Genomic DNA, 71,921 nt, shown 5'->3' on the forward strand with positions numbered 1-71,921 from the left:
CAATAAAAGGCTGGGAGACATCAGGTTGGATTAGTACAGGTGCCGAGGTAAACCTTTCTTTTAGAGAGGAAAAAGCAATTTTAGCGGCGTCAGACCATTTAGAAAAATCAGTCCCCTTCCTAGTCATGTCAGTAAGGGGTTTTACAATCACCGAATAATTTTTAATGAATTTTCTATAGAAATTTGCGAAGCCCAAGAACCGTTGCAGTGCTTTGAGGTTCTCAGGAAGATCCCAATCTAAAATTGCCTGGACCTTCCTAGGATCCATACGGAAACCTGAAGCAGATAATAAATAACCTAGGAACTGTATTTCCTGAACGGCGAAAACACACTTTTCAATTTTAGCATATTATTTATTCGTCCGTAGGACCTGCAGTACCTGTCTGACATGCACCTCATGTGTTTTCAGATCCGACGAATAAATTAAAATATCATCTAGGTATATCACCACAAACCTGCCGATAAGATGACTAAAAATGTCATTAATGAAATGTTGGAAGACAGCAGGAGCATTGGTCAGACCGAAAGGCATAACTAGATTTTCATAATGCCCCTCAGGGGTGTTAAAGGCTGTCTTCCACTCATCCCCTTCCTTGATACGAATCAGATTGTAGGCCCCCCTAAGATCAAGTTTTGAGAACCACCTAGCACCCGCAATCTGATTAAACAGGTCAGGAATGAGAGGAAGAGGGTATGGGTCTCGGATGGTTATCTGGTTTAATTTGCGAAAATCTAGGCAAGGACGCAGGCCCCCATCTTTCTTTTTAACGAAGAAAAATCCTGCAGCCACGGGTGAAGAAGAGGGTCTGATGTGTCCCTTAGCCAAGCTCTCGGAGATATAATCTTTCATGGCTTGTCTCTCTGGACCCGAAAGATTATATAACCTGGTCTTGGGTAATTTTGCACCGGGAATCAGGTAAACCGGGCAAAAATAAGGACGGTGAGGTGGTAACTTCTGACAACCGTTTTCAGAAAAAACGTCCTCAAAGTCCGAAACAAATGTGGGTAGGGTAGCTATGGAGGCGACTAAGCAATTGCTATTTAAGCAATTTTCTCTGCACTGCTCACTCAACTCCAATATCTCCCTGGCCTGCCAATCCACCACTGGATTGTGCGCTACTAACCAGGGAAGACCCAACACCACCGGAGTGGGAAGCCCCTCCAGAACATAACATGAAAGCAACTCGTTATGGTGGTCCCCTACCCGAAGGTGTAAGTTATGGACAATGTGAGTGAGGTTTCTCTGAGACAGAGGAGCAGAATCAATAGCGAATATGGGAATAGGTCTCTGTAGCGTACAGAGAGACAAACCCATAGTGTGGGCAAAATGGGCATCTATCAAATTTACTCCAGCTCCACTGTCTAGAAAAAAAGAAATAGTCTCCGTCTTAACACCAAAAACAACAACCGCTGGCAACACAAATTGCGATGTACGTATGGAGGAAACATATACCCCCCGGCTGACATCCCCCACACAGCCTGGGGTTAGTAGTTTTCCGACGGTCTTTTGTTTTTGAGGAAGGAAGGACAGACATTAATAAAATGACCCCTCTCCCCACAGAAAAAACAAACCCCACGCCTACGGCGAGCCTCAGGAGGATGGACCTGACGAGTAGTTCCTCCTAGCTGCATAGGCTCGTCTAAGTCCGTACAGACTAACTGCTGCTTGGGAGGGGTTACCAATTGCTCCGGATTTTTCAATCTGTCCCTAAGACGTCTATCTATTCTGATAGAAAGGGACATAACCACATCAAGGGAAAAGGGAGTCTCATACAGCGCAAGTGCATCCTTAATCCTTTCGGATAACCCAGAGCAGAACTGACTCCTGAGAGACGGGTCGTTCCACTGGGTATCCGTAGCCCACCTACGGAACTCTGCGCAATACTCCTCTACTGGCCGCTCTCCCTGTAGGAGTCTCCGTAATTTTGATTCAGCCAGTGCGACTCGGTCAGGGTCGTCATATATGAGACCCAAGGCCCCAAAAAAATTCATCCACTGACCGGAGAGCCTGGGAATCAGTGGGTAAAGAGAACGCCCAGGATTGCGGGTCCCCCTGAAGCAGGGAAATAACAACCCCCACCCGCTGTTCTTCATTACCAGAGGAGTAAGGGCGCAGTTTAAAATATAATTTACAGGCCTCACGGAACGTCACAAACTTGTCCCTTCCCCCAGAAAATCTGTCAGGAAGAACAACCTTGGGTTCCGCAACAACCTGGTTACCTGTAGCAACTGCTGGGCTTGTGGTCTGTTGTAATTGCTGCTGTTGCTGGAGGACCGACGCCTTCAATCCTGCCACCTCCAAAGACAGGCCATGAAGTTGCTTTGAAAAAAGCAGCAATTGGATCCATACTGGATTCTAAGTAGGTAGAAAGAAATTTATTTTATTTTTTTACCTACACAAAATAAGAGCCAGATATAATGTAATGACCGGCGTCACGCAAAGGGAGGGAAATGGGAAGGCCCTGTCCAAGGGAGAGGGAAAGGTGGTGACCCCTGACTCACCTTGCGGCTGGAACCTGACTGCCCTGACGTCCCTAGACGGGTTCCTCACCCGTGCGGCGATCACGTGCCTAAACCCTGGCTTTCCCTAGGATGAGCCCTATGTAGTGAACGGGGCGGTGGGATCACTAGTCCGCACCACTGACACTAAAAGGGAAACACCAGGGAGAGGACAGACAATACAGACAAACACATACACCCAGGTGGGCGACAACAGCAGACCACCAAGGCCCACAGGGATCCGGAGGGTAACGTTCTGGAACAACAACCAGGGAACACAGCTACTCAGCTCCAGTGGGTCAGTATAGAAGTCCAGGCAGGAAGCTCTATATCTGGCAACCAGAGAAGTGGGAGATGGGAATATAAGGAGGTTGGGATTGCTGGACAAGAAACAGCTGAGGAGAAGAAGCTACGGATCCCTGAGTGAGCCAAAAAGGATTGCAAGGCAAACCCAGAAAGCTACCATTACGAAACAGCACTGTCTTTGTACATTGAACGCGCAGCCACCCGCTGTGACTTCCTGACCCCGGGTATAACGGAGTCAGACGTGGCTCTTGACACCTTCGTGACACCAGATCATCTTATTGTCCTGGTGGTAAGTAGACAATGCAATATGTTTATTATGTAATTGTTTAGTTATTAATACTACATTGGAAACTAATTTACCTCACATTAAGGCTCCATTCACACGTCCGCAACGTGTTTTGCAGATACACGGAGCCGCGGATCCGCAAAACACAGAAAGTGGCAATGTGGGTTCTGCATTTTGCGTACCGCACATTGCCGGCACTAATAGAATATGCCTGTTCTTGTCCGCAATTGTGGACAAGAATAGGACATGTTCTATTTTTTGGGCGGAACGGAAGTGCAGACCCGGAAGTGCGGATCCTTAATTCCGTGTCCGGGCAGCACATCGTGCTGCCCCATAGGAATGAATGGGTCTGCAATTCCGTTCCGCAAAATGCAGAACGAAATTGCGGACGTGTGAATGGAGCCTAAAAGGACACTATAGTCCCAGAACCAGTACAGATTAATGTAGAGGTACTGGTGTCTATAGACACTGGGCAGTACTGGTGGTAAAGGAGCACTATATAGTTGTTAGGAGTGGGGCACCCTCGTGTCCCCCTCCCACTGGGCTGAAGGGGTTAAGGGGCAATTTTTATCTTGCCTAGGGCAGCAAAAATCCTTGCACCGGCCCTGCCTTAGTATATTGTGATCCCCCCGCCACGCCCCCCCCCCCCCCCCCAAACCTCATCACCCTATAGAGAAGGGTATGGAAAACATGTGAAAAAAATAAAAATCTAATAGATTTCCTGCTGTTTTAATAAAGTAAAAAAAATTACTTGGACTACCCCATTAAAAACTGAGGGAAAATTAAGCTAAACATCGTGATAAATGAAAGTAATTGAGTCTGAGGGGAAAGAAAGTCATCAAAAAGCTTAATGTTGCAAATTAACGGTGGATAAAAGGCGGACGCGCGGGGATAGACTACACAGCCGCCTGCAAGGCCGCACAAGTGGACGGAGCAAATTTCCAAGCTCAAAATCTCCGTGAACCACATGATTTACTTTAACGCGCATGAGCACTCACGCCCGCCTTCTGCACGCAGGCGCACAGCGGGATGCCTGCATCTCCTTCCGCGAGGCGTGCCGGGAAATGTAGTTTCCCTGTGTCACCCGGCTCTACCTGCTTTGTAGGTGACTCCCAACCAGGAAGTAGAAGTTGCTGGTCGGGTGGTAGTCGGCTTGTATTCTGGGAGGTAAGTGTCCTTTTTTACCTGGATAAATGTATGAGAGGCCGAAAGGAGGTAAAAATGCACAGAAATATACTTCTATATATAACTTTATGGAGTTTGGTAGGTGCCATGATGTTCTCCTATAAAGGGGCAGCCTGTGCTGGATTATGGTGGGGTGGGCGCTCATATACGTCAGGTCGTTAGGCCACCCGTTACATTACATCACAGTCCCTTGTAATACCTTTTTTTTTGGGGGGGCTGATTTTGGAGGAATTTTTACTATAAATTAGTTGACCCCCGATCTCGTGCTGATGACGTAGAAAAGCAGCGGTCCGCTTCTCGGGGGAAGTTTACATTGTGGCATCGTGGTCACGCCATAAATGTCCACGGACGACCCCTTGTACTTGACAAAAATGCACGAGAAAAAAAGGCAAAAGTTCCAGAATGTTGGAATTTTCAAAAAACGCAGCCTAATAAAATAAAAAAGACCGTTACAGAAACTCCAGCTAGTTTCACACTTATCGGATCCGGCATAGAACAGTCGGCAGGGATTCACCGGATCCTGCTGTTCACCTCCTGACCGTATTTACTATTCCGGGATCCGGCGGTGATCTGTCTGGTTTCCGGCATGAGCGACGGGTTTCATCCAGACAAAAAATCGCTGCCGGCACCAGTTTTTGTCTGACCAAAACCCGCCATAATGGATTCCATTATAGTCAATGGTGAACGGCGATATCTGGTAAACTCAAGCAGGCTACTCTCTGCCGGATCCGATAAATTCAAGTGTGAAACTAGCCTTTCAGCCTGTGTGTCCTGGGTTTCGTATTTCCCATAGATCAGGGATCTGCAGCCTTCGGCACTCCAGCTGCTGCGAAACTACAACTCCCAGCATGCAAATATGCTCGGCTGTTCTTCTAAGGGCGCATTCACACGGACAGCGCCATGTTTTTCAGTCCTCAAATTGCGGCTCCGCAAAGCACGGATGCCACCCCTGTGCGTTCCGAATGGATGCCACCCCTGTGCGTTATAGAAATGTCTATTCTTGTCCACGATTGCAGATAAGTATAGGACGTGTTATATATTTTTTGCGGGACCACGGAACAGAACAACTGATGCGGACAGCACACCGTGTGCTGTCCGCATCTTTTGCGGCCTCGTTGAAATGAACGGGTCCGCACCTGTTCCGCAAAATTGCGGAATGGATGCAGAACCATTGATACGGTCACCCTAACACCTATAAAAGTGAATGGAGCATTCTGGGAGTTGTAGTTCTGGAACACCTGGAGTGCCAGAGGTTGCTGATACCAGCCGTGGACCTTCAGCCAAGATTTGGAGCTGGCGTGTTTTTTATTTTATTTATTTTTTTATGCACAAAAAAGCTACTTCTCTAAGGGTACGTTCACAATCCGCTTTTTCTTTGCTAAAAAAAAAAAAAAAAACCTGATGTGAAATCCGCATCAAGATTCCTTGTGTTTTTTGGGATGCCGTTTTAATCCGACAAGATTTTTAGCAATTTTTTTTTTTGATGCGGTTTTGACGTGGTTTTTCGTCCTGCCCATTTCCGTGGGAACGTCAAGAATGGACAAGTCACTTTAAAATCGCAAGTAGAAAAAAAAGCGCCATATCAATAAACAATGACTTTTCTCATTTAATTCAGTGGAGGTGATTCGCAAGCGTTTTGGGCACAGTTTTTGGGCATGGAATCCACATCAAAATCCATGTCGCAAAAACTCTGTGTAAACGAACCCTTAAAGAGGTCCAGCCTGATTGCGGGGGTCCGGCACCCTCACCGATCAGCTGTAGTAACTCCCACCACTACAGTGCTGACAGAGGATAGGCCATCACTTACTAAAGGCTGGACAACCCCTTTAAAAGTCCATGTCAGGCGGCAGACTGAGCCCTTAAATTCCCTAGGAATGTGTCATTAGAAAATGACTAGTGTTGAGCGAACTTCTGTTTTAAGTTCGGCGTCTAAAGTTCGGCTTCCGGTTAGCGGAGAATCCCGATATGGATTCCGAATTCCGTTATGGTCCGTGGTAGCGGAATCAATAATGGCCGATTATTGATTCCGCTACCACGGACCACAACGGAATTCGGAATCCATATCGGGATTCTCCGCTAACCGGAAGCCGAACTTTAGACGCCGAACTTAAAACAGAAGTTCGCTCAACACTAAAAATGACCTTTTGTTTAAATCAAGTTTTTGAACATGTATATCTTTTTTTTTTTTTATAACATTCTAATTAATTTTGCATGTTACTATCATAAAGTGCAGTTGTCGCACCGGCCATTAAGCTTAATAATAGGCGCCATTTCTTGTTTTGTACTGATCGCTTTTCAGCAGTCATCTCATGATCATCACAGGCAGCATTACAATGACAGATATTCCCTGTATATATATATATATAGATAGATAGATAGATAGATAGATAACACATGATCCACCCTTCACAATAGGTGATGGCACAGCTTATCTACTCCCTCCTTACCTAGAAAACTCTCCCATAGACGTCCATGGGGTCCAGCCCTGTGCCGTCCCTGGAGGCGGCTGGAAAGCTAATCTCTGAAGGCTGTTAAGAATGGCTCAGGCAAAATGGCCGCCCCCATAATCGTGTTCAGGAAATAGAATTGCTCGACTAATTTAGATGCATTTGTTGTGTGAACTGTAAAATGGTTCTGCCTGGTGAACATGCCTATGAACTTCTGTTTTAGGGATTGTCATAAAGACTCTGATATGGAGGATTCTACGAGACCTCTGACCAGCTTAGCTTGGACTTCTGGCCAATCCACGTGCCCCAAAGGTCACATCATAGTAAGTGTCAGATTTGAATTGGTTGGTTTTGGTTTTCGCCCACATTCGGTAACGTAGCAGGTGGATTGTTTGTTCCCTCCATAGATCGCAGCCTCGGCGGAAGGCGCCTCTGCCAACTTTCTGAAGGGGTTTAATCAGAGGTCTGCCCTTTACCTATGTCACAGCGCCGCTCTGGAGGTAAGCTCTGCTCACACCCTGCGTGTACATCTGCCATAATACTGTGACCCGTCATAAGCTTCATGTCAGGGTAGTCAGACCGGGCATCCTGGTGATTGGACGTGGATTGATGGGTGGCAGACGCCATTGAATTCTGTGGGACAGCCGGAGGTAGCCCCACAGCATGGTATTCTGCAATCTCCAGCAGTCCCATAGAGCTGGATGTAGCAGCAGTGGACACATGCAAGCACCGCTCTGTTAATGGACCCCGGTTCTCTTGAGTGTTTGGAGTCACCCTTAGTGCCATCAGGCTTCCCCCCCCCCCTCCCCCCATCCTTAGTGCCATCAGGCTTTCCCCTCCCCCATCCTTAGTGCCATCAGGCTTCCCCCTCCCCCCCATCCTTAGTGCCATCAGGCTTTCCCCCCTCCCCCCCCCCCCCCCCCATCCTTAGTGCCATCAGGCTTCCCCCCCCCCTCCCCCCATCCTTAGTGCCATCAGGCTCCTCCCCCCCCCCCCCCCCCCCCTTAGTGCCATCAGGCTCCCCCCCCCCCCTCCCCCCATCCTTAGTGCCATCAGGCTTCCCCCTCCCCCCCATCCTTAGTGCCATCAGGCTTCCCCCTCCCCCCCATCCTTAGTGCCATCAGGCTTTCCCCCCTCCCCCCCCCCCCCCCATCCTTAGTGCCATCAGGCTTTCCCCCTCCCCCCCCCCATCCTTAGTGCCATCAGGCTTTCCCCCCATCCTTAGTGCCATCAGGCTTCTCCCCCCCCCCCCTCCCCCGATCCTTAGTGCCATCAGGCTTTCCCCCCCCCCCTCCCCCCATCCTTAGTGCCATCAGGCTTCCCCCCCCCTCCCCCCATCCTTAGTGCCATCAGGCTTCTCCCCCCCCCCCCCCCCGATCCTTAGTGCCATCAGGCTTCCCCCCCCCCCATCCTTAGTGCCATCAGGCTTCCCCCCCCCCATCCTTAGTGCCATCAGGCTTCCCCCCCCACCTCCCCCCATCCTTAGTGCCATCAGGCTTCCCCCCCCTCCTCCCCCCATCCTTAGTGCCATCAGGCTTTCCCCCCCCCTCCCCCCATCCTTAGTGCCATCAGGCTTTCCCCCCCCCTCCCCCCATCCTTAGTGCCATCAGGCTTTTCCCCCCCCTCCCCCCATCCTTAGTGCCATCAGGCTTCCCCCCCCCCCTCCCCCCCATCCTTAGTGCCATCAGGCTTTCCCCCCTCCTCCCCCATCCTTAGTGCCATCAGGCTTCCCCCCCCCCTCCCCCCATCCTTAGTGCCATCAGGCTTTCCCCCCCCTCCCCCCATCCTTAGTGCCATCAGGCTTCCCCCCCCCCCTCCCCCCATCCTTAGTGCCATCAGGCTTTCCCCCCTCCTCCCCCATCCTTAGTGCCATCAGGCTTCCCCCCCCTCCCCCCATCCTTAGTGCCATCAGGCTTCTCCCCCCCCCCCCCTCCCCCCATCCTTAGTGCCATCAGGCTTTCCCCCCTCCTCCCCCATCCTTAGTGCCATCAGGCTTCTCCCCCCCCCTCCCCCCATCCTTAGTGCCATCAGGCTTCCCCCTCCCCCATCCTTAGTGCCATCAGACTGCCCCCCCCCTTCCCCCATCCTTAGTGCCATCAGGCTTTTCCCCCCCCTCCCCCCATCCTTAGTGCCATCAGACTGCCCCCCCCCCCCTTCCCCCATCCTTAGTGCCATCAGGCTTTCCCCCCCCCTCCCCCCATCCTTAGTGCCATCAGACTGCCCCCCCCCCTCCCCCCATCCTTAGTGCCATCAGGCTTTTTCCCCCCATCCTTAGTGCCATCAGACTGCCCCCCCCCCTTCCCCGATCCTTAGTGCCATCAGGCTTTTCCCCCCCCTCCCCCCATCCTTAGTGCCATCAGGCTTCCCCCTCCCCCATCCTTAGTGCCATCAGACTGCCCCCCCCCCCCTTCCCCCATCCTTAGTGCCATCAGGCTTTTCCCCCCCCCTCCCCCCATCCTTAGTGCCATCAGACTGCCCCCCCCCCTTCCCCCATCCTTAGTGCCATCAGGCTTTCCCCCCCCCCTCCCCCCATCCTTAGTGCCATCAGACTGCCCCCCCCCTCCCCCCATCCTTAGTGCCATCAGGCTTTTTCCCCCCATCCTTAGTGCCATCAGACTGCCCCCCCCTTCCCCCATCCTTAGTGCCATCAGGCTTTTCCCCCCCCTCCCCCCATCCTTAGTGCCATCAGGCTTCCCCCCCCCCCTTCCCCAGGTCATAGTACATGCACTACATCCTGACGATGTCTCAGGATCCAGTGCGGTGCAGGCCGGCGGGTGACCACAGAGCGGTGAGTAATAGCAAGCGCTCCACTCACATGACACAAGTGAATCTGCATCAAGGATTTTTTTGTGTCGAATTACTCGATTAAGGCTACTTTCACACTAGCGTTCGGGTGTCCGCTCGTGAGCTCCGTTTAAAGGCTCTCACGAGCGGCCCCGAACGGATCCGTCCAGCCCTAATGCATTCTCAGTGGAGGCGGATCCACTGAGAATGCATCCGCCTGCCAGCGTTCAGCCTCCGCTCCGCTCAGCGAGCGGACACCTGAATGCTGCTTGCAGCGTTCGGGTGTCCGCCTGGCCGTGCGGAGGCAAACGGATCCGTCCAGACTTACAATGGAAGTCAATGGGGACGGATCCGTTTGAAGATGACACAATATGGTGCAATTTTCAAACGGATCCGTTCCCATTGACTTTCAATGTAAAGTCTGAACGGATCCGTCTGAAGCTACTTTCACACTTAGATTTTTTTCTACAATATAATGCAGACGGATCCGTTCTGAACGGATCCCAAGTCTGCATTATATGAGCGGATCCGTCTGGGCAGACATCAGACGGATCCGCTCTGAACGGTAGTGTGAAAGTAGCCTAAATCGAGTAATCGTTTCAACCTTAAACCAAACGGGGGAAAAAATGATGGCTGTTTTCTTCCAAATATCGGACCACGCTTGCTCACAGGTTGCATGTATTGCAGCTCAGCTATGTTTTCTTAAATGGGTTTTCTGAGATTTGAATACTGATGAGCTATCCTCAGGATAGGCCATCAGAATCTGAGCGGTGGGGGTCTGACACCTGGGACCCCACCGATCAAGTGAGCGCCGCTGCCTTCTCACAGCTCCCCAATCACATTGTATAGTGACTGTGCTTGGTATCGCGCTCAGCCCCATTCACTTCTATGGGGCTGAGCTGCACCTAGGCCACGTGGCCAATTGATGTGTCGTCACTGGCCTAGGAGAAGCTGTGAGAAGGCCGCTGCACTATTGAGAGCACTAGCGCCTTTTCAAACAGCTGATCGACGGGGGTCCTGCGTGTTGGACCCCTACCGATCAGTATTTAAGTCTCGGAAAGCCCCTTTTAAATGGAACTGGGCTAAAACACCAGAATCAAACCTTGGGCAGGTCTGCACCTGACTTTGGAAGAAAGCAGCCATGTTCTTCTAATCCTAGACAACCCCTTTTAAGAACTGACCTGGGTTTCCAACCTCCTGAAGAAGCCTGTGGTTAACTTTGGTTGCATTTAGTTTACATGTAAGGTTTTGGATTTCTGGCCGGATGTACAGAACAACCTCTGAGTAATTGCATATCTGTCCTCTGCTTGGACCGCGCTCCAGGTGCCTTCACGGTGTCGGCTCATGTCTTCTTGTATCTACAGACCATAGAACAAGTCATCACTGAGGTGGTGCTGCTGAGCGAGAAGAGCGCCTTACCAGTAGGGTTCGCTTTTATTGGAGAGTATGTAGATCCCAGTAAGTATCTAACCCAGTGTGGTTTTTATTTTTACCATTCCTTCTTCCAGCTGAGTAATGCCGCTAGTATGTCCTGGATCACGTCATGTCTCAGTTGTATCGGATAATGATGTAAACCTGCCCAACGACAATCTCCGATTAGCAATTATGTCCATTATGTGTGTCTCCTCCTTGTACTAGACTGCTGACCAGAGTATGAGCGTGTTCTGGTTTATATCCTTATAGTGCGGAGCTTATATCAGGTCGCGGTTTGGCTCTACAGTCAGTAAAGTAGAAATGGAAGAGTCTCCTGTTGGTACATGGAAACCATCAACAAGCTGCTCCTGACAGATCTGATATGTTATTGTGATTAGTATTTTAAGCACATATTAGTCTCCTGTTGTGAATGGATTGTGGTTTTGATTGTACCATTAAAGGGGTTGTCCAGGTTCAGAGCTGAACCCGGACATACCCCCATTTTCACCCAGGCAGCCCCCCTGACTTGAGCATCGGAGAAGTTCATGCTCTGATGTTCTCCTTTGCTCTTCGCTCAATCGCGCAGGGCAAAGGCTTTTTCTAGAGATCTGGTGACGGACCAGGCTCTCCTTAGGGCTGCCAGGCGGAGGCTTCCCCCCAGCAGTGAGCCCGATGACATCACCGGCACTGATGGGCGGCCTTTAGCGCTGCCGTAGTCTGTAAAACCGAACACACTGCTGGGCGCCCTTACCCTGCGCTGGATCGCACAGGGCAAGGGAGAGCATCAGAGCATAATATGTTTCGATGCTAACATTGGGGGGCTGCCTAGGTGAAATTATGGGTATGTCCGGGTTCAGCGCTGAACCCTGACAACCCCTTTAACACCACAAAAACCCTGCAGATCCTTACAAGAGTGGTTGTGCATGTCTGACGGGGGGGCTTGACCCCTTCCCCTTCTGGGCAGACCTGCAAGGGAAAGCCTACTTACCGGCTTCCCGACACTGGTTCCCGGTTCCTTCCCTCTTCAGCCTTTGTTGCTCCACTCGGGACCCTGAATGTAAACTTCCAATTTGACAAGACTCAAAGGAAGAAGGTCACCTCTATGGCCAGTAAATGGCCACAGCGGTGTCAAGCTGGAAGTTTACATCCAGGGAGCGGAGCGGAGCAGCCAAGGCTGGAGAGTGCAGGAGCCACAAGCCAATGCCAGGAAGTAGGTAAGTAGGCTTCCCTTCACAAGTTTGTTCTCACCTTCAAATTGGGGGCCCTGTTCTGAAGATAGGAGCGGTTACCATATCTGACATTGATGGTATATGTTACAGATATACCCCTAATGTCTTGTAATGAAGAGGATTGACCAAGTGAGGTTGTTCTGGTTCTGATCTTGTTCCAGTGTGCTGCATTCAGTTTGAGTTGGGCTGTGTTCACATTTGCCTTAAGGCTTCATTAGGAGAGACGGCACATATGGAGGATAAATAGTACAGCATGCAGCCCCTGCCCCCCCCCGGTAAAATGACATATACCATGAGTGACCCCATTATAGGTCATAGGGGACTATTGGGCACTGCCGGTGTCTCTGTCTTGTACTCTGTTTGACGGAACAGAAATGTGTAATTCCTAAACCAGATGTGGACTGGGCCTAAGCGTTGCTTGCCTTTACAGAGGTAAACGTGCCGAAGAAGAAACGTCTGTGTGTTAAACTGAGCCCTGCAAACACTGCCGACTCTGCTGTCTGTGACATTAAGCTAACGGTGAAAAGCAGGCAGCTTGCTGCGCCGTACACTCGCGTTGGGTAAGTACTACGAGGGGGGTATCAGTCTTGTCTGCCAGTTTTCTAGCATGGCAAATGTTGGCTCAGGTGCTGTTTTGCTCCAACTTTTAGCACTTTTCCGCCATTTTTACAAGAAGTGAGAGGGGGCGAGTGTTTATGGGTCACCCATGGACCACCACATTTGCAAGCCATCCATGGAAGCTGCCCTGCAGTAACTCTGCGTGGCCACTACACTTTGAACGGAGATGTGTTCAAAGTGTTAGTTCAGCGCCAGAAGCTGCAGGAAATGGCTGATCGGCGGAGGTGCCAGTAGTCTGACCCCCACCAATCTGAAATTGGTAACCTACCCTGAGGACAGGTCATCAATACCTACAGCCTGGAAAACTCCCTTCATACATTTTATATGGGATGTCTACAAATGTATCTCCAGTGCTCATGAGTCCTTAAATGTTTTTTATTAAAAATGTTCTACCGTTTTTGGAGTTTAAAAAAATCAATCTGTTTGCAAGTTGTCACATTTTTTTATTTATTTTTTAAATTTATTTATTAAATCCCGTCAGCTGATGGCTCGTGTGTAGCTCTTATCTCTGACCTCCCGACCTCATAAACACTCCTTATAGCTCAATTCTTATCAAACTGATAAGAATATGGCTTAAACAAATGTTTGAGGTCACAAATTCGGAGGTAAGAGCTACACATGAGCGGTCAGCTGATGAGATCCAAAGCAAACAAAGTCACAGCTTGAAATAAGTAAAATGCCATCATAAAACAAACAAAAAAAAAATTGCAGAAGGCGTCCATAGCCTTTTACTGCAGTCACTGGGGTAATGGAAACAATGGCAGCTTACAAATATATACTGTTCAGAGGTAATTCAGCCATTTCTTTTATGACTTTCCCAACCAATTCCTTTCTCCGGACAGCTCCAGCACGCTCATCCTGCAAATGGCAGCTGACGGAGGGGGAAATGACTTGACCGCATGCGTCGGCACCTCCTGCTGAAACTAAATGCATCTGCGCCCTCTTTCCTAGACCCAGATCCTGAATGAGAAAGGAAAGTGGAGCAGACTTAGTTAGTTTCAGTGAGAGGAGCTGATGGACAGGTTTATGTGCCCCACCATTTGCAGGGCAGCATAGCCATGGCCATAAAATAAATGGCTGCAGAACTTCTGAAGAGTATATATTGGTGAGCTGACAATATCCCATTTATTCCATATTTTGTACTGATTGTATATAAGGTAGACAGCCCCTTTAACCAGAAGCAGCCCCAGGATCATAAAGTACATTACAGAGAAGTACTGACCTGTATTGGTTGAGAATTTAGCACTTGTGCTGAGATATAAATCTCCTATGCAGCTGTGCAGTCTCTTAAAGGGGTTGTCCAGGTTCAGAGATGAACCCGGACATGCCTCCATTTTCACCCAGGCAGCCCCCCCTGCAATGAGCATCGGAGCAGTTCATGTTCCAATGTTCTCCTTTGCCCTGTGCTAAATCGCACAGGGAAACTGCATTTTCAGGAGTTCCGGTGACCTCACCGGCACTGATGGGCAGGCTTTAGAGCTGCCCTAGCCGTTTTACCGCCCATCAGATCCAGTGACGTCAACGAACACACTGCCGGGCAGAAGTCTTCGGACGGCAGTGTGTTATTGTAAACAAAAGAGCCCGTGCCCTGCACGATCTAGCGCAGGGCAAGAGAGCGCATCGGAGCATGAGATGCTCCGATGCTAACAGCTCTGAACCCGGACAACCCCTTTAAGGGTACTTTCACACTTGGGTTGTTTGATTCTGGCAGACAGTTCAGTTGCCTGAACTGCCTACCTGATCAGGCAAACTGTATGCAAACGCATGTCATTTGCAGACTGATCAGGATCCTGATCAGTCTGACAAATGCATTGCAATACCGGATCCGTTTTTCCAGTGTCATCCGGAAAAACCGTTCCGGTATTTATTACCGTTCACATTTTTAAAGGTCTGCGCTTTACCGGAACACTTGATACCGGATCCGGCATTAATACATTTCAATCAGGCAAGTGTTCCGGAATTTGGGCCAGAGAAAATACCGTAAAGGTCACTGAACTGAAGACCTCCTGATGCACACTGAACGGATTGCTTTTCATTCAGAATGCATTGGGACAAAACTGATCAGTTTTTTTCCGGTACTGAGCCGCTAGAACGCAGCTCAATACTGGAAAACTTTAACGCTAGTGTGATAGTACTCTTAGTGTCTCTCTTTGACTCCCGTCCCACCCATGCTGCTGCTCACTCTTCTCCCCCTCTCCTCTCCATAGACTTGTATTGACATGTGTAATATGATCCTTCTGTGTAGCTGGTCCATCCGGAGATGGAAATCAAAGCATTTTTCAATGTGAAAAGTGATTAGCAAATCAAGGGGGGAGGTAAACAGCTGATAACATGAGAACTAGACCTTTCTTACCGATAAAACATGTTACAAAGTTTCTTGTGGTCGCCCTCTACTATTGATTTACGTAAAGCTGTGTGATTGTACAGTGACGCTTTAAAGGGACACTGACAGGCCCAATTAGCATATTTAGGCATATATATGTCAGTACAGGTCTTATAAAGTCTATTAAAATCATCTAAGTATCCCCCCTGTCCACCTTATAAATACCGAAATATTAAAGGGGTTATCCCATCATAATGATCACTGTTAAATCTGTTAATGATTTGACAGTGATCATTTTTGTAAATATACTTTATTAACAAATTCCCACCGATTAGGAGAAAATTCATCCCCACTTACCTTATTGTTGTGACTCGGTCTCCCCTGGTTACGACCACCGCTCTTCCGCAAAATCCCGATGGTCGCGCTTGCCCAGAAGACTTCTTCTTTTCTCCCGGCCGGGCCACTCACTGTCCTGACCGCGCACGCTGCCGCGCATGCGCGACGTTGACTTCTTCCCGGCCAGAATAGTACAGAGATGCGAACGCGCACGCCGGCTCTGTACTATACTGGCCAGAAATAAGTCACATTGCGCATGCGCGGCAGCGTGCGCGTTCAGTCCAGCGCGCGGCCCGGCCGGGAGAAGACTTCAATCAAGATGAAGCCCGCCCCCAGCCAGAATCCAGGAAGTGAACGCGCGGTGGCAGCAGGTAAGTATGAAAACGCAAAGTGGGATAACCCCTTTAAGTTTTATAACCTGCTTGTCCGGTCACAAATCTGCCCAAGGGGCGGCGTTTCATCTGAAAATGCGCCCAGCCAGCCGCTCCCAACTGCCGTCTGAAGCTCCGCCCAGCTCATCAATATTCACTTCGCTGGGCGGCGGCTACAACTCTCCCGACTCAAGATTCTGCGCACAGCCCATTCGATCCTCTGGGCACGTCCTCCGTCCAATCTTCAGCGCATGCGCCCGGCCGGGGTCACATCGCGCCTGCGTACAGAGCGCTGCAGCCCCTGCTTTATGCGCATGCGCCGGGCACTTGAGTCGGGAGAGTTGTAGCCGCCGCCCAGCGAAGTGAATATTGATGAGCTGGGCGGGGCTGCAGACGGCAGTTGGGAGCGGCTGGCTGGGCGCATTTTCAGATGAAACGCCGCCCCTTGGGCAGATTTGTGACCGGACAAGCAGGTTATAAAACTTAATATTTCGGTATTTATAAGGTGGACAGGGGGGATACTTAGATGATTTTAATAGACTTTATAAGACCTGTACTGACATATATATGCCTAAATATGCTCATTGGGCCTGTCAGTGTCCCTTTAAGTCTCACCCTATGGTTCTGTTCCTCTAATGACCCAGTGATATGAGTGGCCTGGCTATATGGTGCAAGAAGGTTCCCTGTGCTTTCCAGAAACCTACTCCGAAACCACGAAGCATCACATCAGGCGTCCGAGGACTTTCTTTAGATAACGGCATTCCAGCCCAGACTAAGTGAGTACAGTCCTAAGAAAGCTATATTCTAGGAGGAAGTAAATATGGAAGAGTACTGAAGTATTGGCCATCGCTTGACCAAGCTCCAGTACATTCTTTTTGTTAGATTCAGAATCTTGTAAAAAAAATGGGATAAGTACTATTTTGGGGCAATATTGTGGGATTTTACAGAATAGCAGCTTAAAGGGGTGACTCCCATATGGATATAATGGAGGTGGTTACCCAGCAAAGATCCTGTTCTGCGGAGAATAGCTCTCCCTCATGAAGACTTGACACGTCATTGCATGGACAGCTCATTGACTTGCCAGACATTTTCAATCCTTTTGGCAGTTGATTGTGGAGTATCTTCCCAGATTTAGGGGTACCTCTGATGGGGAAAGGAGTTGTCCACTTCTGGAGAACCCAGTTTAGCATATAGTTAAGGCCCATAGTTTTATCAATATGGAATTTTACTTCAACTCCTAGACCAGGAATGGCCAACCTGAGGCTCTCCAGCTATTGCAAAGCTACAACTCCCAGCACACCCACACTGCCTACATCTATCAGCTTACAGCAGGGCATGGTGGGAGTTGTAGTTTTACAACATCTGGAGAGCCGCAGCATAAAAAATGTTGATCCTAGCTCTGAGACCCCCCCAACGATCTCTAGAACGAGGAGTCAGTGCTGCTTCTCCTCACTGCTGAGCGCGAGAATGCAGACGATCTCGTAGGCTTTCTATTCAAACCGTCTACAGTCTTGCACTCGGCAGGGAGGAGAAACAGCACTCAGCTGAGTGCCACTGACTCCCTGTTCTAGCGGGATCTGTGGGGGTCTCAGAGCTGGGACTCCCGCCGATCAACATATGTCCCTATGACATATCAAAAAAAAAAAAAAATGTTACCACTGTTCAAACCAGTGGATTGTCTGTGTAATCCAGGACACGTCGTCCAGACCAAGAGACAGTCTTTGTAGCCACTTTTAACACTTGGCTTAGAGATGAGGACCCCCTATATTAACGACTATACGAAAATGGGTTTTCTTAACAGCACAACAAAGGGGTCATGCCATGTCCTGTAATAATGAAAATTAGACATCATATAGACCATGAGAGCCTCTTTCTAACAAAGCTAGAACCAGCCCTGTACCTCACATGGATCTAGAGATCTTTCATTGCTCCCATTGCCTTGCTAGATTTTCTTTATTCTGGTAGCTCAGCTCCTTTCTGGTCACAGCTCAGCGGGCGTGTCCTGCTACAGCATTCTTCCTGTCACAGCTCAGCGGGCGTGTCCCTGTCACAGCTCAGTGGGCGTGTCCTGCTGCCGCTCTCTCCCGGACACAGCTCAGTGGGCGTGTCCTGCTGCCGCTCTCTCCCGGACACAGCTCAGCGGGCGTGTCCTGCTGCCGCTCTCTCCCGGACACAGCTCAGCGGGCGTGTCCTGCTGCCGCTCTCTCCCGGACACAGCTCAGCGGGCGTGTCCTGCTGCCGCTCTCTCCCGGACACAGCTCAGCGGGCGTGTCCTGCTGCCGCTCTCTCCCGGACACAGCTCAGCGGGCGTGTCCTGCTGCCGCTCTCTCCCGGACACAGCTCAGCGGGCTCTCTCTCCCTGTGACTGTCGCACTTTGACAGTACAAACAACTGGTGGTTGTTGAAGGATGGCACTGAGCATGTCTGACCATGCACATCATTCTCAGTAGGTGGACATTCACATTACTATACACACTGAACACCAGCGGGCTCATATATTATACAGTTAAAATAACATTTAATGTTGGTACAGCCCCTTTAAGAATTCGAGTTGAAGATCTTGTTTGATTTTTTTTCCCTCCTACGTCTCTGACCTGTAATATTTCCTCTGTCCCCCGCTGTAGCACATCCCAGATCCCAGCTCCTGTAGCTGATACTAAACCTCATGTAAGATCCCCTCAGTCTGAACACCCGCTCTACGAGGCCAATGTCTATGGCGTATCCGGTAAGATCTTAGACCTCTGTGACTATCCTCAATGTCAACCCATTTCTCCAGGGTTTATATCGTACCATTTTTGTCTTTGTGTTTCAGCAATCGATGGGATCCCATTCACCATCCATCCCATGTTTGAAAGCAAGATTTCTGAGCCTTCTGTGAGTACCTGGATCATGCCATCTCTTCTGTGGCCCTCCCGCTGTTGCGAAACTACAAATCCCAGCATGCCCTGGCAGCCTCTAGCTGTAAGGATGGGCTGAGAGCAGAAGTTTTGGACCTGGAGGGTCATAGGCTGGAGACTGCTGATCTGTTGTTGTGATGCTTCATTAGTATCTCCCTTCTATATCGGTATCTTGCTAACATAGCCAAGGAGACAAATCTCCTAGAACTATTATTTCCCCAGCATTAAATTAACAGAGGGGCGTCCCAATGAATAGTTCGCCAAAGTCCGCCAGGTTCCTAGTCGACAAACAAAATCTAAACTTCCGTAAAAATGATCAATTTCAACCAGGAGGTAATTATGTTGCCAAGGGTCAAGCCAGCTTGATAAGTCGCCACTTCTCTTCTGTGTTAGGATGCATAGGGGGATTCTGGCTTCAGCAATTGTTTTTTTCTTAATGTCACGTGAAGTCTTGTAGATTTTCATTGTACTTTACCAATTCTTTATGATTTTCAAGATTTCTGCTTGCTGTCATTCAGTAGGAAGTATCAAAGTTAACTTCCAGTGGATAAGACTCGCTCTTGGTCATGCAATAGACACACAGGAGAACGACGGGTTGCAGTACAGTTATCGGAGCTGCGCCTCGTGACGTCCATCACTTGACCAGAGCAGATTTGTATCCCACGGGAGCAGAAGATGAGCGTTCCTATTAAAGCGGTTGCGTCACCTCACACGTTGGGTCCCGCACCTATCTTTAGAATGGGGCCCCCAATGTGAATGAGAGCACCCCACACATGCATAGTGTGCTTTCCGTTCAAATAGCTGAGCAAGCGTGCTCTGCCATGTTCAGAAGTCCTATAGAAATGGAGAGCTCACTGCGCAAGCACAGCTGCCACTCCACTTCCGTGGGACTGCCGGAAATAGCCAAGCCAGCACACGGCTGTTTTTGGAACTCCGATAGAAATGAATGGAGGGCAGCTGCACATGCGCAGTGCACTCTTGTTCATTTGGGGGGGGGGGGGGCACCGTTCGAGATACAGTTCCTGGTCCCATACTAGGAATATGCCACCCGTGTCTGAGGTGAGGCAACCCCTTCAAATAACAGCAAGCTTAGGTTTTGAAAAGTGTATTAAAAAATATTATTCCTTTTCTAATGCAAATCGATTCCTGGCTTAAAGGGTTCCCAATGACCCAGCAGTTGTAACGCGTGGTCATTGGGAGTGGTGTCCGGCATCTGCTGATGTCTCCATTGTCTTATTTCTTTTCTTTTTAGATAAACTTTTCTAACTTCAAGAATCTTCAAATCAAAACTTTGGCTGACATTGAGAATGAGGTGAGTTTTGAAGATGTGACCAGACGACGGTGGACGCTGCACTTATGTACCGCGGTCACTTTTGCTAGTGACTAGTGGAACTCGATAGTTTCTGAATAGACAATTATACAACGTTCAGATATAAAGCAGTGGCCGCGTCAGCCTTGTCACCGCACTGCCAATACCCCAGAAGGGGCTACTCAGGTCGTGGGGTATCGTTGTAGGCCGTCGTCAGTGTATTTACAGATGAGCTGAACTTGTGGCAGAGTTGAAAAGGTTTTCTGGGATTTTACAATATGGGACCTTTCCTTAATATCCCGACATGGGGGCCCCTATCACTCAGCAGAATGGAGGGGCACTGTGCCCCTTCTCTGTATTACACAGCAATGTTCATGCATGAGGGACGATATCTGGTATCACAGCTCAGCCCCATTGACTAAAGGAGGCTGCAGCCCCCCAACAGATCTTCCTGCCCCCTTATCAGTGGGAGTCATGGGATTGCAAATACAAAGGATAAGATCAGTGTAAAATCTCTGAAAATCTGTTACGTTTATCTGGAGAGCTTTATGAAGCCACGTATTGTGGTACCACGTATCTATCTGTCCTTGGTTTCAGTGGTTAAATTCACTCTCGTGATGGTTCACTGAACATTTGTTCTCCTTTTCAGTACGACTATGGATTTGTGGTGGAGCGCTCCGCATCTGCCAGATGACAACGATCCTGCAGCTCAGCAACAGACTTGTATACACTGACCGAATGATGGAGACCGAAAATGTTACCTACACATGCACTAAGTGGACATTTATCAAACCAGATGCGTCAGTTTTGTGGCTTTAAAAAGTCACAGCGATTGCTGCGTTTTTTTTGTGACCGTTGGTCACTTTTTGTGAGATTTAGTCTGCCTTGTCACTTTTCAAAATGGTCTATGTTTAAGAGCTAAAAGTGAGATTAGACCTGGATTGTGGCTCATTTAGCAAAAGTCACAACCTACACCAGGCAACCCCCTGGTCTACTTCTGCACATATACAGTGCCTTGCAAAAATATTCACTATTCAATATTCAATATTTTCGTATTTTTGTTAATCTGAATTTTATGTGATGGATCAGAACACAATAGTCTAAGTCGGTGAAGTGAAATGAGAAAAATATATAAATAAAACTATTGTTTAGACAAAGAAAACGGAGCATTGGCCTGTGCGTATGTATTCACCCCCTTTGTTAGGAAGCCCATAAAAAGCTCTAGTCCAACCAATTGCCTTCAGAAGTCACATAATTAGTGAAAATGATGTCCACCTGTGTGCAATCTAAGTGTCACATGACCTGTCATTACATATACACACCTTTTTTGAAAGGCTCCAGAGGCTGCAACACCAAAGAAAGAGGCATCACTAACCAAACACTGCCATGAAGACCAAGGAACTCTCCAAACAAGTAAGGGACAATGGTGTTGAAAAGTACAAGTCAGGGTTAGGTTATAAAAAAATATCCAAATCTTTGATGATCCCCAGGAGCACCATCAAATCTATCATAACCAAATGGAAAGAACATGGCACAACAGCAAACCTGCCAAGAGACGGCCGCCCACCAAAACTCATGGACTGGGCAAGGAGGGCATTAATCAGAGAGGCAGCACAGAGACCTAAGGTAACCCTGGAGGAGCTGCAGAGTTCCACAGCAGAGACTGGAGGATCTGTACATAGGACGACAATAAGCTGTACGCTCCATAGAGTTGGGCTTCATGGCAGAATGGTCGGAAGAAAGACATTACTTTCAGCTAAAAACAAAAAGGCACGTTGTGAGTTTGCGAAAATCCATGTGGGAGACTTTCCCAAAAAAGAAATTTGCTCTGATCTGATGAGACTAAAATTGAGCTTTTCGGCACATCACCCAAAGAACACCATGCCCACAGTGAAACATGGTGGTGGCAGCATCATTCTGGGGGGATGTTTTTCAGCAGCCGGGACTGGGAAACTGGTCAGAGTTGAGGGAAAGATGTTGCTAAATACAGGGATATTCTTGAGCACAACCTGCCCCACTCTGTGCGTGATCTGAGGCTCGGACGGAGGTTCACCTTCCAGCAGGACAATGACCCCAAACACACGGCTAAAGCAACACTTGAGCGGTTTAAGGTGAAACATGTAAATGTGTTGAAATGGCCTAGTCAAAGCCAAGATCTCAATCCAATAGAAAATCTGTGGTCAGACTTAAAGATTGCTGTTCACAAGCGCAAACCATCCAACTTGAAGGAGCTGGAGCAGTTTTGCAAGGAGGAATGGGCAAAAATCCCAGTGGTAAGATGTGGCAACTGCTCAAAGAGACTTATCCAAAGCGACTTGGAGCTGTGATTGCTGCAAAAGGTGGCTCTACAAAGTATTGACTTTAGGGGGGTAAATAGTTATGCACATTGACTTTTTCTGTTATTTTGTCCTATTTGTTGTTTGCTTCACAATAAAAAATAAAATAACATCTTCAAAGTTGTGGGCATGTCCTGTCAATTAAATGATGCAAATCCTCCAACAATACATGTTAATTCCAGGTTGTGAGGCACCAAAATACGAAAAAAGTCAAGGGGGGGGTGAATACTTTTGCAAGGCACTGTAGGTGTAAACCACACAGAACAGCAGGGTACTATCTCGAAGGGGGGGGGGGGGGGGGGGGTGGGGGTGTCCAGAACCGATGTCCGAAAATTTTAATTACACTGAAAGAGTAGTTGAGGCTTGGAACAGACGTCCATCGATGTGGTTGGGAAATCTACAGTGAGTAGATTGCACTCAAAGTACAGAGGGCGCAGCAGTTGCAGAGAGAGCAGAGCCACTTTCTAAGGGACAAATCTGATGCCCGTTAAACAATAGGTCACTTTCTGGTGGCACATCCCCTTTAAACACCAGGCCACCAAAGAAGCCAACCCCTTTTATATTGAGAAGGAATTCCTTCTAATCCTTTTTAGCTGAAGTCAAGGGCATAGAAGTCCATTGCAGTCAGTGGGTACATATTGGACACCCTGAAGAGCTCGCGTTATACACACGGCATATCTCACCCTTTGAAATGCACTGGGTAAATTTGCACCAAACCCATAGCGCTTGCGACTCATGCAGGTGCCAAAATCCACCCATGTGGGGTTAGCCTAAAAATTCCACTGTGTTAAATAATAGACATTCACTCCAAAGAACCTAAAGCCATAGGAGTGATCATTCTCTCTGTTTTGTGTCTTTTCCATGTATTAATTTTCTATAGGTTGGGTCTACCATTGTGGTAACTAACGGTGAAGAAGGACACCATAGAAGAAGTGGTCCCTATAGTCAGCTGTAGCGTGATTTTAGTCCGATGGCACTAGCACTGTATTATTATTTTTTATCCAAAATTAGACATGCATATGTTAACGATGTCCCCTAAATGTGTTGGCATCCTAATTAAAGGGGTTGTCTTATCACAGACAGACCCTTTTAATATTGAATTTCTGGCGGCTACTGGGGGAGGCAGAAGCCAGCCAGACACTTTACTGCAGGAGAAATGTACTATTACATGGTGGCCATGAGTAGTGTATTGTATACAGCCCAAATACACACATTTTCATCCCAGAATGTATCTTTTTCTGTCAGTATCTGGATGTATACACAAGATCCCTTACCATTATTTCTCTCTTTTTTTTTTTTTTTTCCCCGCAAATGTAAGTCACAAATTATATGATGAAACTTTTTCTATGGTCCTGTGTGATTTTCTTACAGAATTATATGTTTACTAAGCCTATAGTTTTCCTTTCCCTGTAAATATTCATCACATCAATAACATCAGTCCCCTCAGCCCTCCTTAGGCTGCTCTGCAAGTGGAGGCAACCAGTCCTGTTCATATTTTAGGACAGGTTGCTGGCAGACACTTTAAATCATTCCTTCAGAACCCCTTTAAGGAATGAATGCTAAGCTATCAGTAGTAGTAAGTCAGAGAAACTGGACTTGGTGTACTTTCTCTTGGAGACACCAAGTCATCCGACTGGCTTTCTCTGTTCAAATGATGTGTTTAAGGAATCTCCAGCATTAAATACTGGTGTCTCATGCTTCAGTCAGCATAATCTGTGTATAATGCCAGAGTTTCCACGTCATTCGATATGAGAGACAGTCGGATGACTAGCAAAGCCTCTTCAAGACAAAAACACACGTCCAGTTGCTCTGACTTATTACTGCTGATATACAAACCGGATTCCCAAAAAGTTGGGACACTATACAAATCGTGAATAAAAACTGAATGCAATGATGTGGAGGTGCCAACTTCTAATATTTTATTCAGAATAGAACATAAATCACGGAACAAAAGTTTAAACTGAGAAAATGTACCATTTTAAGGGAAAAATATGTTGAATCAGAATTTCATGGTGTCAACAAATCCCCAAAAAGTTGGGACAAGGCCATTTTCACCACTGTGTGGCATCTCCCCTTCTTCTTACAACACTCAACAGATGTCTGGGGACCGAGGAGACCAGTTTCTCAAGGTTAGAAATAGGAATGCTCTCCCATTCTTGTCTAATACAGGCCTCTAACTGTTCAATCGTCTTGGGCCTTCTTTCTTGCACCTTCCTCTTTATGATGCGCCAAATGTTCTCTATAGGTGAAAGATCTGGACTGCAGACTGGCCATTTCAGTACCCGGATCCTTCTCCTACGCAGCCATGATGTTGTGATTGATGCAGAATGTGGTCTGGCATTATCTTGTTGAAAAATGCAGGGTCTTCCCTGAAAGAGATGACGTCTGGATGTGAGCATATGTTGTTCTAGAACCTGAATATATTTTTCTGCATTGATGGTGCCTTTCCAGACATGCAAGCTGCCCATGCCACACGCACTCATGCAACCCCATACCATCAGAGATGCAGGCTTCTGAACTGAGCGTTGATAACAACTTGGGTTGTCCTTGTCCTCTTTGGTCCGGATGACATGGCGTCCCAGATTTCCAAAAAGAACTTCGAATCGTGACTCGTCTGACCACAGAACAGTCTTCCATTTTGCCACACTCCATTTTAAATGATCCCTGGCCCAGTGAAAACGCCTGAGCTTGTGGATCTTGCTTAGAAATGGCTTCTTCTTTGCACTGTAGAGTTTCAGCTGGCATCGGCGGATGGCACGGTGGATTGTGTTCACTGACAATGGTTTCTGGAAGTATTCCTGAGCCCATTCTGTGATTTCCTTTACAGTAGCATTCCTGTTTGTGGTGCAGTGTCGTTTAAGGGCCCGGAGATCATGGGCATCCAGTATGGTTTTATGGCCTTGACCCTTACGCACAGAGATTGTTCCAGATTCTCTGAATCTTCGGATGATGTTATGCACAGTTGATCATGATGATAGATGCAAAGTCTTTGCAATTTTTCGCTGGGTAACACCTTTCTGATATTGCTCCACTATCTTTCTGCGCAACATTGTGGGAATTGGTGATCCTCTACCCATCTTGGCTTCTGAGAGACACTGCCACTCTGAGAAGCTCTTTTTATACCCAATCATGTTGCCAATTGACCTAATTAGTGTTAATTGGTCTTCCAGCTCTTTGTTATGCTCAAATTTACTTTTTCCAGCCTCTTATTGCTACTTGTCCCAACTTTTTGGGGATTTGTTGACACCGTGAAATTTTGAATCAACGTATTTTTCCTTTAAAATGATACATTTACTCGGATTAAACGTTTGATCTGTCATCTACGTTCTATTACAAATAAAATATTGACATTTGCCATCTCCACATCATTGCATTCAGTTTTTATTCACAATTTGTTTAGTGTCCCAACTTTTTTGGAATCCGGTTTGTACCACGAACTGGATGAATGAGAACCTTCACAAGCATGGAGGCTCAGTGGTGACTGATTAATGACAATGAGACCAGTTTCATTGTCTGACAATTTCGATAATTCATGCCCCGCTATTTTTGCGGTTTTAGAAATATTTGACTTTTGGCTTATTAAAATAGTTGAGGGAGTTATTCATGAATTGTTAATGATGACCTATCCCAGTACCCCTGCCGATCAGATGTGCCAGGGAGCTGCCGCCCTCACTGGAGCTGTGGTGAGCACAAACCATTCCTGACACCTTTCCAAGCAAAGTGCCATACTTTGAATAGCGGCTTTGCTTGATATTGACTTGAATGGAGCTGAGCTGCAACTAGGCCATTTGACCAATGTATGTTGACATCACATGGTCTAGCAAGAGGCCACAGCGCTCACGGAGTGCAGGCCTCCTCTAACAGCCAATCTAATATTGATGACCTCTCTAGAGGATAGGACATCAGTATAGATCCCTGGATAACCCCTTCTGTACTTCTATCTAAATATGTCAATCAGCTGCTTCTACAGCCAACAAGATACTTGTATGAGTCTGGCACTTCCCGACATCAGAGTGGATGCCACAAAGCAGGAAGGCTTCTCTGGTTGGCTGACAGCACAACTTCTAAGATCTCGGTAACGTACATAGGAGAGAGGGTCCCAAACCAAAGAGCAAAATGGGGTCTCTAATATAATGCCTGGCAGACTCGGGATCCTTGGGCAGATTTCCCACCCCTGGTTTGCTAATATTATAGAAGGCGGTCTGGAACAGGTTTTCGGCGCCCAGCAGCAAAGGACATGGAAATAAGGCATCGTTTCTCTTGCCTCAAGTATTTTACATGTGCCATTCATTTAAAGACATCTTGAACTTTCAGTTAAATTATTGTGTCAAAGGAGCATTTTAGACAAGTTTATAATTTGTAATCGCATAGTATAATAATACTAATTCATTTATGAGAATAACAAGCCTGTTAACACTGATAATAGTCACAATAAAATATTGCAGAAATAAAGGATTATCGAGGTAAAAGCTATGATATATAAATACATGGAGCCTGTTCTGACCAAGATCATAGGAAAAAAAAGTCATCTTTATGTATTTCAGGAGAATCCATGTTCCTCCGTCTCTCCTGCGCATATCAGAAGATGGGTAGGATTTTGACTAGGAAGCAGTTTGCTGATACAGAAAGTTCATTCTGTTGACGCTGTCTGTAGAGGAGTCCAGAAAATTGAACCCCCATCCCCCAAGCCTTACTTTATCTAAAGATGGAGTGAAAGGTCGCAGAAAGGGTTATAGGTTATAAAAAAAAAGTATTTGCAAAAAGTCAGTCTTCAGTTGAGTGCTGCAATTTAGAAGTAGGTCTATTTTCACCAGACAATAATATAAGACAACTTGGGCCACTCAAAGTCATACAACTAATCCTAAACAGGACAATGAGCCTTAAAGGCTATCTACACCATTGAGGGCATTCTTTACTATTGCTTTGAACTCATTTTGAATACATATTAAAAAATGTTGAGCCTCTTTCTCTCTACGGCCTTGAAATTCTCTAGTACCAGGCTCTGTATTTTGTTTGCCATCAGGCAGCTCAACTGAAGACTTCTCTAATCTCTAACCTCATAAACATTCATGGTTCAATTATTATCTTACTGATAAGAATGTGGCTTAAAGGGGTTATCCCATCTTAGACAATGGGGGGCATATCGCTAGGATATGCCCCCATTGTCTGATAGGTGCGGGTCCCACCTCTGGAACCCGCACCTACAAGGAGAATGGAGCAGAGAAAGTTGAGGAGAGCGCACTGCACATGCGCAGCCGCCCTCAATTCATTTCTATGTAGCCGCCGAAAATAGTCGAGCGCTGGCTCGGCTATTTTCGTCGGCCCCATAGAAATGAATGGGAGCGGTGGCCGCGCGTGCGCGGTGCGCTCCCATTCGCTTCAATGGGAGAGGCGGGGAGCTGCGCCTGGTGGTGGACGGACCCCGGGGTCCTCCAGCCGCAACTCTCCCCAGTTCCTTTCTCCTTGTAGGTGTGGGTCCAAGAGGTGGGACCCGCACCTATCAGACAATGGGGGCATATTCTAGCGATATGCCCCCATTGTCTAAGATGGGATAACCCCTTTAAATATGTATTTATGACTAGTCATATAAGGTTTATTAGATGACCAGCACAAAGTGAAAATACAATTCACACAACTAAACAGTTAACCCTTTGTGACAGCTGAATATTTTTAATGAAGACCAATTGAAAAAATATTTTAAGCCCAAAATGAGTAAAAAGTGTACATATCCTTTAAGTCACTTGCCAATCCTGCATTGAACTTCCAAAGATATGGAATCTTTTGATGCCGTTAATGCATCCTTTACGTTGCTGAGGATTACTTCACCTCCCGCTGATCTCAAGTCGTTAGAGAAAAACAGTTGACGAAAGACAAATTCAACCCCCTCAAGTTTTAGGATGTGCCCAACTCTAGTTTTGCTTGTGTTTCTTTTGGAAGAAGCAAAAGCAAAACTGGGGTTGGGCACATCCCAAAACTTGAGTTGAATGCTGATTTTAATCTGATATGCACTTTTTATTTTGTGTGTAGAATAAATCCTGAACTGAAGGCCCTTCACCATTGGTCTCATTTCCCTGCTTTCCGAGTCTAAAGGACTTTCATTGCTGTGGGACTTGAGAATATCATTTGGAGCGGAAGTAACTGTTAGCAACATAGCAGATGGATTATCTGCATCAAGAGGTTCAGTATCTTAGACAGTTATAAGGGTTCTGAAGTTCTTTTTAACTGATAATCTATCCTCTGGACAGATCATCAGCATCTGATTGGCGGGGGTCCGAAACCCGGGAACCCCGCCGATCAGCTGTTTGAGAAGGCAGAAGTGCTACAGGAGCGCCGTGACTTTCTGTCTGTTTCCCTCAGGCCAATAATGTCACTGGCCTGGGCAGGGCTAATCTCTGTTCACTTGAATAGGGTTTAGCCCCACCCAGGCCAGTGATACTACTCGTGATATCACTGGACCCCCGCCGATCAGATGTTGATGATCTATCTAGGGAATAAATCATCACCTAATAAGAACTGCAGAACCCCTTTAATGAGAAATTAATGCATCCAACAACCACTGACTTGCCCTGTAATAATTTCTGTTCAAATTTTGCCACGAAATAAATGATCCTGTAGTTTTAACAAAGTGATTCCAGCACCATCGAAAATCTAAAAAAAAACAAAAAAAAACGCAAATTTGTATCTTTTTTTTTGTGTTTGCATCCTCCAAGTCCTTGCCCAGGTGTTTATTCTGTGTGCCTTAAGGCTATATGCACCTTTAGGGTAAATTTTATTATTATTGCATTTAACTCATTTTGAGCTAAAAATCTTTTTTTCTTTTTTTTTTCCCAGTTGGTCTTTATTAAAAAAGTTTAACCACTGTCTTTGTGCTACCTTGAGTTTATCCAGTAGCAGGATCTGAATTTTCCCTCTGTTCCATCAGGCAGCTCATCTGAGAGGCTCCTTATTTGACCTTATAAACACTTATTATAGTTCCATTCTTAAGTGTTTATGACCTTTTAGTAATTTAGAGAGAACGTTTATTAGATGACCATGACAAAGTGAAAGTAAAAAGTACCATTCACACAGCTAGACAAACTGTTAACCTTTGGTGACAGAACAGCTCAATATTTTTTAATAAAGACCAATTGAAAAAAAATATTTTTAGACCAAAATGAGTAAAATGCAATTATGAAAAAAAAGACCTCTGATCAGATTTTCATTGTCTATCCTAGGGATAGGCCACCAATAATGGAATCGTGGACAACCACAATAAAGGGGTATTCTAAGACACCAAAAACTTTTAAATATGTTAGATAAGAGCAGGAATTGTGAAAAAAAAAAGATGCCTTACTCGCCTATCCACTCCCCTGCCGTTCCAGCACTGCCGCTGTGTTTCCAATGCTGCAGTGATGATATCATCAGCTAGCCTACATGATCGCCATAACCAATCATTGGCCTCTGCTATTACGTGTGAGTAGACATGGACATAATCTCTGCAGATAGACTGGCACTGCCATGATGACTTATCCTGACTTCTTCAGTGATTGGCTGCAGAGGCTACGTGGGGTAACTGGGGACATTATCACTGCAGTGCCAGTAACAAAGACCACCATACAGCATTGGAGTGCAGGGAGCGGAAATTTACGGCATCTCTTGTTATTTTATAACAATAGTTTTTTGGGGTCTTGGAAAACCCATTTAAGTACGCATTAAGACAGGTCACTCCCAGATGATGGGATGAGGGTTGGTAACTAGAAGATCCTCAGAACTTGGCTGTAGGGGAACTCTCATTGATAGACCATACTTACCAAAGTTACACATTACACGGATATTCACTCCTTTTTGATGAAGTTCTCGGACCATAGTCTTTGAGGTGAGATCGTAGACCTTGGCAAATATGATGTGCAACTTGACATGAGGGTTATTGCGAAGGAACGTGTTCAGCAAAATCTGAAGGCAGCGATCGCAAGGACTCCAGGAGATGTACCATACAAGAGTGCATTGCTTCCAAGCATCTCGAAACCGTTCACCAAGAAATACTTCTTCAGCGTGGGACTCCCCAGTGTTGGTCAGGTGTCCGAAATCAATTAGTGTGCTCTGATCATACACCTCATAACAGAGATGAGTCGCGGGTGGACTTGTATGTAGTCCATAGTGAGAGTAAAACATATCAGGAGGCATCAAAATCATGACGGTGGAAAGGGCTCAAATAGCTGGCCTAAAGAAAGAGAATTTCAAAAACAGGGATATTATGAAAAAAGGAGACACAGACACGGCACTTCTCACAGCAGAGAGTTTGCTATAGTTGTATCTAGACTATTGAATGTGAGCTAACTACAAGGACTGGCAGCACAGATATTTTTCTTCTTGTCTTGATCATTTGCTACAATGTATCATTGTAGGTGAAATGTATCAGCCTGGAGTTCTGGCTATATTCACACTCAGCAGATTGGTTGCAGAAATTTCCGTGACTGAGAACCAGTTCCTTTAATCTGAAAGGGGTTGTTTTGGCACCAAGCACATGGCAGATGAATGGGAACAGTTGGAAAACTTTCTCCCCAAAAATCTACCATGTGTGTATTCACCCTTAGGGCTCATGCACATGACTGTTGCCGTTTTTGCAGTCCGCAAAACACGGATACCAGTCGTGTGCGTGCCCACGTCCTGCCCTCTATAGAACCGTCCTATCCTTGTTCCTAAAAAGGACAAGAATAAGACATGTTCAGTTTTTTTTTTGGGCTGCGGAACGGACATACGGATGCGGACACATCTTTTAAAGCCCCATTGATGTGAATGGGTCCGCATCCGACCCACAGAAAATACGTTCATGTTCACGTGGCCTTAGTCACAGATTCCATCAAAAATATAGGATGAGAAAATCCATAAAATGACGCACTCCCTAGCGGAAACCCGGCAGGGCCTGTTATGGTCAATGGGAGCCATTTGTCTCTGTTAGTGTCAGTTATGTGCCGGATCCAGCCCTTTTGTTATTTCCCTTGTTCTTCACTGTGAGGGTACGGCCACACGGTCAGGTTTCCTGATGCAGGTTTGGAAAACAAAACCAGGTGAATTCATAAAGAGAAGTCGTAGCTGTATATTTTTTCTCCTTTTATGATCTTCACCTGATTTTTGCTTTGAAAACTGCATGCGTAAAGCTGACCTTGTGACCATATCCTTACAGCGGTATTGTAGACACCATCTCGGGTCTATACGACCAAAAATTGGCTCTAAAATTAGTCTTTTGCAGTTGACCTGATGTGTTTAAAACACTAGTCATGAGTTAGGAAAATCCATCCCTGTAAATAAAATCTCGATTATTTTTAATTAAGAACCAAGTCAATTTTGGCAACAATGTTTTTGTGCCTTTTTTGTATTTTGCCATCTATATAGCCATAGAAGTTTTATCTTTATTGGCAACAGTTAATATTTTCGGGTCTTGTTTTCATGATGTGCACCCTGGGGTAAAAATGCCATAGCCGCAATCTGCAACTTTTTCCCGCTCACGGCAAGTCTAAAAATGGTGGCGTGGGCTGTGAAGGGGGCAGGCTCGTTTCATTCACCATTTTCTATGCCTGGTTTAGAAGTAGAAAATGGTCTAAATGTAGGACAGCAAGGAATATATCGTACATTTAGAAGTGGCAGGGTATCCACCGAAGTTATGTAGAGTCTGGCGCCTCTACATAGTGTTTTGGTCAGTGATTTTCATCAGTGATTGTGAGCCAAAACCAGGATTGAAGCCTCCACAGACATAAGGTATAAGGGAAAGATCTGCACCAGTTCTGTGTTTAGACCCTCACCTGGTTTTTGGCTGGAAATCACTGACCAAACACTGATGTGTGAATGAGGCATAGTACAGTACCAGCAACCTGAATGAGATTAGGCAATTCTTATGTACATTTTGCTTTTTTTTTCTGTGCAGAAATTAACCCGCCGTGCGGATTTTGAAATGTGTAGCATGTCAATTCTTTGTGCAATTTTTGGTGCAGATTTTGCCCTTTTCAATGAAAGGCGGAGATATGCAGCAAAACCGGATCAAATCTGCACCAAAACATGCAATTAATGAATATATTTTTTGGTACAGATTTGGTGCAAAAACACATATAAATCCACATGAAAAGCTGCGCAGAACTTCTGTTTTGAAATCTGCACTCATGTGCAGGAACCCTTACACACCAGAAATACATCCAGGCCCCTCTTGAATTCCTTTATTGTACTCACCATCACCACCTCCTCAGGCAGAGAGTTCCATAGTCTCACTGCTCTTACCGTAAAGAATCTTTCTATGTTTGTGTACAAACCTTCTTTCCTCCAGACGCAGAGGATGTCCCCTCGTCACAGTCACAGTCCTGGGGATAAATAGATGATGGGAGAGATCTCTGTACTGCCCCCTGATATATTTATACATAGTAATTAGATCTCCCCTCAGTCGTCTTTTTTCTAAAGTGAATAACCCTAATTTTGATTATCTTTCAGGGTACTGTAGTTGCCCCATTCCAGTCATTACTTTAGTTTCCCTTCTCTGGACCTTCTCCAGCTCTGCTATGTCTGCCTTGTTCACAGGAGCCCAGAACTGTACACAGTCCTCCATGTGTGGTCTGACTAGTGATTTGTAAAGTGGTAGTGTGGCACACCGAGCATGAGTGCTTGGCCTGTGTTCTGGTGACTCGGTGCTCCCCCTTATTCAAACAAATAAATGTCCCTTATCTCCCTCTCCATCTTCCCCCACATCCTAAACCAGACCACCGCCATAAACTTCTTAGTCCCTGACCCAGTGGTGACAACGATCACTGGCATCCACGACACTTTATATAAACATGTCTGTAAAGTGGACAGCTTCAAAGGGGTTTATTACTTTATGAGGGGAATGCTTCCGGAGGGTGGGGGTAAGCTGCTCTCCACACCTCGCTGTCATCGGGAAAATCCAAAAATCTTACTTCGGTCATAACTCGAAAATACAGCTCAATAGAGATTATTGAGGTACGCCATTTTAACGGTCAGGAGGTGACGGTGCCACACATACCAAAAACCACCCACTTATATTAAATCCTGGCTCAGAAAATCAATTCTTCTGATTGGGGTCACGTGGACACCCCCTGTTTGGTACCCCTGTGACCCCAATACTGAGAGCTGAAAAATGAGCCCACAATTATCGGGTGGGCATTCTCCTGTGTAGAGTTAAGGTCAGAAATCCATTTTAGACCAGATGTCAGCATGACTGACCGGTCATAAAAGTCACAGCCAACCCATATGCAGGGATCTCCCTGCACTTTTTATTATCGCTCCGTTCTCCCGGTATAGGCTCCGGTATCTTCAGATTTTCGGCTCAACTGGGAGGAGTCTGCTCTTGTTCTCCTGGGCGTCTCCTTCTCCCAGGCTGGAGTGCTGGCCAATCGCAGCACTCAGCTCATAGCCTGGGAGAAAAAAAACTCTCAGGCTATGAGCTGAGCGCTGCGATTGGCCAGCGCTACAGCCTGGGAGAAGGAGACGCCCAGGAGAACTAGAGCAGGCTCCTCCCAGTTGAGCCGAAAATCAGAAGATACCGGAGCCTATACCGGGAGAACGGAGTGGCGCCCAGGGATAATAGTAAGTGCAGGGAGATCCCTGGGCGCCGCTCTCCATGTCTGTATGCTTAGTTTCGATTTTTTATTGTAATGAAAGGTCCTCTTTAACCTAGCACGGGCACTATTTTTTAAGGCAATTAGAGCTCCTAATTTTCGGCTACCTGTTTGCTTTAAAATGCGAATCTCAGAAGTTTAGTAGTTGTTAGAAGGAACCGGCAACAATTTGATCTCCCGTGCAATCTGGTAGATTGTAGGAAGCAGGGTGATCAAATTCGATAGTGTGTGTAGTGTCAGTACTTGTCCCGATTGACCGCTGGTACCTGATCCCGGTCTGATCATGTACTGCGACCTGGGGAATCTGGCAAGATCGTGACAGGTAGGACTATGTTCTCATCACCGGCATCTATGCTCCTTATAATGCAACCCATTATCGTATTGGCTTTGGCAGCAGCTGCCTGACACTGGTTTCTACATTTAAAGGCTATGTACACCTTCTGAGGAAAAAAAAATTATGATTGAAAAAAATATTTTTTGCCAAAAATGAGTAACATGCAGTCAGCCTTTATTAAAAATATTGAGCTGTTCTGTCACAAAGGGTTAACTGTTTTTCTAACTGTGTGACTGGTACTTTCACTTTTACTTTGTGCCGGTCATCTAATTAACCATATCTCTAAACTCCTGAGATGTTATAAAAACGTATTTAAGCCACATTCTTATAAGTAAGATACGAGCTGGGCTATAATGAGTGTTTATAATGTCAGAGAACAGAGATAAGGAGCCCGTCAGCTCCCCAGCATTTTTTCCTCCCCACCTTCCAAGGGCCGTAACTTTAACTTTCCTGTGCACATAGCCATATGAGGGCTTGTTTATTTTAGTAAAGTTGTATTTTTTAATATTACCATTTAATTTGTCATACTTTGTATTGGAAAACGGAAAATAAAATCATTGTGGGTGAAAATGAAAAAATAAAATAAAAATAAAGTCCACAATTGTTTTTCAGGTTTTATTTTTATGGAGTTCACCGTGCACTGAAACTGACAAAATAGGTCATGGGTCAGTATGACTGTGGCGATCCCAAATTTACTTTGTTTTTGTTATGTTTTACTGCTTTAAAAAATTGAAATAAATCATAAAAAAATTTGCTACCTGTCGCCCTATTCTTAACTTTCTTAGTTTTCCATCGACGGAGCCATGTGAGGTTTTGTTTTTCACAAGGCAAGCTATAATTTTTTTAATATTGGTACCATTTTGGGATACATGTGAATTTTTGATCAAAAGTTTTTTTTTGTTTCTTTTTTTACGGCATTCACTGTTTGGAATAAGTAGTGCTATATTTTAAAAGTTTGGACTTGTGGAAAAACCAATTGTGTTTATTTTTCTACAGTTTACATTTTTGTTGCATGAATGGAAATGAATGTCATGGGTGTGTAAGTTGTTTTTTTTATGCGTGCCTTTTTTAAACTTAAATACTGAAGTCTCTATTGACACTTAAGGCAGTTGTCAGTTACATAAGCCGGCTGGCATCTCCGGCTCCATACAGTCCCTGCACATCTATGACCACATGTACGTCATGGTGTGCTAAGTGACTAACCCGTTCCCAACCTCATCACACAATTATATGGCAGCCTACAGAGTCAGTATTCATGCCTTCCCCGACAGTCATGGGGCTCCTGTTTCAGGCGGTGGGGTGGGGGACAGGAATGGCTGTCCCGGGTATCGGCATTGAGGCCTGATTGGGTCAGGTCATATTAACCCCTTCTAAGTTAGCTCCCCTTTGCTGTACGTGGATGATTATCACCCATGTACAAATCTGATATTGATGACCTATCCTGAGGATCCCAAATTTGTTATGGTCATGTGTATGGGACCTAATGAGTACCCCTATTTTAATAAGAAAAAAAAGCCCTATGTGTTCTGCAAAAAAAAGGGGGTAAAAAAAAGAAAGTTAAAAGGATTTTCCAACATTTTAATACTGATGACCTTTCCTCAGGATAGGTCATCAGTATCTGATTGGTGGGGGTCTGACACCCGGGATCAACTGTTTTGACAATGCAGCGGCGCTCCAGCGGCGCTCCCTTACAAAGCACAGCGCCGTTCATTGTATAGCGGCTGTGCTTGGTATCGCCATCAGCCCCATTCACATAACTGGAGCTGAGCTGCTCTTAGGCCATGTGATCGTTGAACGTGTTGTCACTGACCTAGGAAATGCAAGGAGTTGGCCGTGGTGCTCACAGGAGCGTTGCTGCCTCCTCGAACAGTTGATCGGCGGGGATCCTGTGTGTCGGACCCCCACTGATCATATACTGACTGAAGACCTATAAAAATCTCAGAAAACCCCTTTAACTTTAGAATACTGCATTCCCAAAAGATGAAATTTTGCTCTGGTCATGAAGTCCAAAAACTGCCCCGATAATGAAAGAGCTAAAGGGGATATATATATGAAAAGGATAAGGCTGCTTTCACATCTGCGCTTTCCTTTCCGGTTTTGAGATCTGTCATAGTCAGGGGCGTAGCTATAGGGGGTGCAGAGGTAGCAGTCGCTACCGGGCCCAGGAGCCTGAGGGGGCCCAAAGACCCTTGTGTCACATAAGAAGACACCAGTATTATAGAAAGACACCAGTATTACAGAAAGTGCATGCTGGTCAAGTTATAGCTCTGGCTGGAGGGAAGTGGTCAGGTCAAGAATTTGGCATGTTGGGGGGGGTCTACTGTTTAAATTTTTTGCCGCAGGCAGCATGAAGGCTATGTGCTTCCCTAGCCACAAAACACTGAGGGAAAGGGGGGCCCAAGCTGAACCCTTGGACCAGGGCCCATGAGCCTTTCGCTACGCCCCTGGTCATAGTATTTAAAAACCGCAGGAAAAAAACGCTTCAGTTTTGTCCCCATTCATTGCCAATGGGGACAAAACTGTACAAACTGGAACGGAGTGCACCAGAATTGATTCCGTTCCGGTTTGTTGCATTCCAATGTTGGACACAGAACCGCTGCAAGCAGTGTTTTTGTGTGCGGTATAGGAACCTGTACATGCCGGATCTGGCACCAAAAACCAAGTAAGTCAATGGTGCCAGGTCCGTTTTTTGGACACAAAAAAACGGATCCGGCGCCAATTGACTTACAATGGTTTTAGTGCTGGATCCGGCATGTTCATTTTCAATATAATACAACCAGATCCGTTCTGAAAGGATGCAGCAGGTTGTATTATTCAAACAGATGTATTTTGCTGTGGCTTTGAGATCTCATGCCGGAGATCCGGAGCCCAAAAAAATTCCTGCTTTCTTCCAAAAACAGCGCCACACCTGTCCACGGGTTGTGTGTGGTATGCTTGGAGTTACGGTTCTGCAACATTTAGAGAAAAAGCACGAAACAAGAATTTACCTACAATGTGTTTCTTCTTCTGGAGAAATTCTAGCTAGCATCGTGTCGAGTTATTATAGCTCCAGAATGTGGTTTTCATTTAGGCAGAATGACTCTTAGATGAGACGTATCTACTGGAGACATGTACTTACCTAAAGCGTTGTCTCCACCTGAGCTCTTCTATTGTGGCAGCTTGTACGGAAATCACCTAAGCTTTTATACAGTTGTAAACTGCATTATCTGGTGACGATGCGAAATAGATTCCGCTCGGTGCTTACAGTACATACTATTATTTCAGGCTATGGAATGTCACCCTAATTCAACTTGCTTTGACAATGGCCCTTCCCTATTAATCTTGCACAAGTTAAGTTTTTCACACCCTACATGGTTAAACCAAAAGGATTACGTAAAGCGTAGTAAACGAAACTGAAAGGTCATGCCCGTGTTACAGGATCCAAGCTGTTCTACAAAAATGACCTTTTTCTAATAGATGATCAAGTAGTTGGACTGGGGAATATTCAAAAAATATATTAGAAATTCATCAGTAAACTACACTCGAAACGTAGATCATTCAGGAAATTTAAAGCGATATTCCGGCTGCTGCAAATAAATGTTTTTTTTGTGTAATGAAAAGTTTTACCAATGCCGTTATACTTTCTTTATCTATTTAATAGTTTTCAATATGTCTGCTTCATATCATGCAATAGGAAGCTTCAGGGCTTAAATGGGTTATCCAACCCATATAATGACCCTCCCCCAATGCCCGGGCCCCCTCGTATACAATGTACTTACCTGCTCCCCGCTACACCGCGTTGCTTTGGATCCCTGCACGGCCGCCGCTGCATCTCCCCGACGGGGGGAGCAGCCAATAGCAGGCCGCGACAGGCATGAGCTTCCCTAGCATTGCCTGTGACGCTAGGAGGCTCGTTCCCATTGCGGCCTGCTATTGGCTGCTCCCCCCGTCGCCGGATGTTTTGACCCGAGCAACAGGGACATGCAGCAGCAGCGTGCAGGGATCCGGAGTGATGCAGTTGTCGGGGATCAGGTAAGTATATTGTATACGAAGGAAGGGGGGGTCATTATATGGATTGGAAAAACCACCACTTTCAGAGGATGATATAGTTGCAGGTAGGGCTACATCTACATGTAATGTTAAAAAAAAAAAAATTTCTTGTGGATTTTGATACGGATTTTACATAGGATAGGAGATAACTATTAGATCGGGGCAGGTCCTACCACTGGATCCCAAGAATGGGGGCCCCGTACCCCATGGAGCTTCCGAAATGAACGAAGCGGCTGGTAGGGCATGCACTCAACTGCTATAGTCATTACTATAGGAGTCCCATAAATAGCTGAGTACAGTTCTCGGCTGTCTCTGGAATTTCCATAGAAATGAGTATTGTGGCTGAGCACAGGGTACGGGGCCCCCCATTTTCGTGATCCTTGGGGGTCCCAGTGGTGGGACCTAGTGTTGGGCCAAACACAAGTTCGGCACGAGCATCGCTATGCTCGGCCAAATATCGCGTGTGCTCGAGCACAATGCTCGAGTCAGTGTATTTAAATGTAATTTAGCCTCTGTTTCTGAAAAGTTTCTGTCGGGACTTAAACTCACAACCTTCTACATTACAGCCAAGAATGTTAACCACTACACTATAGAGCTGCATGGCCAGTTACTTAAAAAATATATATATGAGACTTCTGCTGTATAGGAATACTTACTACTAGTAAGTATTCCTATACAGCAGAAATCTCATATATTATTATTTTTATTTTTTTTAAGTAACTGGCCATGCAGCTCTATAGTGTAGTGGTTAACATTCTTATCTGTAATGTAGAAGGTTGTGAGTTCAAATCCCCCCAGGAACTTTTTAGAAATAGAGGCTAAATCACATTTAAATACACTGGGTGTCCCCAAGCACTGACTCCATATATGGACATACGGATGTAGCAGGGTTAACACACAAACTCTTAACTCATCGCTTCATCTTGAAACAAAAGCCATTGAAAAGCAATTGAAGGTGTTTGCTTAGCGCATTTAGTTTAGATAACACTTCTCATAAAGCATGTGTGTTACCTCTACTACAACTGTAGCTATATATGGAGTCAGAGCAGGGACTCCTAAGCTGAACTAGAGTCCCGACACCCTCTCCTTATCAGAGCAGAAAGTGCCTGGTTTAATGCTTGGAATCTCCGATTGACTTCCATTGTGCTCAGGTGCTCTGTAGAGTACCCGAGCATTGGGAAGTGTTCTACTCGAGCACCCGAGCACACAAGCACTTTGGTGCTCGACCTACACTAGTAGGAACCCCACCAATCTAATAGTTATCACCTATCCTGTGGATAGGGGATAACCTAATATAACCAGAATACCCCTTTAAGGGTATAATAGACGGAGCGATTATAGTTAGAATTTTCATCTAATGATTTGAATTTGAGAAATTATTGCCAGATGTAATAGCATGCTACAATCGAATGATGAGCGATAAATCCCTCATTTTTGGACACATTTGCCTGTCCAAAAGATTATTGTTTATTGCCACCACTTTGTCTCATCTAATAAGAAATCTGCCGGTGGATAGCAGTGTAAATGGCTCTAGGGGTGAATGTGCAACAACTGCAATAATGAGCAAAAAGCGAAAATTATTTAGCGATTATTGTTCAGTGTAATTGAATATATTTGAATATAAACAACTCACTAAATCGTGGCTTGCCGCTCGTTAGTGAAAATATAACTGCTCGTCTCATAGGACCCCAACCACCTGCCCCTTAATTCAACATTTAATGTTTGTGTATGTCACTAAAAGATATCGACAGTATCCACTATAACAGTGACATCCACAGTACCCCGCCTCTTTAACAGTGACCTCCACAACGGTCTGCCCCCTTAACAGTAACATCCACTGCGCCCTCCCTTTTAACAGTGACCTCCACAGCAGCCGCCTTTTTATTAGTGACCTCCACAGTACCCCATCTCGTTAACAGTAATTTTCACAATAACCCGCTCCCTTAACAGTAATCTCTACAGAGCTCTGTTCCCTTAAAATGTGATCTCGATAACACCCTGCCCCCTTAACAGTGACCTCTACAGCACCCCGCCCCTTAGCACTGACCTCCATAGCGGACCGTCCCCTTAACTATGACCTCCACAGTGCCCGCCCCTTTAACAGTGACCTCCACAGTATCCGCCCCCTTATCAGTGACCTCCACAGCAGCCCACCCCTTTAACAGTAACCTCCACAGCATCCCGCCCCCTTAACAGTAACCTCCACAGCAGCCACCCCTTCATTAGTGATCTCCACAGTACCCCATATCCTTAACAGTGATTTCCACAACACCCCGTCCCCTTAACTGTGACCTCCACAGCAGCCTGCCCCTAGGGTGGCCAGAGGTCCAGTTTTAGGCCGGACAGTCCAGCTTTCAGACTCCCTGTCCTCCGTCCAGCGCAGGGCCTGGACAGACACAGGGATGTCCCTTTGAACAGCTCACTCTCTTAGGGCTCTTTCACACTTGCGTTCTTGTCTTCCGGCATAGAGTTCCGTCGTCGGGGCTCTATGCCGGAAGAATCCTGATCAGGATTATCCCAATGCATTCTGAATGGAGTGAAATCCGTTCAGGATGCAGATTCAGGATGTCTTCAGTTCCGGAACGGAACGTTTTTTGGCCGGAGAAAATACCGCAGCATGCTGCGCTTTTTGCTCCGGCCAAAAATCCGGAACACTTGCCGCAATGCCGGATCCGGAATTAATGCCCATTGAAAGGCATTGATCCGGATCCGGCTTTAAGCTAAACGTCATTTCGGCGCATTGCCGGAGCCGACATTTAGCTTTTTCTGAATGGTTACCATGGCTGCCGGGACGCTAAAGTCCTGGCTGCCATGGTAAAGTGTAGTGGGGAGCGGGGGAGAAGTATACTTACCGTCCGTGCGTCTCCCGGGGCGCTTCAGAGTGACGTCAGGGCGCCCCACGCGCATGGGTGACGTGATCACATGGACACGTCATCCATGCGCATGGGGCGCTCTGACGTCATTCTGGAGCGCCCCGGGAGCCGCACGGACGGTAAGTATACTGCTCCCCCGCTCCCCACTATTACTATGGCAACCAGGGGACAGGAATGGCTGTCCCGGGTATCGGCATTGAGGCCTGATTGGGTCAGGTCATATTAACCCCTTCTAAGTTAGCTCCCCTTTGCTGTACGTGGATGATTATCACCCATGTACAAATCTGATATTGATGACCTATCCTGAGGATCCCAAATTTGTTATGGTCATGTGTATGGGACCTAATGAGTACCCCTATTTTAATAAGAAGTTAAAAGGATTTTCCAACATTTTAATACTGATGACCTTTCCTCAGGATAGGTCATCAGTATCTGATTGGTGGGGGTCTGACACCCGGGATCAACTGTTTTGACAATGCAGCGGCGCTCCAGCGGCGCTCCCTTACAAAGCACAGCGCCGTTCATTGTATAGTGGCTGTGCTTGGTATCGCCATCAGCCCCATTCACATAACTGGAGCTGAGCTGCTCTTAGGCCATGTGATCGTTGAACGTGTTGTCACTGACCTAGGAAATGCAAGGAGTTGGCCGTGGTGCTCACAGGAGCGTTGCTGCCTCCTCGAACAGTTGATCGGCGGGGATCCTGTGTGTCGGACCCCCACTGATCATATACTGACTGAAGACCTATAAAAATCTCAGAAAACCCCTTTAACTTTAGAATACTGCATTCCCAAAAGATGAAATTTTGCTCTGGTCATGAAGTCCAAAAACTGCCCCGATAATGAAAGAGCTAAAGGGGATATATATATGAAAAGGATAAGGCTGCTTTCACATCTGCGCTTTCCTTTCCGGTTTTGAGATCTGTCATAGTATTTAAAAACCGCAGGAAAAAACGCTTCAGTTTTGTCCCCATTCATTGCCAATGGGGACAAAACTGTACAAACTGGAACGGAGTGCACCAGAATCAATTCCGTTCCGGTTTGTTGCATTCCAATGTTGGACACAGAACCGCTGCAAGCAGTGTTTTTGTGTGCGGTATAGGAACCTGTACATGTCGGATCTGGCACCAAAAACCAAGTAAGTCAATGGTGCCAGGTCCGTTTTTTGGACACAAAAAAACGGATCCGGCGCCAATTGACTTACAATGGTTTTAGTGCTGGATCCGGCATGTTCATTTTCAATATAATACAACCAGATCCGTTCTGAAAGGATGCAGCCGGTTGTATTATTCAAACAGATGTATTCTGCTGTGGCTTTGCGATCTCATGCCGGAGATCCGGAGCCAAAAAAAATTCCTGCTTTCTTCCAAAAACAGCGCCACACCTGTCCACGGGTTGTGTGTGGTATGCTTGGAGTTACGGTTCTGCAACATTTAGAGAAAAAGCACGAAACAAGAATTTACCTACAATGTGTTTTTTCTTCTGGAGAAATTCTAGCTAGCATCGTGTCGAGTTATTATAGCTCCAGAATGTGGTTTTCATTTAGCCAGAATGACTCTTAGATGAGACGTATCTACTGGAGACATGTACTTACCTAAAGCGTTGTCTCCACCTGAGCTCTTCTATTGTGGCAGCTTGTACAGAAATCACCTAAGCTTTTATACAGTTGTAAACTGCATTATCTGGTGACGATGCGAAATAGATTCCGCTCGGTGCTTACAGTACATACTATTATTTCAGGCTATGGAATGTCACCCTAATTCAACTTGCTTTGACAATGGCCCTTCCCTATTAATCTTGCACAAGTTAAGTTTTTCACACCCTACATGGTTAAACCAAAAGGATTACGTAAAGCGTAGTAAACGAAACTGAAAGGTCATGCCCGTGTTACAGGATCCAAGCTGTTCTACAAAAATGACCTTTTTCTAATAGATGATCAAGTAGTTGGAATGGGGAATATTCAAAAAATATATTAGAAATTCATCAGTAAACTACACTCGAAACGTAGATCATTCAGGAAATTTAAAGCGATATTCCGGCTGCTGCAAATAAATGTTTTTTTTGTGTAATGAAAAGTTTTACCAATGCCGTTATACTTTCTTTATCTATTTAATAGTTTTCAATATGTCTGCTTCATATCATGCAATAGGAAGCTTCAGGGCTTAAATGGGTTATCCAACCCATATAATGACCCTCCCCCAATGCCCGGGCCCCCTCGTATACAATGTACTTACCTGCTCCCCGCTACACCGCGTTGCTTTGGATCCCTGCACGGCCGCCGCTGCATCTCCCCGACGGGGGGAGCAGCCAATAGCAGGCCGCGACAGGCATGAGCTTCCCTAGCATTGCCTGTGACGCTAGGAGGCTCGTTCCCATTGCGGCCTGCTATTGGCTGCTCCCCCCGTCGCCGGATGTTTTGACCCGAGCAACAGGGACATGCAGCAGCAGCGTGCAGGGATCCGGAGTGATGCAGTTGTCGGGGATCAGGTAAGTATATTGTATACGAAGGAAGGGGGGGTCATTATATGGATTGGAAAAACCACCACTTTCAGAGGATGATATAGTTGCAGGTAGGGCTACATCCACATGTAATGTTAAAAAAAAAAAAAATTCTTGTGGATTTTGATACGGATTTTACATAGGATAGGAGATAACTATTAGATCGGGGCAGGTCCTACCACTGGATCCCAAGAATGGGGGCCCCGTACCCCATGGAGCTTCCGAAATGAACGAAGCGGCTGGTAGGGCATGCACTCAACTGCTATAGTCATTACTATAGGAGTCCCATAAATAGCTGAGTACAGTTCTCGGCTGTCTCTGGAATTTCCATAGAAATGAGTATTGTGGCTGAGCACAGGGTACGGGGCCCCCCATTTTCGTGATCCTTGGGGGTCCCAGTGGTGGGACCTAGTGTTGGGCCAAACACAAGTTCGGCACGAGCATCGCTATGCTCGGCCAAATATCGCTTGTGCTCGAGCACAATGCTCGAGTCAGTGTATTTAAATGTAATTTAGCCTCTGTTTCTGAAAAGTTTCTGTCGGGACTTAAACTCACAACCTTCTACATTACAGCCAAGAATGTTAACCACTACACTATAGAGCTGCATGGCCAGTTACTTAAAAAATATATATATGAGACTTCTGCTGTATAGGAATACTTACTACTAGTAAGTATTCCTATACAGCAGAAATCTCATATATTTTTTTTTTTTTTTTAAGTAACTGGCCATGCAGCTCTATAGTGTAGTGGTTAACATTCTTATCTGTAATGTAGAAGGTTGTGAGTTCAAATCCCCCCAGGAACTTTTCAGAAATAGAGGCTAAATCACATTTAAATACACTGGGTGTCCCCAAGCACTGACTCCATATATGGACATACGGATGTAGCAGGGTTAACACACAAACTCTTAACTCATCGCTTCATCTTGAAACAAAAGCCATTGAAAAGCAATTGAAGGTGTTTGCTTAGCGCATTTAGTTTAGATAACACTTCTCATAAAGCATGTGTGTTAACTCTACTACAACTGTAGCTATATTTGGAGTCAGAGCAGGGACTCCTAAGCTGAACTAGAGTCCCGACACCCTCTCCTTATCAGAGCAGAAAGTGCCTGGTTTAATGCTTGGGTTCTCCGATTGACTTCCATTGTGCTCAGGTGCTCTGTAGAGTACCCGAGCATCGGGAAGTGTTCTACTCGAGCACCCGAGCACACAAGCACTTTGGTGCTCGACCTACACTAGTAGGAACCCCACCAATCTAATAGTTATCACCTATCCTGTGGATAGGGGATAACCTAATATAACCAGAATACCCCTTTAAGGGTATAATAGACGGAGCGATTATAGTTAGAATTTTCATCTAATGATTTGAATTTGAGAAATTATTGCCAGATGTAATAGCATGCTACAATCGAATGATGAGCGATAAATCCCTCATTTTTGGACACATTTGCCTGTCCAAAAGATTATTGTTTATTGCCACCACTTTGTCTCATCTAATAAGAAATCTGCCGGTGGATAGCAGTGTAAATGGCTCTAGGGGTGAATGTGCAACAACTGCAATAATGAGCAAAAAGCGAAAATTATTTAGCGATTATTGTTCAGTGTAATTGAATATATTTGAATATAAACAACTCACTAAATCGTGGCTTGCCGCTCGTTAGTGAAAATATAACTGCTCGTCTCATAGGACCCCAACCACCTGCCCCTTAATTCAACATTTAATGTTTGTGTATGTCACTAAAAGATATCGACAGTATCCACTATAACAGTGACATCCACAGTACCCCGCCTCTTTAACAGTGACCTCCACAACGGTCTGCCCCCTTAACAGTAACATCCACTGCGCCCTCCCTTTTAACAGTGACCTCCACAGCAGCCGCCTTTTTATTAGTGACCTCCACAGTACCCCATCTCGTTAACAGTAATTTTCACAATAACCCGCTCCCTTAACAGTGATCTCTACAGAGCTCTGTTCCCTTAAAATGTGATCTCGATAACACCCTGCCCCCTTAACAGTGACCTCTACAGCACCCCGCCCCTTAGCACTGACCTCCATAGCGGACCGTCCCCTTAACTATGACCTCCACAGTGCCCGCCCCTTTAACAGTGACCTCCACAGTATCCGCCCCCTTATCAGTGACCTCCACAGCAGCCCACCCCTTTAACAGTAACCTCCACAGCATCCCGCCCCCTTAACAGTAACCTCCACAGCAGCCACCCCTTCATTAGTGATCTCCACAGTACCCCATATCCTTAACAGTGATTTCCACAACACCCCGTCCCCTTAACTGTGACCTCCACAGCAGCCTGCCCCTAGGGTGGCCAGAGGTCCAGTTTTAGGCCGGACAGTCCAGCTTTCAGACTCCCTGTCCTCCGTCCAGCGCAGGGCCTGGACAGACACAGGGATGTCCCTTTGAACAGCTCACTCTCTTATGGCTCTTTCACACTTGCGTTCTTGTCTTCCGGCATAGAGTTCCGTCGTCGGGGCTCTATGCCGGAAGAATCCTGATCAGGATTATCCCAATGCATTCTGAATGGAGTGAAATCCGTTCAGGATGCATCAGGATGCCTTCAGTTCCGGAACGGAACGTTTTTTTTGGCCGGAGAAAATACCGCAGCATGCTGCGCTTTTTGCTCCGGCCAAAAATCCGGAACACTTGCCGCAAGGCCGGATCCGGAATTAATGCCCATTGAAAGGCATTAATCCGGATCCAGCCTTAAGCTAAACGTCGTTTCGGCGCATTGCCGGATCCGACGTTTAGCTTTTTCTGAATGGTTACCATGGCTGCCGGGACGCTAAAGTCCTGGCAGCCATGGTAAAGTGTAGTGGGGAGCGGGGGAGAAGTATACTTACCGTCCGTGCGTCTCCCGGGGCGCTTCAGAGTGACGTCAGGGCGCCCCACGCGCATGGATGACGTGATCACATGGACACGTCATCCATGCGCATGGGGCGCTCTGACGTCATTCTGGAGCGCCCCGGGAGCCGCACGGACGGTAAGTATACTGCTCCTCCGCTCCCCACTACTACTATGGCAACCAGGACTTTAATAGCATCCTGGGTGCCATAGTAACACTGAACGCATTTTGAAGACGGTTCCGTCTTCAAATGCTTTCAGTACACTTGCGTTTTTCCGGATCCGGAGTGTAATTCCGGCAAGTGGAGTACATGCCGGATCCGGACAACGCAAGTGTGAAAGAGCCCATACAGCAGCACTGTACTGTCTGAGCGTGAGCTGCAGGGAGAAAGTCACCCTCCCTCCCACCCCTGCAGCTGACAGAAGTTGATTTTTACCTTAATTTTTTCAATCCCCGTCAGCTGTGGAGTGGGAGGGGGCGTGGCTTAGTGGGACCTGGGGGTGGGGTTTTTAAGTCCGTCTTTTGAGGGTGGCCTCACTGCACTTTACCTGCCCCTGAACTGTGACCTCCACAGCACTCTGCTCCCTTAACAGTGTCATCCACAGAGCCCTGCCTCTTTAAATCTGACCTACAGCAGAAAAATAGCTGGGTTGTTATGGAAACCTGGTGTAAAACTGTGTGTATGTGGAGACTAAGGGCCTGCAGGCTTCTATTGGCTAATGTAGGTCATGTGATGTGCCATATTTGCACTTTTTGGGAATATCTCAGGAACGGTACGTGCTAGAGAGCTGAAACCCCCACAAGATTTCTTTCCAGGTACAAGGGATGTGTATACCAAGTTTAGTTGAATTTGATGGTTTCATTTTTGAGTGATCGCGGAACATACATACATATATACATCCTTCTTTATATATATAGATTTGTAAAGTTGCTTCGGTTTCTGATTTTAGATGCATGGGGGCAACAGGAAAACAAATTATTTGAAAAAGTTGACATACTATTTAGAAGTCTCAATTTAGGCCTCCAGTCCCAAGAAGGTGAAGTATTGTGTGTGTGTATGTAACACTTAAATTGTTTACTAGAGCACAGAGTAATTAGATGAATTTCCTATGTTGTGGTGATCTTGAGTTAATCACCAATTAAAGGGTCACAAAGTCACGGTACTTGCACTCAAGAGATCAATTAACGTTCACCTTCCAGTGATGCTGCCCGTAAACCTTACCCTGTCTGCAGACTATAAAATCTCAGCAATTTCTTTAGTAAATTGGCAGATTTTCTTCTTGTATGTTGGCTCGAAGATCTCAAGAGGGCTTCAGGCTGCCATATTTTCTTACATATGTTGTCAGAAGTTGGGTAAAGATTTGTAAAAATAAGGGTCTAATCTCTGCAGCACTTCTGAGCAGTGACTATCAGATCAGGTAAGTAACCAACTTCAGCTAAACTGATCTCATCATAGACCAGAACGCATCCACAAAGGGCATCTCCTGCTTCAGAGGTCTCAGAAAGATCATGCAGTATATGGACAGCCTATCGATTTTCAAGGGGACACGTAATGCTTTATTTCCCCTGTGTTGGTACTCTTGGGGAAATTAACACTTGCTGCTGGGCTACCATATATCTATTGAAGCTGATTGCTGACGATCCTAGAAGCAGATCATTCTTGGGGACCCTTCTAATATGTACTGTATAAAGTGGACCATCACTAAAAACTGCCCATGCTGATTTTGGCCATTTCAGCCAACTATCATTTGGAAATGGCAAAAACATCATTTGATCTGCCAAAAACATGATCTTTCAGATTGAAATTTTTTATCTGTGGTGTGTTTAGGATTTGCTCATTGCTCAGTTACATCCTTTTAAGTCTGGCATGTTTCCAGCAGTATCATTCATATGAACGATCTGGTGAATGATTGATTGTTTGAAGTGGCCATGGTGCTTGGACATGTTCATCGGTCACATTGCCTTTCTGAAGCCCAGTCCCATTTAAGTGAATGAGATTGAGCTGCAACACTAAGTGCAGCAGCCATATACTTTACTGTGTTATTTATGGTATACAATGAATGGGCCTCAGTACTTGCCCAAGTTAAGCAGCCCATTTAAACAGCTGATCAGCAAGGGTTCTGGAAGTCAGACTCCCATCAATCTGATAATGATGACCTATCCTGAGGTTAGCTCATAGGTCTTTGTAACTCTGACTTATTCTAGTAGAAAGAGACTGCACATTATCCCCTGACCTTGGTCAGGAGACCATCCATTCTAGAGAGTACTGGAGGTCCCCTCAATCTGACTTTTATGACATGGCATGCAAATTAAGGTGCCTTTGCATCCAGGTATTGTTTTTGGAATGGGCACCTGTCTTTAGAAGAAAGCGGCCATGCTTTCCTAATCCTGTATAAACCTTTAATGTCCCAGTAAAACTCTCTAAATACATTGGAAAAGTTCAGGGTGGAGGAGAATACTTTTCTCTAGAAAATATAAACACAATGATACCTGGAAGACGATACTGTTGCCTGATTAGGCTTACATGCTTAATTATTTTTCTTTAACATTCACAGAATTCAACCCTTACCATGAATCCACCAAATCAGACGATGGTATCATATTTCATTATTACAGGTATTTCAAGTGTTCCTGAACTTCAGCTTCCCATCTTCCTTCTGGTTCTTCTTATTTACATCATCATTCTTGGAGGTAATATGACCATTCTCATGCTGTCCTGTTTGGACCGTCAACTCCACACTCCCATGTACTTCTTTCTGGTCAACCTGTCCATGGTGGATATCTCTTGTTCCACTGTTTCACTTCACAAGATTCTTCTTAACTTCATAATAGGGGATCGGTCGGTTCCTTACCTCGCTTGTATGATACAAATGTACTTCTTTTCAGCTTTAACTTTTGATGAATTTGCAATACTAGCAGTGATGAGTTATGATCGATATGTAGCTGTCTGTAATCCGTTATTATATCACATAGTCATAAAGCAGAAGGTTTGTATATGGTTGGCTGTAGCCTCCTGGATTTCTGGTTTCATCATAGTCCTTCCACCTAACATTTTGGTTTCAAACTTTGCTTGTTATAAGTCTCACGATATCAACCACTTCTTCTGTGACATTGTCCCTCTCATGGAAATCACTTGCGATGACATTGCCCTTTTACAGATAGTCATCTTCACGGTCGGAATTTCTCTTTTTGCTTTTCTGCCATTCCTTCTGACCTTCGTGCCTTACATTTTCATTATCATCGCCATACTTAAGATTCGCACTAGCACTGGAAGACGTAAAGCCTTCTACACATGTTCTTCCCACCTCACTGTTGTCATTCTTCTCTACTTGACCATCTCGTTTCAGTATTTTACACCAAAATCCAAAAGAACGACAGAATCCAGTAAATTGTTTTCTTTGTTTAATACTGTCTTTCTCCCCATAGTAAATCCATTGATCTACAGCTTAAAAAATAAAGATATGACATCAGCGATAAAGAGAAGGCTCAAATTATGTAAATTGATCGCATGAATGTAACATTTTGAAAAATCAACAAAATTATAATGCTTTTATCAGAGGCCGATATATTGTGTGTAATTGGTAGAGCTGTGTACAAGTGTAAAAACTGGTTTGGAGAAGATGTCTAAGGCCGATTTAAACGGGTTGATTATCAGAGTGATTATTGGGCCTAAAAGTTAGATCCCAATTAATATCTTGTGTGAATGTGCCGATGATCAGCCGGCAGAGGCTGATCCAATCATTTACATCGTCATCATTATTGTCCTTGTAATAACAGTCATTTATCTTTTTATTCCCAGTGACTGATTATTAATAGCCGATTTTGCTAGCTGGATTAAAAGAGTGATAAAACCCAAAGATATACAAACCATAAGGGGCAGACCATGTCACATGTTATAGGATCCCTGATGAGGGGTCCTGTCCTGAGTAGCCTCTTCCCCCTTTGCTATAAGAGGAACCAAAACCAAAGGGAGGGGGGGAATCAATGGATGTGGAAAGGAAAGATGTGGAAGGGGAAACAAACACAGGACCTTTCAAACTCATCACTATGATGCAAAAAGTTGCATGCTGAACATTACCCATACAGATTGATTTTGTACCAGACAAAAGCATCATATATGATGCAAGGTTGACTGTTCTGAAGTGCTGCCATTGACCATCTCTGAGATTCATGTATACTTGGCCTTCTGTCCCCTGACATCAGCTTTTGTCTTCTCTTATTCACGTACTCAGATCTTGCACCATTTGCTTTGTTGACAATAATGTATTTGTGACAAGACTCTGGTGTAACATATCCAACGAGATCAACCGCTTATTTGTACTATTGTTTCACTAATGAAAAATCGCATGAAAAAAATCGCCTGGCCTCGTTCACATGAGCATATCAAAATTCATCCGTACACCCGCTCCAGAATATACACAGATTCCAGATGAAATACCATTCATATTGCCATCAGTATTGGTTCAGTAATTTATCTAGATTTACAAGCGTGTTACTTCATTCCTGCATTTTCTATGCACTCCCGTACGCCCAAAACTCAGACATGCTGCGGTTTTCAAATACTGATGGAAAATATACGCCCAAGTGAACAGCCCAGTTCATTTACATTAGCAGTGGATTTCGGTACACAAAATACATGTCATACATACACTGCAAATCCGCTCTTGTAAAAGAGGCCTCTAACAGGGGATGACTCTTTTTTTCTTACATATCATTCTTCTTTACTCCATACATACTTTCATTGTCTTCTCCCGACTGAGAAAGCAGACCACCAGCAAAAGACTGCACATGCTCCTCTCATTTCACAGTGGTCATCCTTCTCTACGTCACTCTCGCCTGTCAGTATTTCAGGCTACAAGCCGCTAACAATTTGGACTCCGCTAAACTTTCTTCTCTTGTCCACTCGGCATTGAAGCGTAGGCATATGTATGGAGATTCTGCCAGCAAGATCTTGTTTAGTGAATTGTTTCAGAATGCCTGTTAAAGTTCTTATTATTCACCGTAGCCCAGATTATTACAAAAAGAAGTCAATGTTGATTGTAGACATTTATAGGGAAAAAATTTTTTGCGTAGTTTAGTGGTTACCCTGAGTTGAAAAGTTGTAATTATGGTAGGTGTCAAGCTGCAATCTTCAGTCCTTCATTCCCTTTCAGACCCCTTGGTATGCAGTCTGTTCCCTTCACAGTAATGCATGATCGAATTGAGGTCTGTGGGGGACATTTTTATGGTATTTATGCCACTGTTGTAGAAAAAGTCGCAACTTTTGGCGCACGCCATATTTGCTGCAAAATTTATGACTTTTACCCCTTTTTGCCACTTTTCAGAAGGGCCAAGCACATTCATCTGCATTCACACCAGCTTTCTGGTATGAATTAAGACAGTAATCTATGGGAACTGCCGTAGATTTTAGTCTGTCGCATGGCCACCAGGAGGATGCACCAAATCTATGAGAGGTCTGCGCCTCAGCATAAATTTGCGGCATCCTCTGGCTGAGCAGGGGGAATCAATACCAGCAATGAAAACACCGGTCTTGATAAATGTCTCCTGTGTGTTTATTATGCTGCTGTCATCACTAGCTCTCTTGTATCAGCACAGCTTTATTCCTGACTATGATTCCCATTCTACAGCATATGGGGGAATACCAGTATAGACAGCACTCCCAATGAAAAATGAGGTGGTGGGTGTCTTCCCTTTGGGTATGGTTCAATGTCTTCCAAAAATAAGAAGCAATGGAGACAACTCTCCTGACTGAAAGTTTGTGACCTTTAATCCAGATTGCGACGTTCTGACTAATCAAAGCCTTGCTTGAAGAAGTCAGGAGGGCTGTCTCCATTGCTTATTATTTTTGGACTACAGCATATGAGGTGCTGATTGACACGAATGCTGAGGCATGTCTAATTACCCCTCTCTGCTGTGTGTAGGGTTTCTGTACGGTTTGCCATATGTGCTCTCCCCTGTCTACACTCATACAGTCTGCTCACATTTTCTGTGTTTAAAACACCAAAAATAGCTTTCAATGACTACAATAGAAAAGAAATGACACAATATGGCGCTAAATTGAGGTCCACTTCTGAAGTTACTTCTTAAAAGCAAATTGTTAGTAGATATCGAATTGAAGTCAATGTGGAAGTGGAAAGAAACACTATCAGTTTTAGAAGAGGTTTTCGAAGTATTGTAGCTGCCTCCAAAAATGCTTCTGAATTATCCCACCCAAGGGCTGGATGAAAAAAATGCTGGGAAAAACACTTTTAAAACCTTTTCAAAAACTTTGCCAAATCCTCAAGCAAAAACTCTTCTAAAATACAACTAATACTTTGGTACTGCTGGTACCTCGGTACCAAAGCCCACTTCTGATTTCCATTTTAAATGTTTTTAAAGATGAAGATAAGAATACCGAAGTAATTCACTGAAGTCGCACGCAACTTTGGGCGATATGAACTTTGGCTCCACAGAGCCAATAATTGTAATGCTGTACAGAAACAGCATTAAAAATGGAGTGTTTGAATAAATCGCCTTCGGATCTATGATCTAAATCTCGATTTGCTCAAACCTAATAATAAGCGTGCCTAAAAAATTGGGAGTTGGGAGTTGACCTGATATTCTTTGGCAGAGCATTCCAGAGAGGAGGTGGAGCTCGAGAAAAGTGTCGAAGAGGGGAGTGAGAGGTACGAATTATGGAGGATTTAAAATCTTAGATCGCTGGTAGAAAGGAGGGCACAAGTAGGGTGCTAGACGAAAATGAGGGAGAAGATGTATAAAGGTGCAGCACTGTGGAGAGCTTTGTGGGTAAAGGTGAGAAGTTTGAACTGTATTCTGTGGTGGATGGGCAACCAATGAAGTGACTGGCACAGGCTAGTAGCATCAGTATAGCAGGTGGACAGATAGATGAGCCTGACTGCAGCATTTAGGACAGACTGAATGGGGGAGAGTTTAGTGAGAAGAAGACTAATTAGTAATGAGCTACAGTAGTCTAGAGGAGAATCAATCAAAGCAACAATAAGAGTTTTGGCCGTTTCTACAGTAAGAAAAGAGCGGGTTCTGGAGAAGTTCTCGAGGTGCAGACAACAAGAGGGTGCAAGTGACTGAATATGGAAACAAAGAAAAGATCCAAGTCAAACATGATCCCAAGACAGTTATGATAGTACCACAGACCGAAATTGAAATATCAAGTTTAGGTGGGTTAATAGATGGGGGAAAGACAAGTTGTTCAGTTTTTGAGAGGTTCCGTTTTAGATACAGAGAGGACATGATGGTAGAGACAGCTGCTGGTGTTTTAGAGTAAGGCTACTTTCACATCTGCGTTTTTAATTCAGGTTTTGAGATCCGGAAGAGAATCTCAAAACCTAAATTAAACAGTACAGTTTTGTCCCCATTTATTGTCAGTGGGGACAAAACTGATCAGGATGCATTAGTATGCGTCAGTTCAGTTCAATTGCTTTTTTCGGGACGGATACAGAGCAAGCAGCGTTTTTGTGTCCGGTTTGCAAAACTGAACAAACCTGATCAGGCATAAAAATCAATGTAAGTCAATAGTAGTGAAGGACCGTCACTCACTTGCGTAGTCTTGCAAATATTTTCTTTATTGCCACATATCTACATCTGTGACGCGTTTCAGCACAGACTGTGCCTTTGTCAAACAGTGAAAAACTCACATACACAATGATTTAAATAGCCCGCCTAACATGTAACCATTCACTGCTCTAGTGTGATAAAAGCTACACATGTAACTCACCCACATACAGGAGTACAAATACCTACACGTGATTTTTGCACATGTGACAGCACATTCATTATCTACATTCTTAAATGCCCATGTGGCTTATTATATGTTGGTGAAACATTCACTCGCATGAAAGACTCTGTAAACATAAATCCACGATCAGGAAGGGCAATTTATTGTTACCCATACCATACCACTTTCATTAAAAAAAAACGTACAATTGCGCAATTGCGTTTTCAGATTATTAAAAGTGTGGCACAACCACGCCGTGGTGGTGATCGGCATAAACTACTGTTGAAACGTGAAGCTTTCTGGATTCATCGGCTTCAAACCTTGGAGCCGCTGGGTCTAAATTGTGATTACAAATTGAATCGTTTTCTATAATTTTTCTTTTTTAATGGTATGGTATATCCTTAACCTGTACCATTATTCTCAACAGCTTAATTGAAGTTACTTGATGTAAACCACAAAGAAGAATTCTATTCTGGAAATGGAGAGACTGTATTGGATTATATGATGTCTTTTACTTTCATTTTTGTCTTTGTTTAGTTTGTTTATTAGGTTGTCATGGTTACATGACGTCAGCACTTGGTTGTTAGGCAGGCTATTTAAATCGTTGTGTATGAAAGTTCTTCACTGTTTGACAAAGGCACAGTTTGTGCCAAAACACGTCACATGTGGCAATAAAGAAAATATTTGCAAGATTACTAAAGTGAGTTCCGGTCCTTCACTACTATTATTTATATGGGACGCCAATCCTAGGACACGTGCACCGCCACGCTACACCTGCAGTGCCGACTGATTTATAACATGTTAGTCGATAGTGTCGGATGTGTTTTTTTCGTTAGGGTACTTTCACACTAGCGTTATTCTTTTCCGGTATTGAAATCCGGTAAAGGGTCTCAATACTGGAAAAAAAACACATCAGTTTTATCCTAATACATTCTGAATAGAAAGCAATCCGTTCAGTATGCATCAGGATGTCTTCCGTTCCATCCCTTGTATTTCCGTTCCATCCCTTGTATTTGACCGGACAAAATACCGCAGCTTGCTGCAGTATTTTTTCCGGCCAACATCCCGGAACACTACCACACTTGCCGGATCATAGAGATGTATTAATGTCGGATCCGGTACCAAGTGTTCCGGAAATTGCCGCGTTGATCCAGTTTTCCGGTCTGCGCCTGCCCCAGGACATAGGAGAAGCTATTTTTGCTTTTGATCTTTGAAAAAAATTAAAATACCGGATCCGTTATTCCGGATGATATCGGATGAGACAGATCCGGTATTTCACCGGATCCATCTAACGGATCCGGAAAAAACAGATTTCCGTTTGCATATGGTTTTCCGGATCCGGCAGGCAGTTCCGTTGACATTGACTGATCAAGTTTGTTCAGTTTTGATTTAATAACAGCTGAAACAGAGCCATCAAGATGTATTAAATGGAATTGATCCTTTTAATTCAGGTTTTGAGTTCACCTGCCAGATCTGAAAGTAGCCTAAAGCAGGGGTGATGTCAGGGGATGAAGTGTATGAAGGGTGTCGTCAGCATAGAGATGGTACTGAAAGCAAAATCTACTGTTAGTCTGTCTGATGGGGGCTGTGTGGAGAAAGAAGAGCAAAGGACCTAGGACTGATCCCTGAGGAACCCGAACATCAAGAGGAAAAGAAGTAGAGCCAGCGAATGATACACTAAAGGAGCAGCCAGAGAGAACCAGGAGAGAGCAGTGTGCTAAAGGCCAATTGAGTGTAGCATGGTGAGGAGGAGTTTGTGGTCTACTGTATCAAAAGCTGCTGAAAGATCCAGAAGAACTAGTAGAGAATAGTCACCATTCCTTTTTTCTGTCAGAAGTAAGGACAGTTTCTGTAGAGTGGAGATGGTGAAAGGCAGATTGTAAGAGATCAAGAAGGTAGTTTGCAGAAAGATAGCTTATTAAGTGAGAGTAGACGAGAAGTTCCAGGAGTTTAGAGATGAAGGGGAGTTGCGCCTATTGGGTCTGTATATCTGTATCCCTCCATTGTGGACTTGTTACTTATGCTACCTGCATTTTATGGCGTATCTACATTGGTCCAACTGTGTTATTTTTGACCCTAGTAGGTGTCTTGTCATGTGATGTTTTTTGTCTTTACAAAATATGTGTGATTTTTACTGATGATGTACAATAAAGCTGATATTTTTAACCATATAGTGTTGGTTGTAGTGGAACTACTGCTGCAGGCAGATGACGTGGTCAATCTGTGCCAGCTACACACCCAAATGAAACATCTTCCTCTGATGCACGCAGGCGACAGAATGAATACCGCTCTAAGAATTGTGAGCGCCAAACATGCAGAGGCAGTAGTATATTGGATGGCTGACAGTGCCTCCAGTTCCTTCACATTGTCTTCCACCCAGTCCCCTGCTGAAAGCGCAGAGTTGGCACCTGCGGCCCATTGTCATCTGTCTTTCACCTCACTCCCCTTGCAAATCAGCCAAGTCTGAGCCCCACGTCATTCAGCAGTCACTTATGGTTTTTGATGACACTGCTGGTGGGGGTTCTGTGGGCCATCCGCCTAGCCCTGCCCCAGAAATGAAGAGATTGAGTGCACTGATGCCTAACCACTTATGTTTTAGAATGAGGATATGGGAGGACCACCGCAGCATGTCTCTGATGATGATGACGGCAAGGAAGGAAGGGGTGAGGAGTGGATGGAAGATGATGTGGAGGATGATTAGGTACTAGACCCCACATGGAATTAGGGTAATCCGAGTGACGTGTGCAGTTTGGAGAAAGAGGTGGTGGTCACGCAGCACTACCCACACAGCAAAAGAGGGAGCAGGGTGCAAAAACATAATGGCTAGCCCCTAGGCAGTATGCCTGCTACTGCCCACTGTGACGAGGGACTGAGCACATCAAAGCCAGCTCGAAGGAGTTACCTGGCATGGCAGATGCCAGTTCTTCAGTCAATGTGCTGACGACAAGGCACACTATCCACACTGTCCCATGGAAGCGTTATGCTCTCCATCCTCCAAACACTGGAGAGAAAGAGAAAGTACCCCCCTACCCAAATGCAAGCCCTGGCCCTGAATGCCAGCATTTCAAAATTTCTGGCCTTTGAAATGCTGCCATTCTGTCTGGTGGAAACGGACACTTTTAAAAACCTTATGGAGCTGGCTGTCCCACAGTATGTGGTTCCCAGCCACCATCCTTGCCCTGCACGAACAAGTGGTGGACAAAATCAGGGTTACACATAACCACCGATATGTGAACCAGTAACCATGGGCAGGGATGTTATATCTCTCTAACTGCCTACTGGGCAAATGTAGTGGCGACTGGGCCTGACGCGAAAAGCTTTTTGACGCATATCCAACTGCCACCAAGGATTGCGGGACGTTTCTCTGTGTCTCCTGTTGCCTCCTCCTCCTACTCCACTTCCTCCTCAACCACCTATTGGTTGGTGCCACTGAGCCTCAAGCCCGGCCTGGTGGTGTGCGATAGCAGGTGAAATCTCGTAGCAGCTCTGGGCCTAATCGGTTTGACGTACATTCCTTTCCTGGCGCATGTGCTGAATTTGTTGGTGCAGAGGTTCCTGAAAAATTACCCCGAGATGTCAGAGCTGCTGCAGAAAGTGTGGGCTGTCTGTGTGCGCTTTCAGCGTTCTCACCCTGCTGTTGCTTGCCTGTCTGCACTGCAGTGTAAATTCTGCCTTCCCGCTCACCGCCTTATATGAAACATACCCACAAGGTGGAACACCACCTTGCACATGCTGGAGAGACTGTGCGAGCAGCAACAGGCAATAGTGGAGTTTCAGCTGAAGCACGCACGGGTGAGTCACTCTGCAGAATGGCACCATTTCACCAACAACGAGTGGGCCTCAATGCGGGAAGTGTGTACCATCATCAGCTTTACTATCCCACTTCTATGCATCCTTGAAAAAACATTTCATGCGATGATGGATGAGGTTGTGGCACAGGAGGAAGAGGAGGAGGAACAGGGATCATTTACACGGTTATCAGGCCAGTTGTCCACACATGGGTTGGAGGGTGGGTTCCTGCACCAACAGCGGCCAGGTACACAACTTTCCAGCCAGGGCACAGTTTTGGAGGAGGAGGATTATGATGAGGATTAGGAGCCGTGTTTACAGCAAGGTGGCACCCAAAGCAGCTAACAGGCATCACTGGAACATGGCTGGGGGGGATACAGAAGACACAGGCAATAGACCTCCCTGAGGACAGCTTGTCGTTGCTTCTGGGCAGCCTGGCACACATGAGCGAGTACATGCTGCAGTGCCTGCTCAATGACTGACGAGTTGCCCTGATTGTTACCAGTGCTGATTACTGCCCCATTTAACTTCTGGGTCTCCAAACTGGACACATGGCCTGAACTTGCCCTTTACACCTTGGAGGTGCTGGCCCACTCTATGGCAAGTGTACTGTCTGAACAAGTGTTTAGCACGGCAGGGGGTGTGATCACTGAAAGGTGCATCCACCTGTCCACAGCCAACGTTGACAAGCTCACATTCATTAAAATGAACCAGGCATGGATCCCACAGGACTTGTCCGTACCTTTGGCTGAGTATAAAAGTATACCGGCTGCACCCAGCCATTGTTATACTCCAGCACAGTTTGTTATTTCTGTTTGCCATTTCCCCAAATAAATAAATAAAAGAAAGAAAACAAAATAGAACAAGATAAAAAATTAAAAAACACAAAAGCAGTGTTGGCTACCTACTCTGCCTCTTCCACCTACACTGCCATGTCAACCTCCTCCTCCACTTGGCCTCCACCCCCTGGTTCAAGATTATTATCTGTTATATTGGCACAGTAGAGAAGTATACCGGCTGCACCCAGCCATTGTTATACTCCACCACAGTTGGTTCGATAAAGTTCGGCCCGTCGAACCCGAACATCCACGGGTCCGCTCATCCCTAATTGTGTGTAACAGTTGAATTGGTTACTAGAGCACAGAGTAATTAGATGATTTTCCTATGTTGCGGTGATCTTGAATTAATCACCAATTAAAAGGTTACCAAGTTACGGTACTTGCACCCAAGAGATTAATTAACATTCAAATTCCAGTGATGCTGCACGTAAACCTTACCCTGTCTGCAGACTATAAAATCTCAGCAATTTCTTTATTAAATTGGAAGATTTTGTTCTTCTGTGTTGGTTTGAAGATATCAAAAGGGCTCAAGGCTGCCATGTTTTCTTACATATGTTGTCAGAAGTTGGGTAAAGATTTGTAAAAATAAAGGTTGAAATCTAATCTCCGTAGCACCTGAGCAGCGACTACCAGATCAGGTAAGTAACCAACTTCAGCTAGACTACACTGCGTGCAGAATTATTAGGCAAATTAGTATTTTGACCACATCATCCTCTTTATGCATGTTGTCTTACTCCAAGCTGTATATGCTCGAAAGCCTACTACCAATTAAGCATATTAGGTGATGTGCATCTCTGTAATGAGAAGGGGTGTGGTCTAATGACATCAACACCCTATATTAGGTGTGCATAATTATTAGGCAACTTCCTTTCCTTTGGCAAAATGGTTCAAAAGAAGGACTTGACAGGCTCAGAAAAGTCAAAAATAGTGAGATATCTTGCAGAGGGATGCAGCACTTTTAAAATTGCAAAGCTTCTGAAGCGTGATCATCGAACAATCAAGCGTTTCATTCAAAATAGTCAACAGGGTCGCAAGAAGCGTGTGGAAAAACCAAGGCGCAAAATAACTGCCCATGAACTGAGAAAAGTCAAGCGTGCAGCTGCCAAGATGCCACTTGCCACCAGTTTGGCCATATTTCAGAGCTGCAACATCACTGGAGTGCCCAAAAGCACAAGGTGTGCAATACTCAGAGACATGGCCAAGGTAAGAAAGGCTGAAAGACGACCACCACTGAACAAGACACACAAGCTGAAACGTCAAGACTGGGCCAAGAAATATCTCAAGACTGATTTTTTCTAAGGTTTTATGGACTGATGAAATGAGAGTGAGTCTTGATGGGCCAGATGGATGGGCCCCGGGGCTGGTTTGGTAAAGGGCAGAGAGCTCCAGTCCGACCTCAGACGCCAGCAAGGTGGAGGTGGAGTACTGGTTTGGGCTGGTATCATCAAAGATGAGCTTGTGGGGCCTTTTCGGGTTGAGGATGGAGTCAAGCTCAACTCCCAGTCCTACTGCCAGTTTCTGGAAGACACCTTCTTCAAGCAGTGGTACAGGAAGAAGTCTGCATCCTTCAAGAAAAACATGATTTTCATGCAGGACAATGCTCCATCCACACGCGTCCAAGTACTCCACAGCGTGGCTGGCAAGAAAGGGTATATAAAGAAGAAAATCTAATGACATGGCCTCCTTGTTCACCTGATCTGAACCCCATTGAGAACCTGTGGGTCCATCATCAAATGTGAGATTTTCCAGGAGGGAAAACAGTACACCTCTCTGAACTGTGTCTGGGAGGCTGTGGTTGCTGCTGCACGCATGTTGATGGTGAACAGATCAAAACAACTGACAGGAATCATGGATGGCAGGCATTTGAGTGTCCTTGCAAAGAAAGGTGGCTATATTGGTCACTGATTGTTTTTGGTTTTGTTTTTGAATGTCAGAAAATGTATATTTGTGAATGTTGAGATGTTATATTGGTTTCACTGGAAAAATAAATATTGAAAGGGGATATATTTGTATTTTGTTATGTTGCCTAATAATGATGCACAGTAATAGCACCTGCACACACAGATATCCCCCTAAAATAGCTAAAACTAAAAACAAACTAAAAACTACTTCCAAAAATATTCAGCTTTGATATTAATGAGTTTTTTGGGTTCATTGAGAACATGGTTGTTGTTCAATAATAAAATGAATCCTCAAAAATACAACTTGCTAATAATTCTGCACTCCCTGTAATCCTATCATAGACTAGACGCATCTACAAATGTCCTCTCCTGCTCCAGAGGTCTCAGAAAGTCAGCAATATATGGACAGCCTATCGATTTTAAGGGGACACGTAAAGCTTTATTTCCCTGTGATGGTTCTCTTGGGGAAATGAACACTTGCTGATGGGTTCCATGCTGGGTTATAGCTGATTTCTGAGGGATCCTAGCAGAGACTTTCCTAATATGTATTGAATAAGGTGGACCATCACTAAAAGCTGCCCATGCACATAAGATAAACGTGTGAAACAGCTAATTTTGGCCTTTTTTAACAACCATCATTCAGAAATTGCAAAAACATAATTTGATCTGCCAGAAACATGATATTTCAGATTGAAAAATTTCAGTTGTGGTGTGTATAGGATTTGCCCATTGCATTGCTTTTTTTGTTAAGTCAGTTACACCCATTTAATTCTGGCATGTTGCTGGTGTGATCATTCACATGAACAATCTGGTGAATGATTGATTGGTTGCATTCTGGCTCATCAAACTCTTATGTGTATGGCCAGTGTTTAGAGGGGTTTTCTGGCACTTACATATTGACAACCTGTCCTCAGAATAGGTGATCAATATTAGGTTGGTGGGGGTCCGACTCCCGACACACCTGCCAATCAAGCTGATGTGGCCATGGCGCTTGGACATATTCATTGGTTACATTGCCTTTTTGAAGCTCAGTCCTATAGGCACAGCAGCCACATACTTTACTGTGTTATTTATGGTATGCAATGAAGGGACCTCAGTACTTGCCCAAGTACAGCAGCCCCTTCGAACAGCTGATCAGCACAGGTTTTGGAAGTCAGACTCCCATCAATCTGATAATGATGACCTATCCTGAAGATAGTCCATAGGTGTTTGAAACTCAGATTTTTTTTCTCGTGGAAAGAGACTGCACATCCCCTCCACTGAAACTGGGTCAGGATACCATTGATTTTTGAGAATACTGGAGGTCATATCTGTCCCACCAATCTGACTTTTGAGACATGGCATAAAAATTAAGGCATTTGCATTGGATATTGTTTTTTGAATGTACACCTATCTTTAGAAGAAAGCGGCCATGCTTTCCTAGTCCTGTATAAACCTTTTATGGTAAAATACATTGGCAAAGTTTATTGTGGAGGAGAATACGTTTTTCTAGAAAATATAAACACAATGACACCTGGAAGACAATACTATTGCCTGATTAGGCTTACATGCTTAATTCATTTTTATTTTTTTGGCATTTACAGAATTCAACCCTAACCATGAATCTACCAAATCAGACCTTGGGATCAAATTTTATTATTACAGGTATTTCAAGTGTTCCTGAACTTCAGCTTCCCATCTTCCTTCTGGTTCTTCTCATTTACATCATCATTCTTGGAGGTAATATGACCATTCTAATGCTGTCCTGTTCAGACCGTCAACTGCACACTCCCATGTACTTCTTTCTGGCCAACCTGTCCATGGTGGATATCTCTTGTTCCACTGTTTCACTTCACAAGATTCTTCTTAACTTCATACTAGGCGATCGGTCGATTTCTTACCTTGCTTGTATGATACAAATGTACTTTTTTTCAGCTTTAACTTTTGATGAATTTGCGATACTAGCAGTGATGAGTTATGATCGATATGTAGCTGTCTGTAATCCGTTATTATATCACATTGTCATGAAGCAGAAGGTTTGTATGTGGTTGGCTGTAGCCTCCTGGATTTCTGGTTTCATCATAGTCCTTTCACCTAACATTTTGGTTTCAAACTTTTCTTGTTACAAGTCTCACGATATCAACCACTTCTTTTGTGACATTGTCCCTCTGTTGGAAATCACTTGCGATGACATTGCCATTTTACAGGTACTCACCTTCACGGTAGGAATTTGTCTTTCTGCTTTTTTGCCATTCTTTCTGACCTTTGTGCCTTACGTTTTTATTATCATCGCCATACTTAAGATTCGCACTAGCACTGGAAGACGTAAAGCCTTCTACACATGTTCTTCCCACCTCACTGTTGTCATTCTTCTCTATTTGACCATCTCGTTTCAGTACTTTACACCAAAATCCAAAATATCGACAGAATCCAGTAAATTGTTCTCCTTGTTTAATACAGTTTTTATCCCCATAGTTAATCCATTGATCTACAGCTTAAAAAATAAAGATATGACATTAGCAATAAAGAGGAGGCTCAAATTACGTTAATTGATCGTATGAATATAACATTTTGAAAAATCAACCCAATGATAATACCTGTATCAGATGCCAATATATTGTGTGTAATTGATGGAGCTGTGTACAATTGTAAAAATTGGTTTTGAGACGATGCCTAAGGCGGATTTACACAGGCTGATGATCAGGGCAATTATTGGTTCTGAACGTTAGATCCCGATTAATATCCTGCATGAAAGTGCCGATGATCAGCCGTCAGATCCAATCATTTACATCGACATTATTATTGTCCTCATAATAATAGTGATTTATTCCCATTATTACCAACAATTATTAGTAGCTTACTTTGCTAGCTGGATGGAAAGAGCGATAAAACCCAAAGACATACAAAGCATAAGTGTCACAGTCGTTACCTTTGACTGTGACCTTCCGTTCTTGCTCATTCGGCGCTCCTCGCTGAAGTTCTGTTCCTGTGTGTTGTTTGTGGTTCTGTATGGGTTAACTCCCCTGTATTCCTATTAGGAGTTAATTCTCTGTCTGCTGCATGGGTGTGGTCTCTCTGCTGCACCCATGGAACCTGTATATAAGGCTGAGCTTTCCTCAGTTCTGTGTCAGCTCTCCTGGTGTGTGTTGTCTTGTCCTGCTCTGCTCCTGGTTTGTACTCTTTCTCCCATGCTGCTGACCCATGGGATCCGTGTCTGTCTGTCTGTGCGTGCTCTGTGGGTTTCCCTACTTGTTCATTTACGTCGTCTGTCTGTTATCTGTTCTGCCTGTTATGTTTTAGTTACTTTGTGTTTATTCTGATGTCTGTGTTCAGCAAGCCTTTGTAGCAGAGTGGCATGACAAGGCCATGCAGTTTACTACTGGTGGAGCAAGTCCTTCTCTGCTCATTGCCACTCCTGCTCCCTTGCGTGAACTCCTGCTTGTATTAGTTGCCCTGTTTAGTATTCATATGTCTGTGTTCAGCAAGCCTTTGCAGCAGAGTGGCATGACAAGGCCATGCAGTTTACTACTGGTGGAGCAAGTCCTTCTCTGCTTATTGCCACTCCTGCTCCCTTGCATGAACTCCTGCTTGTATCATTAGTTGCTCTGTTTTGTATTTGTCTGTATGTTATGTATGCCTATGTGCCGTCGGTACCTTCTGGTACCTGTTGTCCATTCGCTCCTGCTGTCACTGTCTAGGTCACGCTCCAGAGTGGACCCTGGCAACTTCCTGCGGCTAAGTCTAACCCTACCATCTAGGGCTCTAGTGAAAACCAGGAGTTGCTTAGTTACGCCCCTCTGGAGTATTACTAGACAGTGGCGCAGTGGGGGTTTTCTCCCACTGTGCTGATGGTACATAGAGCTCATGTTTTATCTGTGCTGCTTTCCATGTTTCTGTTTGTGCAATAAACTCTTATGTGTCTGTACCTGATTTCCGTTTATTGCTTGACGACGCGGTGGTCTCTCCTGGGACCCCCAACTCGTGACAATAAGGAGGTGACTGGTGAAGTGTTCTATCCTGAATAGTCCCATTCCCGTTTTCCACAAGAGGAAAAACCAAAGGGGGGGGGGGGGGGGCGATTGGCCCAAGGGTTATGGAAAGATGGAAAGGGGGAAAAAAAACACCAGACCTTTCAAACTCGTCACCATGATCTTTGATCTTTGGTATGGTCTTCTCTCTGTTCTGTGTATAACACTTACCTTACCTTATGTCACATTGGACTATTGCTAAAGTCATTTTTGACAAATTAAAGTCTTGTGTTGATAACTTATAAACCTCATATGCAAAAAGTTGCATACAGAACTTGACCCATGCAGAATGGGTTCTTACAGTAATTTTTTTTACCAGACAAAGGCATCAGACGGTATAAGATACAAGGTTGACTTTCCTGAAGAGCTGCTACTGACCATCTTATATGTCGTTCTGTCTTCTGTACCATGGCTTTTGTGTTCTCTTATTCATGTACTCAGATCTTGCACCATTTGTTTTGCTGACAAGAATGTATTTGTGACAAGATTCTCTTATAACGTATCAAACGAGAGCAACCACTTGTTTTTAATAATGTTCCGCTAATTAAAATCATATGCAAAAACATCATCGTCTGGCCTCTTTCACATTGAAATCTGTATGTATTCCTGCTGTGGAATATGCACGGATTCCAGATAATATACCGTCCAGATTATTATCAGTATTGCTTTAGTAAGGCCTGATTCACACTTGCATTTTGGCTTCCAGTTTTGAGATCCTGCAGAGGATTTAAAAACCGGACCAAAACGGTTCAGTTTGATGTTAACACATCCGTTCCGTTAGGATGCGGTTGCGTTGCATCGAAATGGAACAAACCAGATCTGGGTGACGGATCCATTTTTTCATGATTGACTTACATTGATTTTGCTGCCGGATCCGGTTTGTTCCGTTTCAAAGACTAGACACAAAACCGCAGCTTGCAATGGTTTTGTATCCGGTCAAAAAAATGCAACAAAATGGAACGGCATGCATCCTGATCAGTTTTGCCACCATTGACAATGAATGGGGATAAAACTGAACCATTTTTGGCATAGTTTTTAGATCCTCTGCCGGATCTCAAAACCGGAATGCCACAACGCAAGTGTGAAACAGCCCTAATTCATCTACATTTACAAGCGTATCCTTTCTTTCCTGCATTTTTTATGCACTCCCATAGACTTTTTGGAAGCAAATATGCACCAAACTAGGACATATGGAGATTTCAAATAGTTACAGAAAATATACCCCAATGTGAATGTCCCAATTAGTTTACATTAGCAGCGGCTATGCAAAATAAACATCATATAGAGATTTTAAATACGCTCTGCCTCTTACAGGTGAGGATCTTCACTAAAGGACTCATTTTTTTAATGTATCATTCATCTTTACTCCATATATACTTTCATTGTCTCCTCCACATGTAACGCCACGCAAGGGGGCATTACCACTCCTTTTACCCCTCCGCTATCCTTAATGATGTATCCTGTGTCATCATGTGTATTTATTTACATGTCCTGCATAATTTGTATTTATTTCTATGCAACAGTTGTAATTTCCTGGTTCACCAGCAGATGGCGGCAACATTGGCAGGGCTAGCTGGCAGAGCTTTTTTCCCTGGAGAGGAACCTCCGAGTTCCATTCCAGCCCTCTCTAGAGAGGGAGGAGTTAGTCAGTGTAGGTCAGTCTAGCCTTCCCCTCCTTGGGGAGAGGTTGAGTTCCAGCTTATTCCCCACTGGGGAAGGAATCAGGCCTGGTCCTGTCTGGAAAGGAAAAGGAAAAGTTCGTATTTGATCCAGCCCGCATAGCATAGCTGAGAGAGTTCAGATGTAGCAGAGCTGAGATTGTTATTGCCTGCCATTTTAAGCCAAAATCTGCTGAGGACCAAGAGAAAGCCGGAAGATTGTCTTTGATGCAAGTTTATTCGGGTAAAGTTACTGTTCAACATTATATCAAGTCTGGACTCCATTTCTTTCATCATACCCTCCAATTTAATCACCCCTTTTGCCCTGCTTCGGACGACCACGTCTGGGATCCAAGGATATCCAGGTAGGAGCACCGTGACACGTGCTTATAACATCTACAGGGACATTAAGCCCCCTTACACCACTATGGCAATCGTACATCTGGGTATCAACACCACTACACTATACTATAAGTCCTCATTGCTGAAATGTAACTGGCGTCATGACAACTTGCTCTAACAGAGGGACATATATATCGTAAAAACCTCTTAAAGGGTAAGTGATACCCATATGCTGGCAATTGCCCGCTGTATCTCATTTGGCGTCACGAGCAAAAACTCTTAAAGGGATGCCTGGTAGTACCTCCATCCGCTGCATCAAAGTGCCGTCACGAACAGGAATCGGACAATGCTTATCTGTGTGCCATACTATTCTAAAGCCTACAAAAGTTACTGTGTGTGTCATTATACTAAAGAACAGGATTCAAATTGTACCCAACTGTGTGCCATACTGTTACAAATCCTATTGGATTTACAAAATTGCCTTTGAAAATGACTTTAATGCATTTACTGCGGAGCGACCGGCACAACCAGGGGTTGACTGGCCATAGACCCTACAGGGAAATTTCCCGGTGCGCCGATGCCCAGAGAGCCACCTAAACCATCCTCTTAGCCAAAAGCCAGGTACAAAAAGATCTGATGCTCTCAGCCATAATTAAATTAGGCAGTATTTTGTGCTGCACTGTAGTATCTGGGGCCACTTTTATTTTTTTTTCCAGGGCCACTTTAAGTTCCCAGTCTGCCCCTGGGTGCAAAACGGTGCGCGCCGTCGCACAAGGGGTTAAATCGCCATTTTTAACTGTGATGGCGCACCTTCTTCATGCCCCACAGAAGCGGGTAAACTAAACAAATGCCCACAGCCAGAGCGGGAAACTCCAATCCTGCCCACCGGGAGCGATGTTACTGTGCAAAGAGAGGAAAGGGAAGCTCCCCTCCTATAGCCCCTCCTTCATTTCCTGTGGGGGTCCCACAGCGCCGGCGATACCTGGAGAAGAAGCCGCAGGCTTCCCTATGTCGGCTGGAGCAGCGGAGGCGGCAAGAGGGACCACTTCGCCGCCCAAGAGGAGCGGGATGTCTGATACCCTCTGCCCTGTGGATCCTTGGCCGTTAACTGCGCCCGTGCCTGGTAAGAGTGGTGCACCCAATATGTCTCTCGGACACTGAGCACCCCGTGCCTTGGGGTTCCGCCGATAGGCTGACCCAGGTGAAGACCCCTGTCCCCAAAGGTGAGCTTAGCGGGCGGACCGTACAACAGGGCATGGAGCGTTGGAACCAGAGCCACGGTACTCAAAGGGTGGATGGATTGTCGCCACACCTTGCCCCCTTTTTGGTGATGGAGCGGGACGACCTTGTCTTTGAGGCCTTAAAAGAACACATTTCTGGCCAAAGTTCCTATTGGCCTCAGACCCCGCCTCTGATACCTGAGGAGATCCTCATGGAGCCGAGTCAAAGCTCGGACCAGGTCGTGCCAGACCCAGCCGGACCGTCTAGAGACCCCCTATCGGATCAGAGCCCACTCCCGCCAGGACATGGCCCTAATGGTGCCCGGAACCGCCTGGGAGAGCTGGAACACTTTGCAACCCTCAGGAGGAAGAAGCCGCCCCAGGGCTAAGGTTCTGCTTGTCAGTAGGACTCCTCTACCAATTTAAAGGGTTTCTACCACCAGAAATACCGTTATGTAGCTGACTGACATTAGCGATGCACGAATGTCAGTACTACATAACAGTATGTTTTTTATTTTTCTCCCTGCAGCCGTTCTGATAAAATAAGCACTTTTATAGTACTGTATAATGAGCCTACTAGGTGCTATGTGGGTGTAATATATCAGACACCTAGAGCTCCGTCTACTCACCCTTTATCCCACCCCCTGATCCCCTGTTCCGGCCTGCCCCTCTCCTCTTGATTGATGTCAACGGTTCGCAGTATCGCTGACCCAAATCCCGCACCTGGCGCCCGTTCACTTCTGTATTCGGGCGCAGGGCATTGCAGTGAGTGAAGGCCGCTCTCCTGATGCTAGGGCTTCCTCAACTGTGGATGTAGTCGGCGCAGGCGCAGTGAGGATCCGGCACCAGGAGCGCATCTATTCACTCACTGCGCCTGCGCCGAATACAGAAGTGAATGGCGCAGGCGCGGGATTTCGTCAGCGATGCTGCGAACCGTGACATCAATCAAGAGGAGCGGGGCGGGCAGAACAGGGGATCTGGGTGGGATAAAGTATTTCTGGTGGTATAAACCCTTTAAAAAAAAAGTGACTTTTGGGAGCCACCCCATGGACCACATCTAAAGGCTAAGGGCCTGTTGGCATATTATGTTTTCAGGTTGCCCTGGTTCTGCCCTCATCCGGATGGTCATGCTTCGTTAGGACTCCCCCCAGCTACCCAAAAGCTTTGGTTGCAGTTTTATAGCACAAAATGTTTTCTGTTTTTTTTTTTCCCTTTTCAGGTTATTTGGGAACCTCCTTGCCAAATGGTTCTCATAACCTGTGCTGCTATTCTACAGATCTTGCCTCATATGGATTACAAAGGACTCTTTTTGCCTTTCAGAGACTTTGTTGCACTTAAAGTTATCGTTCTTGCACTTTACCTTCCAACAAGGACGAAAATGGACTCTAATGTGATTTTGACATTATTTCACTGATTTATTGCATTAATAAAATGTGCCTTTATTGAATATTTGCACTAACGTTTTTCTAGTTACAGCAATGTTCAAGAATTGTACCCATTGTGTATGTTTCTCTTGCTGGTTCCACAATGTGATTTATTTGCACTGTTTGTGTGGACTATGGATTTTTGGCACTTTTCTTTCAGGTCAATCCGATAGCTGGTACTTTCTAGCTTAGTTACTAAGGACTGCCTCTGAGTACGTTAACCTACGCTACGTTCCAAGCAGAGCTAACATCGCCTTGCTCATTATGGACTGCCTCTGAGTACAGTAAATACTAACGGTCCTTATCTTTAAGGGAACTGAATGGTTATGTGCCAAGCAGATCTGAAACCGTTAAGGGTAACCCGCTGCTATTGTGTGTGTTTGGAGTGGTAGGAGAAAGGGCTCCTCCTCCTAAAGCAATCTTCATTGGAGAGTTTTGAGTGTGACTCATCGTCCTCATTTCTACCTTGTGGTTAGCCAAGGTTGTGTATGTCCCCTAAAGCCTAGTGCACCGGCTTAAGAAAAAGGTTTAGCTACCTGTTCTACTCATCAAGGTAACGAAGCGTAAAGCATAATTGGACCTTGTTGTTGGAAGGGAATACAGGATAAAGCCACCCTTCTGTTTGCGGGCATTTCATTGCATAGTGGTGGGAATACAGAGTAAAGACACCCCCACGCTTTCTTTGGTATTAGTGGCCCGATACGCAAAGTAAAGACAGGAATGAGCACTTTGTGCTCATCTGTTGGTTCTCTGGTTATACCTGAGAGGAAAACTGTGATTGGACACCCTACTCACAAGGGCAGAGACCTATTGGTCTTTTATGTAGTGTATGTCAGTATTTTTGTGCAGCACTGTATTTATTTGGTACCCTGAGAGCATATTTTTATACTCACCCTAAGCACAAGCCGAGGTCGGCTTGCCTTTTAAGTAAGGGGGAATGTAATGCCCCACAAGGGGGCATTACCACTCTTTTTACCCCTCCGCTATCCGTAATGATGTATCCTGTGTCATCATGTGTATTTATTTCCATGTCCTGCATTATGTGTATTTATTTATATGCAACAGTTGTGTTAAGATGTAATTACCTGGTTCACCAGCAGATGATGGCCACATTGGCAGAGCTAGTTTCCCTGGAGAGGAACCTCCTAGTTCCATTCCAGCCCTCTCTAGAGAGGGAGGAGTTAGTCAGTGTAGGTCAGTCTAGCCTTCCCCTTCTTTTGGAGAGGTTGAGATCCAGCTTATTTCCCGCTGAGGAAGGAAGCACACCTTGTCCTGTCTCGACAGGCCCTGCCTGTGAGTTCTAAATGGTTGCATGTCCTCTCCTGGGCTTACATTGCCTAAAACCAAGCTAAGAGAGCTTGAAGTCAGGAAGAAGCATTCCCTGAATGAGGACAGAGAAAGACAAAGCTACAGATAAAGTTAAAGAAAGAGTCAGACTACAGAAAGCTAAGTTGCAGCCTACAGCAGAAAAGGAAAATTTCCTATTTGATCCAGCCAGCATAGCAGTGCTGAGAGACTTCAGATGTAGCAGAGCTGAGATTGTTATTGCCTGCCATTTTAAGCCAAAATCTGCTGAGGACCAAGAAAAAGCCGGAGGATTGTCTTTGATGCAAGTTTATTCAAGTAAAGTTACTGTTCAACGTTATATCAAGTCTGGACTCCAGTTCTTTCATCATACCCTCCAAGTTAATCACCCCTTTGCACTGCTTCGGACAACACGTCTGGGATCCAAGGATATCCATGTAGAAGCACCGTGACACGTGCTTATAACATCTACAGGGACATTAGGCCCCCTTACACCACTATGGCAATCGTGCATCTGGGTATCAACACCACTACACTTAAAAGGGGACTCTAAGTCCTCATTGCTGAAATGCAACTGGCATCACGGACAACTTGCTCTAACAGAGGGACATATGTTGTAAAAACCTCTTAACGGGTAAGGGATACCCAGACGCTGGCAACTGACCGCTGCATCTCATTTGGCGTCACGAGCAAAAACTCTTATAACGTCTTAAAGGGACGCCTGGTATTACCTCCGTCCGCTGCACAGACTGAGAATGCAGACCACCACCGAAAGACAAAAAGCCTTCTGCACATGCTCCTCTCATTTCACAGTGGTCATCCTGCTCTCCATCACTCTTCTCTCGTTATTCCAGGCTACAATCAGCTAACAATTTGGACTCCACTAAACTTTTTGCTCTTTTCATTATCGCCATTGTCCAGTCAGCATTAAAGCGTAGGTGTATGAAGATTCTGCCAGCAAGATCTTGCTCAATGAATTGTTTCAGAATGCCTGTTAACCCCTTAGTGACTAGCTTGTTTTGGGCCTTAGTGACCAAGCAATTTTTTTTTTTCATTGTCATTTCCTAAGAGCTATAACTTTTTTTTAAATTTTCCGTTGATGTAGCCATTTGAGGGCTCTTTCTTTGACAGCGCACGTTGTAGTTTTTAACGGCATCATTTTGGGGTACACATAACTTACTA

General features: G+C 45.3%; 3 protein-coding genes across 4 annotated transcripts; 2 read left to right on the forward strand and 1 right to left on the reverse strand.

Annotated features, from left to right (window-relative positions):
* Positions 1–4,129: 4,129 nt before the first annotated feature.
* Positions 4,130–20,769, forward strand: MVB12A (multivesicular body subunit 12A). The gene is made up of 10 exons (XM_040405675.1): positions 4,130–4,258; positions 6,947–7,046; positions 7,131–7,223; positions 10,872–10,965; positions 12,580–12,709; positions 16,442–16,573; positions 18,422–18,522; positions 18,610–18,671; positions 19,947–20,006; positions 20,653–20,769. The coding sequence occupies exons 2-10, from the start codon at positions 6,969–6,971 to the stop codon at positions 20,695–20,697; spliced, it is 795 nt and encodes a 264-aa protein (XP_040261609.1). The 5' UTR covers positions 4,130–4,258; positions 6,947–6,968; the 3' UTR covers positions 20,698–20,769.
* Positions 20,770–26,825: 6,056 nt separating this feature from the next.
* On the reverse strand, positions 26,826–32,573 carry LOC120977651 (DNA dC->dU-editing enzyme APOBEC-3G-like). Of its 2 annotated transcripts, none has more exons than XM_040405676.1 (3): positions 32,540–32,573; positions 30,130–30,539; positions 26,826–27,038 (listed from the first exon to the last, which is right to left on the reverse strand). In XM_040405676.1, exons 2-3 carry the CDS (start codon positions 30,509–30,511, stop codon positions 26,941–26,943), a joined length of 480 nt encoding a protein of 159 aa, XP_040261610.1. In that variant the 5' UTR covers positions 30,512–30,539; positions 32,540–32,573; the 3' UTR covers positions 26,826–26,940. The 2 variants fall into 2 exon arrangements, 1 of the variants encoding a protein (XP_040261610.1); XR_005773945.1 differs by lacking the exon at positions 26,826–27,038 and adding an exon at positions 27,954–28,987.
* Positions 32,574–49,092: 16,519 nt separating this feature from the next.
* Positions 49,093–50,034, forward strand: LOC120978169 (olfactory receptor 8D1-like). The gene has a single exon (XM_040406390.1). It carries the CDS (start codon positions 49,093–49,095, stop codon positions 50,032–50,034), a length of 942 nt encoding a protein of 313 aa, XP_040262324.1.
* Positions 50,035–71,921: the final 21,887 nt, after the last annotated feature.

The sequence above is a fragment of the Bufo bufo genome, chromosome 8 (assembly GCF_905171765.1).
Source record: "Bufo bufo chromosome 8, aBufBuf1.1, whole genome shotgun sequence".
NCBI classification, from domain to species: domain Eukaryota; kingdom Metazoa; phylum Chordata; class Amphibia; order Anura; family Bufonidae; genus Bufo; species Bufo bufo.

Bases quoted from the DNA above. Each gene is read 5' to 3' on its own strand.
- MVB12A (XM_040405675.1), top strand. From the start codon at position 6,969: ATGGAGGATTCTACGAGACCTCTGACCAGCTTAGCTTGGACTTCTGGC. The intron at 12,710-16,441 runs GTAAGTACTACG...CTAATGACCCAG, and splicing joins GCGCCGTACACTCGCGTTGG to TGATATGAGTGGCCTGGCTA. The intron at 18,523-18,609 runs GTAAGATCTTAG...TTTGTGTTTCAG, and splicing joins CAATGTCTATGGCGTATCCG to CAATCGATGGGATCCCATTC.
- LOC120977651 (XM_040405676.1), bottom strand. From the start codon at position 30,511: ATGATTTTGATGCCTCCTGATATGTTTTACTCTCACTATGGACTACAT. The intron at 27,039-30,129 runs GTAAGTATGGTC...CTCCATCTTTAG, and splicing joins CCGTGTAATGTGTAACTTTG to ATAAAGTAAGGCTTGGGGGA.
- LOC120978169 (XM_040406390.1), top strand. From the start codon at position 49,093: ATGAATCCACCAAATCAGACGATGGTATCATATTTCATTATTACAGGT.